General features: G+C 41.3%; 2 protein-coding genes, 1 long non-coding RNA gene and 1 other non-coding gene across 4 annotated transcripts; 2 read left to right on the top strand and 2 right to left on the bottom strand.

Moving 5' to 3' along the window:
• Positions 1-11702: 11702 nt before the first annotated feature.
• On the bottom strand, positions 11703-11808 carry LOC122120695. Its single transcript, XR_006149771.1, has one exon. It is a non-coding gene; the product is annotated as a U6 spliceosomal RNA (small nuclear RNA).
• A 9044-nt stretch (positions 11809-20852) lies between these two features.
• On the top strand, positions 20853-32870 carry LOC122120605. The gene is made up of 4 exons (XR_006149754.1): positions 20853-20912; positions 30171-30217; positions 31413-31440; positions 32802-32870. It is a non-coding gene; the product is annotated as an uncharacterized LOC122120605 (long non-coding RNA).
• Positions 32871-48729: 15859 nt separating this feature from the next.
• Gcna (germ cell nuclear acidic peptidase) lies at positions 48730-59421 on the top strand. The gene is made up of 7 exons (XM_042694913.1): positions 48730-48798; positions 49586-49665; positions 51506-51578; positions 55094-55238; positions 56899-57037; positions 57955-58159; positions 58595-59421. Exons 1-7 carry the CDS (start codon positions 48746-48748, stop codon positions 58851-58853), a joined length of 954 nt encoding a protein of 317 aa, XP_042550847.1. The 5' UTR covers positions 48730-48745; the 3' UTR covers positions 58854-59421.
• Positions 59422-62513: 3092 nt separating this feature from the next.
• Positions 62514-65590, bottom strand: Cxcr3 (C-X-C motif chemokine receptor 3). Its single transcript, XM_042694902.1, has 2 exons — positions 65509-65590; positions 62514-64039 (listed from the first exon to the last, which is right to left on the bottom strand). Exons 1-2 carry the CDS (start codon positions 65518-65520, stop codon positions 62942-62944), a joined length of 1110 nt encoding a protein of 369 aa, XP_042550836.1. The 5' UTR covers positions 65521-65590; the 3' UTR covers positions 62514-62941.
• Between the last annotated feature and the right edge of the window lie 5611 nt (positions 65591-71201).

Raw genomic sequence — 71201 nt, 5'->3', positions numbered from 1 at the left:
CCTCCTGAGTAGCTAGGATTACAAGAATGAGCCACCAGTGCCCAGCTAAAATCTAATGTTTCTTTCTTTCTTTCTTTCTTTTTTTGGTGCTGGTCCTGGGGCTTGAAGTCAGGGCCTGGCTGCTGTCCTTGAGGCTCTTTTGCTCAAGGCTAGTGCTCTACAATTTGAGCCACAGTGTGATTTCCCTACCTACTTTATTGAGACAAGGTCTTACTGTGTAGTCTGGGGAGAGAATATTGGCAAGAATTCATTATATGTATCACAGAATTGAGAAATATAAGGGAACGGGTGGATCAAAGTGGGGTGAAGATGTTGAAGAGATGACATAGATCAAGATGTATTGTATACATAAACTGCTTTATTAGGTGGTAATTATATTTTATACCACTGTGCTGTACCCTCACCTTCTAAGGCCCCTTTTTCCCTTTTTAATTAATTTTTTTGTCTTTTTTGTTACTGCGAATTGAATTTAGGATGTTAAACTTGCTAGGCAATTGCTTTGCCACTGAGCTACATCTCATCCCATCTTTTCTTTTTTTTGTATCAGGCAAGGCCATATATTAAGTATGTGGAAAACCACTGGAAATCACAATTTTTAGTCAACTGAAAGTCTAGAACCAAAAAAAGCAAGCCGGGTGCCAGTGGCTCAAGCCTGTAATCCTAGCTACTCAGGAAGCTGAGATCTGAGAATTGTGGTTCAAAGCCAGTCCGGGCAGAAAAGTTTATGAGCCTCTTATCTCCAATAAACCACCAGAAAACCAGAAGTGGCACTGTGGCTCAAATGGTAGAGTGCTTGCCTTGAGGGGACAGTGCTGAGGCCTAGAATTCAAGCTCCACACCGACCAAAAAAAAAAAAAAAAGCAGTATATAAAGCTATGATTTAGAGATATTTTATTTTTGCTTTTAGGGCTTGAACTCAGGACCTGGGTACTGTCCCTGAGCTCTTTTCTCAAGGCTAGCACTCTGCCAATTTGAGCCACAGCACTACTTTCAGTTTTCAGGTGGTTAATTGGAGATAAGAGTCAGGGAATTTTCTGCCCAGGCTGGCTTTGAACCACAATTCTCAGATCTCAGCCTCCTGAGTAGCTAGGATTACAGGCCTGAGCCACAAGCACCTGGCTTTAGAAATTGTTTTGTTAATTTTATTTAAAAGTTAGATTAATTGAAGTATTATTTCCTTCCCTCCCTCCCTCCCTCACTCCCTGCCTCCCTCCCTCCCTCCCTCCCTCCCTTCCTTCCTTCCTTCTTTCCTTCCTTTCTTCCTTCCTTCCTTCCTTCCTTCCTTCCTTCCTTCCTTCCTTCCCCTCCTTCCCTCTCTCCCCCTCCCCCTCCCTCTCTCCCCCTCCCTTTCTCTCTCCCCTCCCTTTCTCCCTTTCTCCCTTTCTCCCTCTCTCTCTCTCTCTCTCTCTCTCTCTCTCTCTCATCATGAGGCTTGAACTCAGGGTCTGGGAGCTGTCCCTAAGCACAAGGCTAGTGCTCTACCACATTGAGCAACAGCCCCCACCTAGAGGTGGTTATTTGGAGGTAACAGGCTCACGGGAACTTTCTTCTATGAAGGGTAGTACTGGTGTTTGACTGATAACCTTGACTTCATTCTACTAGTTGAACCATTTCTCTGGCTCTTTAAGATTTTTTTTTGAAAAGGTTCTGTATCTTTTTTCAGGCCTTTAGCCAGAATCTTCCTATTTCCCCCTCCCCCACTTTTTTGTACAATTAAGTTCAGTGGTTTGCAATATTGCACTTGTTTTAATTGGTTGATATGGGGTCTTGGGAACTCTATCCCTGAGCTCAATCAGTTTTTTTTATTGGAAAAATATAATTTTATTTCTGTACAAAATAGTAAAATTTCCATAGGAAAATTTCTGTATCAGAATACTACTTTCATAAAAACCTGATTTCCTTAATACAAGTTGGCAATCAACTAGGTCAAAAACTAAATTTTGTCATGTAGAAATTATAAGTGGCTCTTCCTTTTTTTCTTTCTTTAATTTTTTAAAATCTTATTGTAAAGGTTATGTTCAGAGGGGTTACAGTAGCAAGTCTGCTAATGTCAGTTTTTTGAGTAGCTAGGATTATAGGTATGACACAGCCTATCTAATTTTTAATTTGCTTTGTAATTAAACTATCATGGTTCCTAAGCAGTCTGGTTTGTAATATGGTGCATAATAAAGCACCATATATTTAACATTTTGTATTGTTATTATAAAAGTAATATACAGATGTGTATGGTTACATAAGTCAGGCACAGAGTTCATTTCTTCTTGGACAATGTCGCCTCTTCCCTTGCTCTCTTCCAATTTCTCCCTCCTATCCCACTCACAGCATATATAATTCATTTTCTACATAGTGTCTATTGAGTACTATTGTTGCATTTGTTCACCCTTTGTCCCTCCATTTTTGTGCCTCCCCTTACACTCCGAAACACATATAAACGAAGATACAGAAAAAAAGGAAAGAAAACAAAAACAGTAAAAAAAAAAACCTGTTTTCATTTTGATAAATATTATTTTGTGTGGTCAGACACACATAGGCATTGTGGCTTTTTGTTCTCCTAAGAGTACCCTCTTTTGGTTCATTGTGTGTGAATGCCTAGAGACTTGTAAAATTTATTATGTCCCAGTATTTTAGATCTAGCTTCCACATATGAGAGAATACATAAACTGTTTGTCTCTCTGAACCTGGTTTATCTCACTTAACAGTTCTAGGTCCATACATTTCCCTGCAAATGAAATAATATTATTCTTTTTTTTTGGGGGGGGTCCAGTCGTGGGGCCGGAACTCTGGGCCTGGACGCTGTCCCTCAGCTCTTCAGCTCAAGGCTAGCACTCTACCACTTGACGACTGGACCCCCCCCCCCAAAAAAAAAGAAATGATGCATGAAAAAGGGAAAGATGCATAGAAAGATGGAAAATTAGGAGCAATGGAAAATCTGAATAGTTCCAAAGAAAGAAACAGAGTTACTGTGGGGGAAAGACCAAATATTGGCAAGGGGTCATCTTTTTTATTCTAGGAAAGATGGACAATGCTATAAAGAAGAATATTGTGTTCAAATCTCTTTTTTTTCTCATTGATTAGGTACCCGATTGTTGAGGCAATATCGGATGATGAAAATGGCCAAACTAGCAGCTCAGCTAATATATGCACTATAAGCACTGAAGGCAAGTATATTTCTCCTTTGGAGTAGTAGGTGATCTCTGAAGCCTTAGTACCCTACGGGGTCCAGTCGTGGGGCCTGAACTCTGGGCCTGGGCACTGTCCCTCAGCTCTTCAGCTCAAGGCTAGCCCTCTACCACTTGAGCCACAGCACCACTTCCGGGTTTTTTTTTTTTTTTTTGCTTATGTGGTGTTGAGGAGTCGAACCTAAGGCCTCAGGCATGCAAGGCAAGTGCTCTACCACTGAGCCAACTTCCCAACCCCTGTACCCTACACTTTTTGAATCAATAGGCAAATGTGGGTTTTATAATCCCTTAGTAGTACTACCATTTCTTTCTGCATATGTGCCAGATGTATATGTGGCTGGGTTCCTGTACCTCCAGATCCATTTCCTATCATGACAGTAACTGTTTATGCTTCTTTAACCCTTGAGTGTCCTCCTGCCTAGAGACCCATTCTAGAAGCAGACGGGACAAGTTAAGAGCTAAGACTGAGAACTTGGGGGCTTTTTCATTACACCTTCAGCTTTTTTCTTCTGATACTTCATATGGGGGAAATCACATGAAGAGGAAAGGAATAAGGCTTGGGTCCCACCATCTTTCCACCACCTAACACATGCACAGTTGCACAAGTTAGGGACTACTAGAAGTTTAGCTAGGACATAATCATCAAATACGCAACAGTCTCCTGAATTATAAACATTTAACTTGATACAAAAGAAAATCCTCCTTTCTTTTATTTTGTTATGGAGTAGTGAATATATCAAAGTTTACAAACTCCTGTTTGAGAAACATTGAGCAAGTATATCATGCTATTTAGAGAAAATGATTTGACACTGCTCTTTGATTGCTTTTATTTGTCACTGCTCCCAGTAAAATAATAATAAAAAACACAAAAAGGGAAACCTGTATAAGATAGACAAGATACTTAACTGTAATTTTTTTTTTGCCAGACTGGGGCTTGAACTCAGGGCCTGGGCACTATCCCTGGGCTTCTTTTGTTCAAGGCTAGCACTCTACCACTTGAGCCACAGTGCCAATTCTGGCCTTTTCTGTTTATGTGGTACTGAGGAATTGAACCCAGGTCTTTATACATGCTAGGCAAGCACTCTACCACTAAGCTACATTCCCAGCCCCTTAACTGTAATTTTTAATGTCACATTGTCCAGCTTGTCCAGTTTCCCTTCAGTAAACTGATGTGTTTGAGGAGGGAGTAGAGGGAGCGTATTTTATAAAAGAGTATGTCTGGAGTTTCAGATTTAATTTTGGAAGAACTATCTGACCTTGTGAGAGAGCCATTCATCCAGGAACCTTCAACTGTTACTGATGATGACAATAACAATTTGTAGGCTCCTGAGATAATAGAAAGTGATTTCCGTGATTAGGGCCAACTTTCTTTATATAAAAACGAGGTGGAGGGCTGGGAAGGTGGCTCAGTGGTAGAGCACTTGCCTTGCATGCATGAGGCCCTGGGTTCGATTCCTCAGCACCACATAAGCAGAAAAAAAGCCGGAAGTGGCGCTGTGGCTCAAGTAGTAAAGCGCTAGCCTTGAGCTGAAGAGCTGAGGGACAGCGCCCAGGCCTAGAGTTCAGGCCCCACGACTGGACCCCCCTCCCCCCCCAAAAAAAGAGGTGGATGAGCTGGGCACCTGTGGCTCACACCTGTAATCCAACTACTCAGGAGGCTGAGATCTTAGGATTGCGGTTCAAAGCTATCTGAGGTAGGAAAGTCTGTGAGACTCTTATCTCCATTTAATCACTATGAATCAAGTGGTAGAGTTCTAACCTTGAGCAAAAGAAGCTTTTGGACAACTCTTAGGCCCTGAGTTTGAGCCCCTGCACTGGCACCAAAAACAATGAAGTGGGTGTATTCACTGTCTCCCATCATAATTCACCTGATAATACCATTGAGAAACAAGATCCTGGTGAAAGTGTTGGCTATTCATCAAATGATCCTGAGATGAAGCTAAACATTACAGGCAAAAAATCAGCTGATGAAGTTTCTGTGACTGAAATGGAGCAACCAAGGAAAAGGAAGGCAAAAACCAAACATATATGTGTGACATCTGTTAAGTCAGGTATGCCAAGTATACATCTGTCCTAGAAAATGTGACCATTTTTCCCGGTTTGTCTGCTGTGCCTTAGTTTTTCATGTGCCTGTTGTAGAGCTGCAGGGCTACCTGTCCTGTCTGCAGGATTTTACCCATTATGACAACCTTCTAGCAGCAATTAGATTTGGGCACCCCAGTGGAAAGGATCTTGATAGAAACATGGGAGTCACACCTATAGCATTGTCTTTCTCATGCTCTGATTTCTCAGTATTTGCTTTTCTACAACTCTAGGGTGCTTTTTCCTTTTAACTTTTCTGTTGAGGGTATACTATTTTTCTTTTCTAAGTATTTTTTTTCTTGGTTGTGGAGCTTGAACTCAGAGCCTGAGTACTGCCCCTGAGCTTTTGTGCTCAAGGATAGTGCTCTACCACTTTGAACAATGGCACCACTTATGGTTTTCTACAGACTTTCCTGTTCATGCTGGCTTTGAACTGTGATCCTCAGCTCTCAGCCTCCTGAGTAGCTAGGATTACAGGCATGAGCCACCAGTGCCTGGCCATTTTTTCTGTTCTTTTTTCCTCTTTTTTCCCTTTCTCTTCTCAGTCTTGCTGCTTCTTCACACCTTTACCAGCCATTTCTGTCATTTCCTTTTTTCTCCGTCTCTCTCTGCCTTTCTTCCTCTCTTTCTCTGTTCCATACTGTGATGAGATTCTAATTTTACATAGAACTCCTCCACAATGTTATTTCCTCTGGCAATAAGTTGAGCAGCTCCTCCCTCCTGGATTCTCACCTTTTAAAAATCTCTTCAGATGAACTAATCATAGTCACACAGTGCAGAATCATGATCCCGAGTCTATTCCCCCAGTAGGTTTTTCACAGGAAGAATCCTCATCCAAGTGAGGCTAAAGTCTCTCAGGTTCTAGCTTCATGATTGGCATGTGACTCATGTTTAATAAATTCTTTAAGTAATGAGTGACAGTAATCTTGGTTCCTAGGCCTCTGGTAGAGTTACTAGCACTGTGGATAGAGATGAAGGTAGAAAGGTTGAATTTGCAGATTGAGTGAAGGGTGCTGCTGCTAGTATGAGTTATGTCATTTCACTCCTTATGCCCCTGTGTGCCTCAGTGGCTCACATGAAGCCTCTAAAGACATAGTCCTTAGTTCTTGTGAAGGTGTTACCCAACTTACCACACTGATGTCTCAAAGTCACTCTGAATTCAGGAATATACAACCTTCATGCATAGTTTTACCGATAGAGGTATCTATCTATTTTGCTGTGCTTGACTACTGAGCTCCTGTAAGGTTTACCTTTCACTTAAGTAGTTGATAGTACCAATTTTCTGGTTATACATCAGCTACTATTCTTTCAGCTGCCAAAGGACGAAAACACAAGGCTTCAAAGAACCCCAGTGAAAAATGGGAGACTGAGTAAGTATTCACATTCAATCACATGAGTATTGATTGGGTTACACTTGTTGTCTGTTCTACTGGGAACTGGGATGGATCTTCAAGGGGATAATGAAGTGTGATTCTGTACACAGAGCTAGATTTCTGATGCTTGAGTGAAGAGCACATGCAAGGGACCCCAGGCCACTTGCTAGTTTGCCTTCCTCTTGCCCAGCAGCCCAGTGGTAGACTGGGTCTGCTAAGATTCCTGCATCTACTTGGCAGAGTGGACCTTTCTGCCCTCAGAGTCTCTGAGACTTCCTTTGTCTTTAAACTCAGGTTAAAGAGTATTGAGTGCTGGGCGCCAGTTGCTCACACCTGTAATCTTAGCTACTCAAGAGGCTGAGATCTGAGGATTGCGGTTCAAAGCCAGCATGGGCAGGAAAATCCGTGAGACTCTTATCTCTAATAAACCACTCAGAAAACTGGAAGTGGTGCTGTGGCTCAAGTGGTAGAGTACTCTCCTTGAGTTGAAGAGCTCTAGTTCAGGAGCCCAGAGTTCAAGCCCTACAACTGACAAAAAACAAAAACAAAACAAAGAATATTGAGTATGGTCTAGGCCGATGGCCACAAATTTTTTTCTTCACCAAGACAAATGGCATGCTTGTCAGAAGGCAGAGCTGACATGTTCTTTTCATTTGTTGGAACTGAAGGATCAAGTAGTCTTCCAGGTTTTCCAGTACTTTGCATGAACTAATTTACATGTATTGCTATGTTTATCCTTGTCTTTGTTTTACCTTTTTGTTTTCCTGTTTACAATATTGGAGCTGGAACCAGGGTCTTGTACATTCTGGCAAGTGGTCTACCAGTAAGTTTTGACCCTCGCTTCCTGTGAACTTTCATAGCTCAAATGTCATATGGTAAAATCTATTGTAGTCCACCTCTCTTTTTTCCCCCCACTTTGGTCCTATGGATTTAACTCATTCCCTATTGCATGCTTGACCAGCCCTGTATCCCTTGAGCCATAAACTTTTTTGTTTTCTTTCTTTTCTGTATTTGCCTCTTTTTTGCCATTCATGGGGCTTGAACTCAGGGGCCTGGGCACTGTTGCTGAGCTTCTTTTGCTCAAGGCTAGCACTCTACCCCTTGAGCCATAGTGCCATTTCTGGCCTCTTCTGTTTATGTGGTACTGAGGAATCAAATCCAGGGCTTCATGCATGCTAGGCAAGCACTCTACCACCAAGACACATTCCCAGCCCTTATTTGCTGCTTCTTTTTTTTTTTGGTCTGTTGTGGGGCTTGAACTCTGAGCCTGGCCATTGTCTCTGAGTTCTTCAACTCGAGGCTAGCACTCTACAACTTCAGCTACAGCACTACTGGTTTCCTGGTGGTTAACTGGAGATAAGAGTCTCATGGATGTTCCTGCCTGGGCTGGCTTTGAACCGTGATCCTCAGAGCTCACCCTCCTGAGGAGCTAAGATTATAGGCATGAGCCACTGGCACCTGGATTTGCCTCTTCCCTCTCTAACCCCCCCCCCCCCGCTGTTAACAGGCCTTGAACTCATAATCTTGTGTTCTGATTAGGCTTACTTGCTCAAGGCTGGCACATAACTACCATTGCCATGCCTGGGATTTGCCATTTTCTTGACTGATTGGAGAATAATGTTTAAACTTTTTTTCCCTGCCTGGCTTAGCTCATCACTCTTCCAGGTCTCTGACTCCTGAATTACTAGGTTCCCAGACATCATCCGTCAGCACCCAGATATATTTTATTCATGAGACAAGATCTTTTCCATTTGGCTAGTTTGGCCTTGTAGTTGAGATCCTCCTGTGTCTGTCAGCCTTCCATTCAGTATCTGGGAATAAAGGGAAGAATCAAAACATCCAGTTCAATTCTCTTCGTTGAATAGCTGTATAAAATTGGTACTGAAAATAATAGTAATAATCAATACAAAAATAATTATATTCTTGTTTTCCATTTATAATGTATGAAATTTCTATACTTTTTCTTAAAATATTTTGTAGAAAACTCAAATATCTGTTTTTACTTCTATTTTTGAGTAATAAACACTTATATATGAATTATTTTACAGGAGAAGGAATATATTTGAAGATCTATATATTGTTTATTGATTAACATTGTATTTTCTTGTTACTGTTCATTTTGTTTGTGTTGCTTTGTTTTGTGGTGCTGTGGATGGAACCCAGGGGCTAATGCATACTCATCAAGCACTATCCCCTTGACCTACACCTCCAGCCTGTATGTTAACTCTTAACTTGTATTTTGGGACAAAAGATGTATTCTAAAGATGAGGAAATGGAATGAGTGGCCTGCCAGGTATTGGGGCAACAGAGCAACTTGTACCCTGGGGAAAGTTCTCTGTGTCCCTGTATATTTTTTTTATAGCTGAGGTAGGTGTTTGCAGCTCATCGAGTGTACTCACCTTCTTTCTGTGAGATACCCTCTCTGTGTTCATAGATACATAGTTGAGCTGTTTTGTGGATAGGGATGGGAGTCGGGTTTTATCCCATTTCCTTATCTTCCTGTGTCCACAACACCACTGACAACTCATTTGTCCAGATGAGGTCTTGAGAACATTTTGTCCAGGTTGGCTTTTCAGTAATCTCCTTCTATATCATTCTTCCCAGCAGTGGGGATTACAAGTATGACCCACTATGCCAAGCCTCTTGGCTCTTTCTTTTCTCCTTGTAACATACCTCTTTTCCTGTAACCACTGCTCATATAATCACTTGTAGACATACTTAGACTGTTTCATTTATCATTCATTTCTGTGGAAGAAGGACATATGTCTTAACTGCCATTTTACAGACATGAATGGTAAGGATATTGGCTGTGGTGTTTGTAATACCAAATATTTGGAGGAACTGAAATGTGCTAAGGCTGTACTTTCATAAGGCACAGTTTGGCCAAAGAATGTGCTGAGATTGAGAGCCTGGCTCAAGAGTCCCAGAGTTCAAACTTCAGTACTGCCCAAAGAGAATTGTGGTGAGATCTGTCTATACTGACAATGGTAAGACACTGAGATGTGAAAAGTGAGAAATGCAAGCTGAGCAACAATCCCTATAGCATAATACTTCTTCTTAAAGCTTTTTTTTTTGTCAGTTGTGGGGCCTGAACTCTGGGCCTGGGCACTGTCCCTCAGCTCTTCAGTGTAGACTAGCGCTCTACCTCTTGAGCCTCAGCCCCATTTCCAGCCTTTTCTGCTTATGTGGTGCTGAGGAATCAAACCGAGGGCCTCATGCATGCAAGGCAAGCACTCTACCACTGAGCCACCTCCCCAGCCCAACATAATACTTCTTAAAAACATAAAGTATATGCATTTATGCTGCAGAAATTTGTAGAGGAGAAATAAGATAATGTCATTTATCTTGGGAATGTGACTGCTGGAGAAACAGGAGAAACTAGCTGGTAAAAATTTTGTGGCATACATTAAAAGGAAGGGGTTAAACCAAAGAATATAGCAACCATTTAGAAACTATTCATCTTTTATTTTTCTTCAGTACTAATGGGTTGTCCTTAGAACCTTATATGTCCCAGGCAGGCACTGCACCACTTGAACCATGGCAATATCCCATATTTAGCTTTATTTATTTATTTATTTTTGCCTATACTGGGGCTTGAACTCTGAGGACTTCTTCACATTTGGCTTTTTTCTTCAAGGATGTTGATCTTCCACTTGAACCACAGGTCCACTTCTGGCTTTTGCAGGTGAATTGGAGATAAGTCTCTCATGTGAAGAGTTTCATGTACCTTTCTGCCTGGGATGTCTTCAGACCTTGATTCTCAGATCTTGGCCTCCTGATTATCAGAATTATAGCCATAGTCATAGCCATGTGCCACAAGAACTGGCTTTTAGTTACTTAATTAAAAAATAGTTATTATAAGGGTGATATACAGAGGGGTTACAGTTAAATAAGTTAGGTAAAGTATACATTTCCTTTTGGACAATGTCACCCCTTCCCTTGCTCTCTTCCAGTTTTTCCCTCCCATCTCCTTTCAGTTACTTAAAAATAGACTTTTATGCTTTTTGGCTAGGTCTACTTCAGACTCTGATCCTCTTAGTTACTTTTCTCAAAAAAGCTGGGATTAAAGGTATGAGCCAACTTGCCTGACTACAAATAAACAAGAAACAACAAAAAAGAAATGCTAGTTTAAATTTATGTTGTTATTAGCAAACTTAATGGATTTAATTTTATTTATAGTAATTCTGTTGGCTTCATAAAATGTAAACTTTTAAAGAATTGTAGCTGTATAAGAGGGCTTCATTGTGATATTTCCCTATATGCATGTCATTTGTCCTAATCAAGCTCATCCTACTATCACTCTTTATCATCACTTCTGCCACCTTTAAAAACCTTTTTTTTTTTTTTTTTTTTACAGATTTCATTCCTCTATTCTTCTATGTTGTCCTCCCTTGTTATATCGCAGTTCTCTTGTTGCTTTACTGTATTGCGTTTTTTTTTAAAAAAAAATGTAAATAGTGATCCCTCACCTATCATGGGAGTTACGTTCCAGAGACCCCTGCAATAGGTGAAAATCTGCGAAGTAGCAATAAGTAAACCTCAATATAGTGAGCGACACATATAATAATGCTATTTTGTGGATTTTCACCCATTGCTGTTGTCACTGGACTGTAACTCCTGTGATAGATGAGGGATCACTCTCTCTCTCTCTCTCTCTCTCTCTCTCTCTCTCTCTATATATATATATATATATATATAATAGAGCACTTTACCTCCTTGGTATCTGCCCTCCTTCACCTTCTCCATTTACCTTTCTTCTTCCTGCTGATATCCACCTCCCAGTACAACCTGTTTCACATTTTTGTCACTTTTTTATTGCATGTTAATTGTACAAATGAGTTTCACCATCGTATTTCACACATGGATATATTCTATTTTGATCACATCAAACACCTCTGTTGCTTTCTCTTTCTTATTGCCTGTTACCCTGCTATTTTCAACAGCTTCCAGTGAATTTCCTTATGTTATCTTGTACTTAGATGCAAAGTATCATGATGTTGTTTGTCCTTAATCTCTATACTTCTTACCTTGTCCTCACAAACAACCCCAGGGTCACTATCATTCACTCAAAAATTTAGAATGCTTCACAAATTTGTGTGTCAGCTTCACACAGGGCCATACTAATCTGTTCTATATTGCTCCAATTTTAGTATATGTGATGCTGCATCAAGCACATGATGATACAAACAAAATAAAAATGAGAAAATTTAAATATTGTTCCTTTTTCTTTTGTTTTGTGCCAGTCCTGGGGCTTTAAAATGGAGCCTCGGCACTGTCTGTGAGATTTTGGCTTGAGGCTAGCAAATCTACCACTTGAGCCATAGCTCCACTTCTAGCTCTTTTGATAGTTATTTGGAGGTAAGAGTCTCATGGACTCCCCTGCCCAGGCTGGCTTCAAACCATGATCCTCAGATCTCAGCCTCCTGAGTAGCTAGGATTATGGGTATGAGCCACCTGTGCAAGGCTTCTTATTCCTCCTCCTCCTCCTCCTCCTCCTCCTCCTCCTCATGCTCCTCCTGCTCCTCCTCCTCCTCCTGCTCCTCCTCCTCCTGCTCCTCCTCCTCCTCCTGCTCCTCCTCCTCCTGCTCCTCCTCCTCCTCTTCTTCTTTAAAAAGCAAAAAGACATTTTTTATTGTGAAAATACTGTACAGAGGGGTTACAATTACATGGGCAAGATAATGAGTGCAACCTCTTCTTCTTAAAAAAAAAATTTCACCTTTCTGGGCGCCGGTGGCTCACGCCTGTACTAGCTACTCAGGAGGCTAAGATCTGAGGATCATGGTTCAAAGCCAGCCTGGGCAGGAAAGTCCGTGAGACTCCTATCTCCAATAAACCACTAGAAAACTGGAAGTGGCACTGTGGTTCAAGTGGTAGAGCACTCGCCTTGAGTGCTCTAAAGAGTGCAGGGACAGTGCCCAAGCCCAGAGTTCAAGCCCCACGACTGACCAAAAAAAAAAAATGTCACCCAAAGTGAAGGGATGATATTGTTTCCCAAAAGAAATATACTCATTACCTGACTTGTGAAATGGCAACCTTTCTGTATAACACCTTAATAATAGCAATAAAGTTATATTAAAAAGAGTTAATAAAAAGTGATAGAATAAAATAAGAAACATAAAAAAATGTATCTCCGATTGGCTTTAAACTTGAAATCCTTCAAACTTCATAGTTCTGGGGATACAGATGTGTGACTGAGTAATTTCATTTTATGAAATCAGTCCTATGAGTAAGTGAAAATAATAGCCTAGATCATTGGCTTCTGCCTATAATCCTAAGTATGTGGGATATAGATATTGAGAAGACTGATGTTCCACACTAGTCTAAGCAAAAAGTTCCTGTGGCACCCCCCACATGCCAGTCAAAAGCTAGTTTTGGTGCCATCTGTACTGCATTGTAATTTACTACACAAAAAAGGGTACCAGTCCTTTTTTTCTCATGAAGTGTGTGTGTGTGTGTGTGTGTGTGTGTGTGTGTGTGTGTGTGTGTGTGTGTGTCTAAGTTTGAAAGAGTAGACAGCAACTTGAGATAATATTTTTAGGATGTTGTAGGGCAGTATTGAGGCTTGAACACTGGTGATGGGAAGGCTTTTGACTGAGATAGGTAAGAATAGGATAGGAACTGAGCTAGATGAAGGAAATCAAGATTGTTTTGCATTTTAAATACTTAGTGAGTATGAAAGATGGCAAATAGTCAGCTGGAGTTCAGAGAAGAGCTTGAGGCTATTCATATAAAATGGGGCAACATGGGATCTAAGGAGAGGAGAATGACTGATACAGGAGAGAAGGATCAGTGTTGCATACCGGATAAGTCTAGAATTGCAAGAAAAAAATCTGAGAGCAAGCCAGAGGAGGTGAGATTCAAAGATAAGGAGGGATTGGAGGGATTGGGTGTGGGTGATCATAGGAGGTTGTACACCAAGAAGACAGAATTTGGTGTAGTAGTATGCAGGTTGGTAAAATTGGTAGAAGGATATAGGAAATCCTGTTTAATTGACTCATTTTTTCCATCATCTTAGGAGACAAAGGTGTTCATATGTATATCACATATCACCTTGCCACAGTATGTTGTTCTTGGATCTAATTTTTCCTTTGGATGTTTGAATTTCCTAGAACAAATACAAGTCCTGTGCTTTTGTCACATGTGGTATCTGAGATCTCTACTTCATGGTTGTTATCTAGGAATTGTAAGTATAGTCAGTGGCAAGAGTCAGAGAAGAATGTGCCTATTCTTTTTCAAAATAAATTAGAAATGATCAATTCTTGCCAGGCACTGGTGGCTCATGCCTGTAATTCTAAGTACTTAGGAGGCTGAGATCTGTGATCATGGTTCAAAGCTAGCCTGTGCAGGAAAATCCGTGAGACCCTTATCTCCAATTAACCACTTGAGTACTGTGGCTCAAATGGTAGAGCACTCACCTTGAGCTCAGAGACAGTACCCCGGCCCAGAGTTAAAGTCCCATGACTGACAAAAAAAAGATCAATTCTTGAAATGCTGAAAAATCATATATTCCATTTTACTATTAAATATAAATATAAGCATAAAAAAGAGAGCAAGGACCTGACTCTGGAGGCTCACACCTATAATCCTAGCTACTCAAGAGAGTGAGAGCTAAGGATCGTGGTTCAAAGCCAGTCTGGGTAGGAAAGTCTGTGAGACTATTATCTCCCCCAATTAACCACCACTAAACAGGAAGTGGCACTGTGGCTCAAGTGGTAGAGCACTAGCCTTGAGCAAAAGAGTTCAGGGACAGTACTCAGGCTCTGAGTTCAAGCCTCATGACTGAAAAGAGAAAAAGAAAGGCAGTAGAGAAGAGGTTGGCACTTCAAAGACAGAAGTTCTACTTTAAAACATAATGGCAAACTTTTGTCATTTTCATTGTTTAGTTACACTCCAGTGAGTATTATTCTTTGAGTCCTTGAGTCATGATTTTGTTAGTGATGTCACAACATAGTGATAATAATATACAGAAATACTGTAATTTATAGTGATTGTAGAATTAGAAGATCAGAAAAAATTAGTCACCTAAGGACCATCTGTTTTTTCAATATTTTGACAGTACCAAATTTACTTAATGAACATGTCATTATTGGGAATTGAATTTAGACGCTCACACTCTCACTTGGACTATTTTGATCAAGACTGCAATTCTGCCACTTGACTCATATTTTCACTCTGGCTTTTTTGGTGATTAAATAGCAGATAAGAGTCCTGTTGACTTTTCTGCCTGTATTTGCATCAAACTGAAATCCTCTGATCTCAGCAGAGTAGCTAATATTATAGGCTTCAGCTAACCAGCACCAGCACCAGCTTCTATTGATTTTTTTTTTTTTTTTGTCGGTTGTGGGGCTTGAACTCTGGGCTTGGGTGCTGTCCCTGCGCTCTTCATCTCAAGGCGAGCACTCTACCACTTGAGCCACAGCGCCACTTCTGATTTTCTGGTGGTTTATTGGAGATAAGAATCTCACAGACTTTCCTGCCCGGGCTGGCTTTGAACCACGATCCTCAGATCTCAGCCTCCTGAATAGCTAGGATTACAGGCATGAGCCACCGGCGCCTTGCTATTGATTTATTTTCTTTTGAGTTGTGGATGTTTCTTTGTTCCCCTGACTGGTCCCAAAATCCTGGGCTCAGTGATGATTCCAGGTCAACCTTCCAAGTAGCTGTGTCAGACAGACAGCATGTCTGACTATAATATTTCCAGTTCCCAATTCTAAGGAAAAAACCAAGGATCTAATACTCAACCAGTATTTCTGAAAATGTGGTCCTTTCGTTTACTGCATCAGAATTTCCTGGAGGAGCTTGTTAAAAATGAAGTCTGTGAGTGCTAGGGATCTAACTCTGCTATTGTGCTTGCTTAGGATGAGCAATGTCCCAGGTTGCATTCCTAGGACTACAAAAATAAATGCAATTTCTTGTTTCAGTCATCTCAGAGTGAGTCTCATGAAACTTGTCTATTTACTTTTCAGTAGAGAATAAGATCCTTAGAAGTTTCATTCTATTTGTAGCCCTAGTAAGTACCAAAGAGTAGATGCTCGATAAATCGCAAATCAGCTAGGTATAATCCCAGCTTCTAGGGAGGGAGAAATAGGAAGGTCTCAATTTGGTTGGTTTGAGCAAAAATATGAGACCAAGGTCTGGGATGTAGCTCAGGTAGTAGAGCATTTACCTAGCAAGTATAAAGCCTTGAATTCAGTCCCTAGTACTACCAGGAAAAAAAAGTCTAGTTTCACGTTGTCACCCCTCCTAGTTTTGTGAAGTAACATTTCAGAAGAATTTGGTGTTGGTTTTTTAGGTCTTTTTTAATTTAGAGAAATTCTGGTTGTCCTATATATTTAAGATTTTTGAAATTTGGTTGCTTATGATATTGGCAGCCCTCATTTGCAAGATAATCTTTTTTTTTCAGGGGTCTTTTGTCAGTGGATTCAAGCAGCAGTGATGATGATTTGGGATCCCGTAAGTAGAGTTCTCTCAAAACAAAGTGGCTTGTGTTGAAATATCTTTGTAGATATATGAAATGAGATTTGAGATGCTTTGTATGTGGTATTCCTAGGTTTGCCTCATATAAGGACCTCTCTAGATTGATGAAGTTTATTTCCCTATGTTCTTTGCTTTTCCTGGATTTATGTATTCCTGTTTATATATTCATTTCAGTTTTTTCTGGCTGAACTCATGGCCTCCTGCTGTCTTGGCTTTTTTTGTTGTTGGTGGTGGTGGTAGTGGTGGTGGTAGTCATGGTCATAGGGCTTGAACTCAGGATCTGGGCTCTGTCCCTGAGCTCATTGCTCAAGACTAGTGCTCTGCCACTTTGAGCCACAGCCCCACTTCCAAGTTTTCTAGTGTTTAATTGGAGATAAGAGTCTCACGGACTTTCCTGCCCAGTCTGGCTTGGAACCTCTATCCTTAGAGCTCAGCCTCCTGAGCAGCTAGGATTACAGGCATGAGCCAGCAGCACCCAGAAGTTTGTTTTCCTTATACTTTATGCCCTCCTTATTTGAGCTACATCTTTAGTTCTTGCTTTTTTTCTGTTCTTCCTAATTGCATGGCTAGCTTCCCAACTGAATCCTGTTTTCAGCCTTCAATGTAGCTGGAATTGTGGCAGGAACCATAGCCCCCTAGCTTTTTCTAGTGTTTTTTTATTTTTTTTTAATTTTTTGGTTATAGGGCTTGAACTTAGGGCTGGGCACTATCCCTTAGCACTTTTGCTCAAAGCTAGCACTCTCTGCTTTGAACCACAGCCTCTTGAGTAGCTAGGATTACAGGTGTGAGCTACCAGTGCCTGGCTCTATTTTTTTTATTAACCTTTTTGGTTCCTAAGCTTTCTTTCTTGTATTTTTGTGTATCCTTCATAGGCGATGTAAATCCTTTTCCCCCCTGTTACTGGGGATTGAACTCAGATCTAATCTTCATGGAAATATAAATTTACAAGTTCTAATGTATAGATATTGACTTTAGGGAGATTTTATTATGTTTAAGATTCTTCTTAATGCTGTGTTTTCCCCCTCTAATTTAGTTGTGATCCCAAAGGAAGAGCTGATTGAGTAAGTAAGAGAATCTTTGAATTTTTTTAAAGGCAACAGCTTGATGTTCTGGGTAAGAAGATTTAAGAGTAAAATTGCATTTCTGCCATGAGTACAGTGAGGTACCTGGCAGGACCATTAATGGTGGATTTACTTCACAACCACTTTCAAAATACTACTACATTCCTCATTCCTGGATCATTATCTGTTTGGTCAATTTCTTCTTCATGATGTCTTTGTGAACTATGCTTAACCTTTCATTTCCATAATAGAAAAGTGGAAGCTTGCCTGATATCTTTTATCTCTGACCTAGTCTCTATGCAACTTTCAAGTGAAGCCCCTGTGGCAGTGCTTTGGTAATATTGGTACCAAGCTCTTATGGCTTAGCCTACATAAAATCAATCTGTTTAGCCCAATATCTATCTATCTAATCTATCTATGTATTTATGTATCTATCTATTTATCTATCTATATAATCTATCATCTACCTTTTCTTTTGTTCTTTTCTTTCATTCTGTCTGTAGTCCATTATGTAGTCCAGAGTGTCCTTGTACTGACTATATAAACTAGTGCATCTATAAGTTGATGATAAGGAGGAGATCCAAATAGACACTTCTCTGACTCAGTTTTTTCCCAGTTTGTGTGCTGTGTGTGATACTCTGACACCAGAGTTGGGTGCGACTTCTGATTGCAGAGTGGTACTGAGGAGAAGCCTCTGTTCTCTAAGGCAGACAATCTCAACTTTCACTCTCTGTCTTTGTCAGACCACTGCATCTGTAAGTTGATAATAAGGAGGACCTAATAGACATTTCTCTGACCTGATTTTTCCCAGTACTGTTAGGATAATACACTGAGAGAGTGCCCAGTTTATACTTAGCATATGACAGACATCTCCTTTTGAAAGGACGTGAAACACAGGGAAGGACGCATAGGAAGATGGAAAATCAGAAGCAATGGAAAGTCTGAGTAGTTGCAAAGAAGAAAACAGAGTTACTGTAGGGAAAACACCAAATATAGTCAAGATGTTGTCTTATTCATTCTAGAAAAGGTGGACCATGCAATAAAGAGAAGAATGTTATGTTCAGATCTCTTTTTTTATGTCTCATTTATTAGGTACCCAGTTGTTGAGCCAATATCTGATGAAGAAAATGGCCAAATGAGCACCACAGCTAAAATACGCAAGATAAGAACTGAAGGCAAGTATATTTCTCCCTTAGAGTAGGTGGTGATCTCTGAAGCCTCAGTGCCCAGAAGTTTTTGAAACCTAATAGGCAAATGGGTTTATAAACCTGTAGTAACCAGTGCTACTATTTCTTCCTACATGTGTGCTAGATGTATTTGTGACTGGGTTCCCACACCCCCAGATCCATTTCCTGTAACAGCAGCAACTGTTTATGTTGCTTTAACCTTCGACTGTTCTTCATATAAGACTTCTTACCTATATAGAGACACACTCTAAAAGCAGGAAGGATAGTGAACTGCTGAGACTGAGACATTGGGGGGCTTTTCTGCTGCACTCTCAGCTTTTGTACTCTTCTTGATATGTGGGAATCACATGAAGAGGAACCTTCTTTCCACTTTGCTAGAGACTTACGAGGTGTGGTTTTAACACTTCCAGCTATTATCTAATACCTGCATAGTTACATAAACTAGAGAATACTAGATATCTAATCAGGACATAATTATAAAATATGAAGTATAGAAATTTAACTTGATGCAAAACAAACTCCTACTTTCTTTTATTTTGCTATAGAGTAGTGAATATTTCCAAGTTTATAGACTCCTGTTTGAGAAACATTGAGCAAGCACATCATGCTATTTAGAAAAGTGATGTGACATTGCTCTTTGATTGTTCTTTTATGTCACTGCTTAGTAAAATAATAGTAATGAAGAAGACAAACAGTATAAAGTAAGCATTATTCTTAACTGTAATTTTTAATGTCACATTGTCCAGCTTGTTTATTTTGTCCTCAGTAATGTGATGTGTGTGAGGAGGTGGTAGAGGGAGCATATTTATAAAAGATTATGTCTGGAGTTTCAGATGAGATTTTGGAAGATATATCTGACCCTGTGGCAGAGCCTTTCAACCAGAAGCTTCCAACTGTTACTGATTATGACAATAACAGAACAATTTGTAAGCTCCTGAGCTAATAGAAAGGTGGTTTCCATGATTAGTGCCAAGTTTCTTCATATAAAAATGAGGTGGATGGATTTACTGTCTCCCAGCACAATTTATCCAATAGTATCATTGAGAAACTGGATCTTGGGGAAAATCTTGGCTACTCACCAATTAATCCTGAGACAAACCTAAAAATTATAGGTAAAAAGTAAGTTGATGAAATTTCTGTGTATGTAGTAGACTAAGGAAAAGGAAGTTAAAAAATATACATACATGTGACATCTGTTAAGCCAAGTATTTCAAATATGTCTGACCTAGGGAATGTGGACATCTGGCCCAGTGTGTCTGCTATGCTTAATTTTTTGATGTGTCTGTGGTAGGGCTGCAGGGATGCCTGTCCTGCCTGCAGGATTTTATCCATTACAACAACCTCCTAGTAGCAATTAGGTTTGGGTACCCCAGTGGAAAGGATCTTCGTAGAAATGTGGGAGTCACACCGATAGCATTGTCTTTCTCATACTCCTATTTCTTAGTATTTGCTTTTCTACAACTCTAGAATGTTTTTGCCTTACAACTTTTGTGTTGAGGGTATACCATTTTTCTTTTTCTTCTTTCTCTTTCTCTCCCCTGTCTCACTGCTTCTTCACCCCTTTACCAATCTCTTCTGTTCATGTCCTTTTCTCTCTCTTGGTCTTTGTTTTGTCTCAGTCTTTCTGTCATACTGTGGATAAAATTCTATCTCATTTTATATAGGATTCCATCGTATGTCATTTCCTCTGGTCATAAGTTAAAGAGGCTTCTCCCTCCTAGCTTTTCAATTAAATTTTTTTTTCTAAAAAAATGGTTTACCAATTCCATTTTGGTATAAAACACGCAAAAAACTGGCCATTCTCCACACAGCTGTCATGATGTGTAAAGGTTCTTCTTATCAAACATAGAGTCTAAGAATGTACACATTTCTTCTATTGGTTCTCAACTTTTAAAAGTCTCTTCAGATGCACTAATCATGGTCACACAGTGCTGAATCATGATCCCGAGTCTATTCCCCAATAGTTCTCATAGGAGGAATTTTTTCTTCTAGTGAGACTAGAGTCTGTCTCAGGTTCTAGCTTCATGATTGGCTTATGACTCATGTCATAATTTATTAATTCCTTAAGGAATGAGTGATGGAAACTCTTAGTTCCTAAGCTCTTGGTAGAGTTACTAGCAGTGTGAGTGGAGATTAAGTAGAAGGTTGGGTTTGCAGATTGAGTGAAGGGTGCTGCTGCTAGTATGAGTTATGTCATTTCATTCTTTATGCCCCTGTGTGCCTCAGTGGCCCACATAAACTAGTCTCTAAGAACATAGCCCTCAGTTTCTGTGATGGTGTTACTCAGCTCACTGCACTGATGTCTCAGTGATCCCCTAGACAGAGTCACTCAGAAGGCAGCAGTATACAACCTTTATACATAGTTTTACTGATAGATGATAGATATTTTATCTATTTTGCTATGTTTGACTGTTGGGCTCTTGTAAGGTTTATCTTTCTCCTGAGGGCTTGATGGTACCAATTTTCTGGTTATAAATCAGTTATTATTCTTTCAGCTGTCAAAGGATTAAAACGCAAAGCTTCAAAGAGCCCCAGTGAAAAATGGAAGACTGAGTAAGTGTCATTCACATTCAATCACATGGGCATTCATTGGTTTTAAACTTGTTGCTTGTTCCACTGGTTACTGGAGGGATCTTCAAGGGATCTTCAAGCTCTGTGTTTGTGGACACAGAGCTAGAAGATTTATGATGATTGAGTGAAGAGCACATGCAAGGATCCATAGGCCACTTACCAGATCCTCTCCTTCCTCTTTCCCAGGAGCCTATTAGTGGACTAGGCTGGGCTTTCTGCCAAGATCTTTGCAGTTAGGTGACAAAAGAGGGGCTTTTTTCCCACATAGCAGCTCTGGCCTCTGAGGTGCTCTCTTTTTTGTTTTTTTGGGTCCGGTCGTGGGGCCTGAACTCTGGGCCTGGGCGCTGTCCCTCAGCTCTTCAGCTCAAGGCTAGTGCTCTACTACTTGAGCCACAGTGCCACTTCCAGCTTTTTTTCTTTTTGCTTATGTGGTGCTGAGGAATCGAACCCAGGGCCTCAGGCATGCAAGGCAAGCGCTCTACCACTGAGCCACCTTCCCAGCCCTTCTTTTTTTTAAAATTTCAGTTCATATAGTGTTTTGTTGCCAAAAGAAAGACTTCTTTCAGTCTAAGTACATATGTACAGACTAGTGGCCACAAGTTTGTCCTATACCAAGACAAATACAGTGGAGGTGCCTGAAAGGCAGAGCGGACATGTTCTTTATGTCTGATTGAATTGCATGGATAGAGAGGTCAAGTAGTCTTCCAGGATTTTCCAGTGCCTTGCATGAGCCCAGTTACTCTCTCTTCCTGCTGTAATTATCCTTGTATTGCTTTGTTTTGTTTTATGCTTTTTTTTAATGCAGTTTTTGGGATGGATCTTGTTCTTGCTGGCTAGTGCTCTTCCATGGAACTATGTCCTCAACCTCAAAGGTTATATTGTGAAATTTGTTGCTTATAATCCTCCTTCCTCTTTTTTTTTTTTTTTTTGGTCCTCTCCATTTAACCTATTTTTTTTGAATGCTTGGCCAGCATTCTACCCCTTAAGCTATAGCCATTTTTTATTTCTTTCCTGTCTTTTTGTATTTTTCTCTTTTTTATGATAGTACCAAGTCTTGGACCCGTGCTCTGTCTTGTCTTACTTGATCAAGGCTCTGGTGCTCTAACACATTGTGGACACTCTAGTCTGACATTTTTCAGATTATTTGGAACATAGATTCTTTCAGACTCTTGCTCCTTTGGCTGGCATAGAACCTATCTCTCTGATACTTTTGCTTAGGCTGGCCTTGTAAATGAAATTCTCATGGTTTCTGCCTGCTGGTATTTAGGAATGAAAAAGTTCAATTCCCTTTTTATTTTTGTGTCAGTACTGGGGCATAAACTCAGGGCCTGGACATTGTTTCTTATTTTTTTTTGCTCAATGGTGGTGCTTCTTCTGAGAAGTCTTTCCTTAGCTCTTTTTCCCACTTAGTAATTGGTTTATTAGTCTTGGGAAGGGTTAGTTTCTTGAGCTCCTTATATATCTTGGGTATTATGCCTTTGTCAAATATATTGGTGGTATAAAGCTTCTCCAAGTCTATTGGTTGTCTTTCTAGTTTAGTAACTATGTTCTTTGCTATGAAGAAACTTTTTGTTTTGATGTAATCCCATTTTTCAAGTCTTTCCTATCTGCTGTGCCCATGACACTCTTCAAAAAGTTTCTGTTTATGCCTATGAGTTCTAGTATTTCTCCTATTCTCTCTTGCAGTAATTACAAATTTTCAGGTCTGACATTGAGGTCTTTGATCCACTTTGAGTTGATATGAGTGCATTATGACTCACATTGATCCACTTTTAGCTTTTTGCATATAGATGCCCACTTTTCCCAACATCAATTATTGAGGAAGCTATCTTTTTTCCATTGTATATCTTTGGGTCCCTTATCAAATATCAGATAATTGTAAGTATATGGTTTTATTTATGGGTCTTCAAAAGTCTGTTCCAAGGGGCTGGGAAGGTGGCTCAGTGGTAGAGCACTTGCCTTGCATGCTCAAGGCCCTGGGTTCGATTCCTCAGCACCACATAAGAAAAAAGCTGGAAGTGGCGCTGTGGCTCAAGTGGTAGAGTGCTAGCCTTGAGCTGAAGAGCTGAGGGACAGCGCCCAGGCCCAGAGTTCAGGCCCCACAACTGGACTCCCCCCCCCCCAAAAAAAAGTCTATTCCATTGGCCGTCAGGTGTAGTTTTGTGCCAGAAACAAGCCATTTTTTTTTTTTTGTCAGTCTAGGCCTGGGTGCTGTCCTTCAGCTCTTCAGCTCAAGGCAAGCACCCTACCACTTGAGGCACAGCACCACTTCTGTTTTTCTGGTGGTTTATTGGAGATAAGAGTATGACAGTCTTTCCTGCCTGGGCTGGCTTTGAACCATGATCCTCAGTCTCAGCCTCCTAAGTAGCTAGGATTATAGACATGAGCCACTGACGCCCTCTTTTTGTTTGTTTGTAAATTATAACTGTATTAGTACCTGAGGTCTGGGATTGTGATACCTCGTCCTTCCTTCCTTCCTTCCTTCCTTCCTTCCTTCCTTCCTTCCTTCCTTCCTTCCTTCCTTCCTTCCTTCCTTCCTTCCTTCCTTCCTTCCTTCCTTCCTTCCTTCCTTCCTTCCTTCCTTCTGCCTAGAATTGCTTTGGCAATTTTTTTTTACATTATTTGGAACATAGATTCGCTCAGACTCTGGCTCCCCTGGCTGGCTTAGAACCTATCTCTCTGATACTTTTGCTTAGGCTGGTCTTGTAAATGAAATTCTCATGTTTCTGCCTGCTGTATTTAGGAGTGAAAAAGCTCAATTCCCTTTTAATTTTTGTGTCAGTACTGGGGCATATGAATTGTTCCATGTGAATTGTAAAGATTGGATTACATTTATAGATTGTATTTGGCAGTATGTCCGTTTATACAACATCCATAAATATGGAAGGTCCTTCCATTTCCTGATGTCATCTTTTATTTCTTCAAAAAAACTTTAATTTTTTAATCTTTAAGTAGGTTTATAAAGAAGTTCCCATTCTACAAAACAGTATATGAATACAAGGTGTCTGACAACATTGTCTCACCCATCACTCCTAACCCATCCCTTCTCTCACTTTTTTTAAAATTGAGATTAAGTGATTACATAAAATTTCACGTATTTCACAGTATTGTGGAATAGTGATACTTAGTTAAAGCCACAAATACATTTTAACCTTTACAAGGCGGCACATTGTCATTATAATGGTCTATATATTTTGTGAATTCTATGAGCTTTGACAATTTTTTCCATATCAGGTGATGTTTACATTTCTTTCCTTTTGCTTAGTGTAGGCTGTTTCCTCTTTCCTTCTCATTCCTCCCTTCCCATTGCTGTCTTTAGGTTGCTTAGTTCTTTTTCTTCTATGTCTAGTGCAGCTGATGGGCCCCTTTGTTGTATGTTCTTCCATTTCCCATTTACTCTGTGTCCTCCTCCTGGCTTCCCTCCATTGTGTGCATATATCTACCATATATATAGGGTCAAGAACATGGAGTCATTTAGTAATGATATGACAAAATGAGTGTCCTTTGTTTCTCGAGTACTGTTTATTTTGTCATATCTTCTTGCATTTTGGCTTTAGCATCCACATATCAGGGAGACCATGTGTCATTTGTCTCTTTGTTTTTGGCTTACCTCACTCAAAATAATTTGCTCTGGTTCCATCCATTTCCCTGCAAATGCCATTGTTTTGTCCTTTCTAATGGCTGCATAATATTCCATTGTATATGGGTATCACAATTTTTGGATCAACTCATCAGTAGTGGGGCATTTGGGTTGTTTCCAAATCTTGGCTATTGTGAACAGTGCTGCTATGAACATGGAGGTGCATATGTCTTTGTATACTGGTTCCTGTTGTTCAGGGTAGATGCCTAGGAGTGGTATGGCTGGGTCATAGGGGAGGTTTATATTTAGCTTTCTGAGGTACCTCCAGACTGCTTTCTAAAGTGGTTGTATTAGTATACATTCCTACCAGCAATGCAGTAGGCTTCCTCTTTCTCCACATCCCCTCAAGCATTTGTCATTATCTGAATTTAGGAATGTGGGCCATTCTGACTGGGGTAAGGTGATAGCTCAGTGTTGGTTTTATTTGCATTTCCTTTATAGCCAGGGATAATGAACATTCTCATGTGTTTCTTTGCCACTTTTATCTCTTCTTCTGAGAAGTCTTTCTTTAATTCCTTTGCCCATTTCATGCTTGGTTAGATTTGTGAGGGGTTAGTTTCTTGAGTTCCCTGTATATAATGGATATTAGACCCTTGTCTGCTATATTGCTGGTAAATATTTTTTCCAAATTAGTTGGCTTTCTTTCTAGTTTGGTTGCTATTTCTTTATCTGTGCAGAAACTTTTTATTTTAGGGTAATACCATTTATCAAGTCTCTCTCCAATTTGTTGTGACCCTGGGACTCTGTTCAGGAAGTTCCTGCCTGTGCCTGTAAGTTCAAGTGTCTCTCCTACTCTGTCCTGCAGTAGTTTACCACATTTTCTTGATCCATTCATCTACTGAGGGGCATCTGGGTTGGTTCCATATCTTAGCTATGGTAAATAATGCTGCGATAAACATAGTTGTGCCTAGTAGCTTTAGTATAGCCTTGTTTGTGATCATTTCGGTAAATGCCCCAAAGAGGGATTGCTGGGTCATAGGGAAGCTCTATGTGGAGTCTTTTGAGGAACCTCCATACTGCTTTCCAAAGTAGTTGAACAAGTTTACATTCCTACCAACAATGAAGTAGGGTTCCCTTTTGGCCATACCCCCTCCAGATCTGTTGTTATTATATTTCTTGATTATAGTCATTCTAACTGGGGTGAAGTGGTATCTCAATGTTGCTTTCATTTGCATTTCTTTTATGGTCAGAGAAGTTGAGCATTTCTTCATGTGTCTATTGGCCATTCTTATTTCTTCTTCAGAGAAGTTTCTCTTTAAGTCTTTAGCCTGCTTATTTATCGGGCAGTTGTTTCTTTGAGGATTTGTTGTTGGGGGATTTAATTTTTTGAGTTCCAGGTATATTTTAGATATGAGGCCCTTGTCCTTTGTATGGCTAGTGAAGATCTCCCAATCCATGGGCTTTCTATTGATCTTGCTAGGTGTGTCCTTTGCCATGCAGAAGCTCTGCAGCTTCATGCAATCCCATTTATCCAATCTTTCTTTGATTTGTTGTGTTTCTGGGTCTTTATTAAGAAAATTTTGACCTGTGCCAAGGAGCCCTAGAGTTTCTCCTAATCCTTCCTGTAATGTTTTCATGATGTCTGCTTTGACTCCGAGGTCTTTGATCCATTTGGACTTGGTTCTGGTGCAGGGTGATATATAAGGATCTAACTTTAGTTTTCTATAGGTGTTTGCCAGCACCATTTACTAAAGAAGTTGTCTTTCTTCCATTCTATTTTTTTTTTGGGGTCCAGTTGTAGGGCCTGAACTCTGGGCCTGGGCGCTGTCCCTCAGCTCTTCAGCTCAAGGCTGGCACTCTACCACTTGAGCCACAACACCACTTCCGGCTTTTTTCTTTTTGCTTATGTGGTGCTGAGGAATAGAACCCAGGGCCTCAGGCATGCAAGGCAAGCGCTCTATCACTGAGCCACCTTCCCAGAAGCCCCCATTCTATTTTTTTTCAGCTCTGTTATCAAAGATTAGATGGCCATAGGTCTGTGGGTTCATTTCTGGGTCTTCAGTTCTATTCCATTGGTCCTGAGGTCTGTTTTTTTTTATTATTATTATTAATTGTGAAAAAACTGTACAGAGGGGTTACAATTACATGGGCAAGATAATGAGTACATTTCTTATCAAGCATTGTAGCCTCCTCCTTTGTTTCCCCTTCTCATCCCTTCCAAGCCTCCCCCCCAATCCAGACCTCCCCCCCACCCCCTCACCAAAGTTGTAAAGTTCGTTTTCGACATGACAACTTGTACTTCTCATTGTTGCAACGGGTTCACCTGTATCCTTATTTAAACGACTTGTTTTTCCCCTTCCCCTCCACAAATTATACCGACATCAAATACAGTGAAAGCAGGGGTTATACTGTGGGGGAGGGACATATAAAGTAACAAAGAAATAATCATATAAATGCGTTAGAAACAAATGCATGAAAGAAAAAAAAACAATTAAACACATATCTTAGGGTTCATTTTCCTAACATCACCTTATCTGACCTTTTCTGGCTCAGTGGTAGAGTGCTTGCCTTGCATGCATGAGGCCCTGCGTTCAATTCCTCAGCACCACATAAGCAGAAAAAGCCAGAAGTGACGCTGTGGCTCAAGTGGTAGAGTGCTTGCTTTGAGCTGAAGAGCTGAGGGACAGTGCCCAGGCCCAGAGTTCAGGCCCCACGACCGGCAAAAAAAAAAAAAGGTCTCATGGTCTTTCCTTCCCTGGACTGGCCTTGAGCTATGATCCTGAGGTCTGTTTTTGTGCCAGTACCAAGCTGTTTTGGTTACTATGGCTTTGTAGTAGAGTTTGAAATTTGGTATTGATATTCCTCCATCACTGCTCTTTCTGCTAAGGATTGTTTTTACTATTTGGGGTCTTTTATTGTTCCATATGAATTTTTGGATTGCTTCTTCTACTTCAGTGAAGAATGAGGTTGGGATATTGATAGGTATAGCATTGAATTTGTAGATAGCCTTTGTCAGTATTGTCATTTTTACAATGTTATCTTCTCAATCCAGGAGCATGGGAGGATTTTAAAATTCATAAGTTCTGCTTTAATTTCCTTATCAGGTTTTAAAAGTTTTCATCATAGAGGTTCTTCACTTCTTTAGTTAACTCCTAGGCCTTTTATTTTTTGTAGGGCTATTACAAAAGGAGTTGCTTTCCTGATTTCAGCAGCTCTCTTCTCATTGTTGGCATACAGAAAAGCCATTGATTTATTTTTTATTTTTTATTTTTTGCTGGTAGTGGGGCCTGAATTCTGGGCTTGGGCACTGTTCCTCAGATATTCAGCCCATTGCTAGCACTCTACCACTTGAGCCACAGCACCACTTCCAACTTTTTCTGCTTCTGTGATGCGAGGAATCGAACCCAGGGCCTCTGCATGCAAGGCAAGCACTCTGCCACTGAGCCACCTTGCCAGCCCTAAAGTCATTGATTTTTTTTTTTTTTTTTGGGTCCAGTCGTGGGGCCTGAACTCGGGTCCTGGGCACTGTCCCTCAGCTCTTCAGCTCAAGGCTAGCGCACTACCACTTGAGCCACAGCGCCACTTCCGGCTTTTTTTCTTTTTGCTTATGTGGTGCTGAGGAATCGAACCCAGGGCCTCGAGCATGCAAGGCAAGCGCTCTACCACTGAGCCACCTTCCCAGCCCCAAGTCATTGATTTTTGAGGGTTAATTTTATACCCTGTTACTTTGCCAAAATTTCAAATCATCTCGAGTAATTTGGGAGTGGATTCTTTAAATAAAAGATCGTGTCATTTGTAAAGAGGGAGAGTTTTCCTTCATCTTTCATCTTTGCCTTGTTTGGTTTTGAGTTGTTGGTCTAGCTTTGTTGGCCAAGCTGGCCCCAAACTCCTGGGCTCAAGTGATTCAACCAGCTCCATCTCTCAAGTAGCTGTGCCAGCTGGGAAGGTGGCTCAGTGGTAGAGCGCTTGTCTTGCATGCATGAGGCCCTGGGTTCAATTCCTCAGCACCACATAAGCAAAAAGAAAAAAGCCAAAAGTGGCGCTGTGGCTCAAGTGGTAGAGCGCTAGCCTTGAACTGAAGAGCTCAGGGACAGTGCCCAGGCCCAGAGTTCAGGCCCCACGACCAGACCTCAAAAAAAAAAAATAGCTGTGCCAGACAAACATCATGTCGTACTATTATATTTTCAGTTCCCAGTTTTAAGTTAAAGAAGACTCTAATAACTCAACTAGTGTTTCTGAAGGTGTGGTATTATAGCTCCCTGCACCAAAATTTCCTGAGTTTTGTCAGGGCTGGGATGTGCTAGTGTGCTTGGCTAGATTGAGCAAGACCCTGGATTCCATTCCTAGTTTGGAAAAAATAAATATAGGGCTGGGAATGTGGCTTAGTGGTAGAGTGCTTGCCTAGCATGCATGAAGTCCTGGGTTTGATTCCTCAGTAACACAAAAACAGAAAAAGTCAGAAGTGGCACTGTGGTTCAAGTGGTAGAGTGCTAGCTTTGAGCAAAGGAACCACAGGTACAGTGCCCAGGCCCTGAGTTCAAGCCCCAGAATTAGCTGAAAAATAAAAAATAAAATAAAATAAATGTAGTTTCTGATTCCAGTCATTCTGGATTAGCTCATGAAAAACATCTATTTACTTCTTTTCTCCTTGCTACTAGACTGTGAGATCCTTGGAAGTCTTATTCTTTATTTGTAGCGATAGTTTCTAGCATATATTAGATGCTCAATAAATGTTTGAGTCATGTGGCTATGGTGGTGCATGCCTATAATTCCAGCATGTAGAGAGGTAGAGAAAGGAGAGTCTCAGTTTGGCTGGCTTGGGGGAAAATAAAGAGCTCAAGGTCTGGGTTGTAGCTTAAGTGGTAAAGCACTTTGCTATCAAGCATGAGGCCTTGGGCTTAATCCTCAGTACTGTAAAAAAAAAAAAGGGGGGGGGGGCGCTGGAAATGTAGTTTAGTGGTATTGTGTTTGCCTAGCATGCAAGAAGCCCTGAATTCGATTCTTCAGTACTACATAAACAGAAAAAGCTGGAAGTGGTGTTATGGCTCAAATGGTAGAGTGCTATCCTTGAGCAAAAGAAGCTCAAGGACAGTGCCCAAGCCCTGAGTTCAAGCCACAGGACTGGCAAAAAAGAAGAGAAAACAAAAAAAAATGTAAAAGTCTACTTTCACATAGTTACCTGCTTTCATTCTTTTGAGATTATGGTTCAGAATAATTGATGCTGGTTTTTTAAAATTTTAAGTCAGTATTTTGTTTTATTTTAGTGCTGGTTTTTGAGAAGTTTTTGTATTTGGGAAACTGTGGTTGTCCTGTTCATTTATTAGAGACTACTGAGATTTTGTTTTTTGCTGTGCACTGGTTGCTCACGCCTGTAATCTTAGCTACTCACGAGGTAAGATCTGAGGATCACGTTTCAAAGCCAGGCAGGGCAAGAAAGTCTGTGATACTCTTATCTCTAACTAACCACCAGAAAAACTAGAAGTGGCACTGTGGCTCAAGTGGTAGAGCACTTGCCTTGAGCTGAAGAGCTCAGGGACAGCGCTAAGGCCCAGAGTTCAAGCATTATGACCAAATAAATAAGTAAGTAAGTAAATAAATAAATACTTTGTTGCTTATACCAGTGGCCCTCATTTCAAAGAAAATTTGTTATTTTTTTTCAGGCATCTTCCTGCAGTGGATTCAAGCAGCAGTGATGACTTTGAAACCTGTAAGTTGCAAGGCTCATGTTGAAATGTCTTTTTAGATACCTGAAATGAGATTTGATATGCTTTGCATTATCTATTCCTAGGTTATCTAAATCTTTTTCTAGACAGGGGAAGTTTATTTCCGTAGAGTCTATGCTTTCTGTGTGTGCATGCATGTTTATGTGCGCGCATGTGTGTGTGTGTGTATTCTGTGCCAGTACTGACACAGTTCCACTGTATCTTGGCTTTGTTTTCTGTGTGTGTGTGTGTGTGTGTGTGTGCGTGTGTGTGTGTGCGTGTGCGTGTGTGTGCATGCTCGCGCGTGTGCATGTGTGCGTATGTGCATGTGCGTGCGCCCACACACCCACACACATACAATTGCGCTGATCTTCAGCTTGATCTCAGGACCTGGGCATTGTTCCTGAGCTGCTTTTGCTCAAGGCTAGTGCTCTACCATTGAGTCATAGCTCCGTTTCTGGCTTTTTTTTTTGTAGTGTAGTAGAGATAAGAGTCTCACAGACTTTCTTGGCCAGGCTGGCTTTGAACTGAGATCCTCAGATCTCAGCCACCTGAGTAGCTAGGATTACAAGTGTGAGCTACCATAATTGATACCTTTCCAACTTTTTGCTGTGTAGTTGGAGATAAGAGTCTCAAGGATTCCTCTTTCATGAATGGTCAGCTTCCTATCTCTATCCTCTGAGCCACAGTCCTCTACCTTGCTTTTCTAGTTTTTTTTTTTAATCTCTTGGGTCTTCCATTGTTGTATCTCTTGTGTATCTTTCACTCCTTCAATGAGAGCTGTAAATCCTTTTCTTTAAAAATATTCTGTTCTAGGGATAGAACCCAAGTCCTTAGGCATACTGAGGTACACCCTTACTCAGGCCAAGGAGATGTAAATTTTTTTTTTTGGGTCCGGTCGTGGGGCCTGAACTCTGGGCCTGGGTGCTGTCCCTCAGCTCTTCTGCTCAAGGCTAGCACTCTACCTCTTGAGCCACAGTACCACTTCTAGCTTTTTTTTTCTTTTCTGCTTATGTGGTGCTGAGGAATTGAACCCAGGGCCTCATGCATGCAAGGCAAGCACTCTACCACTGAGCCACCTTCCCAGCCCGAGATGTAAATTTTACAAGCTATAATTTATGCATATTGAATTTAGAGTGATTTTATTATGCTTAATATGCTCCCTAATGCTGTGGGTTTTCCCCCCCTCTTCTGATTTAGCTGTGATCCCAAAGCCACCACTGATTGGGTAAGTAGGAGAATCTTTGAAACTGTTGTTTTAAAGGTAACAGCCTTATATTCTGGGTAAGAGTAAAATTGCATTTCCTCTGTAAACACCATGAGGGTCATGTCTAGCTAGTCCCAGTACTCAGGAGTCAGAGGCAGGAACATCTAAAGTATTGTCTTCCTCAGCTACATTTGGAGTCCCTGTTTATAAAAAGTACGTTTCTTCCAGCTTGTGCCAGATAGATGTTAAATAAATATCTAAATAGTGAGGATGGATGCCTGCCTGTACAAAACAGACATCCACATGCTAACTGAAATATATCAGTAGTCCCCACAGAATTTCTATATAGGAAAATATGAGTGTGCATATATATTACATACATGTCATTTACATAATACAAATATGTACACATATGTGATTAGCAGTACAATCATTAATTGTTGATTAGATTGACCTAGAAGGGCTTTGAAAAATTCCTGGAGGTGAGTTGGGGAACTTAGGTGAGAACAGTGGGCAAAACTGGGATGTGAATTGGTCACTGATATCTTAGAATAATACGTTGTACTACTCAAAAGACTTAGCTTTTGGGGATAGCAAATTCAGGGCAACCTAGGCAGAATAGTTAGGAAGATGCTGTCTCCAAAATATCCATCAAACAACAGGGTCAGAGTTTCTGTTTAAGTGATAGTACATCAGCCAAGTAAAAAAGCCAAGCAAGTGTTAAGCCAAGCTCAAATCTTAGTATCACCCCCAAACAAAATAATCTATATCACAGCTATCATACAGTGCTTAAAAATATTGGAAGGTGATAAACTTAAGCCTGCTGGAATTACAAAGGCTAGCAAAGGACCCCAGGAAGTACTTGAACACTTCAACCTGAGTAGTACAGGAGGAATTGCTGCGTGTGTCTCCTGGCTGAACAGATGTAGGCTATGTGTGACACTCTGCCACCGGAGTTGGGTGCGAACTTCTGACTGCAGAGTGGTACTGAGGAGAAACTGCTGTTCTCTAAGGTAGACAGTTTGAACTGTTGCTCTTTGTCTTTGTCAGATCCCTGCATCTGTAAGTTGAAAATAAAAATAAGGAGGAGAACCTAATAGACATTTTTCTGACCTGATTTTACCCAGTACTGTTAGGATAATACACTGAGAGAGTGCCCAGTTTATACTTAGCACATGACAGATAACTCCTTTTGAAAGGATGTGAGACACAGGGAAAGATGTACAGGAAGATGGAAAATCAGAAGCAATGGAAAGTCTGAATAGTTCCAAAGACAGAAACAGTTGCTTGATCATTCTAGAAAAGGTGGAAAATGCCACAAAGAGAGGAATGTTGTGTTCAGATCTCTCTCTCTCTCACTCTCATTAATGTCTCATGTTTAGGCATGTGTTTACTGACTCAGAATCTGATGATGACCTCTTTCTGAGGAAAAAGAAACCTAAAATTTGTAAGAAAAGCAATAAAGGCAAGTATACTTGTCCTTTAGAAAGTTTGTGTGTTCTAAGCTAAACTTTGAGATCACAATCCTTTAGTAGCTAGTGTCACCATTTCTCTTTCTATGGGCTAGATGCAAAAGGGGTTGTCTTCTTTCTACCTACACATCCATTTCCTGCCACAGCAGCAATTGTTTATGTTGCCTTAGACCTAAAGTTTTCCCCTTAGACTTTTACCTGCTTATGCTTTCATTCCAAAATAGAAGCACTGAGGCTGAGAAGCCAGGGCTGCTCTCCTGTACTCTTAGCTTCTCTTTCACCTTTTCTTTACATATGGGAATCACTTGCACAGGAAAGGAATAGGACCCAAGCCCTGCCTTCTTTCCACCTTACTAGAAACTTGTGAACTATGGTTTCAACAGTGCCAACTACTATCTAATACCTGCATAGTTACAAAAGCTAAAGAATACCAAAAGGTTAGCTAGATAATCACAATCATATAAAATCAGTTATACTCTTCTCAGTTTTATAGAAATTATATAGAAATTTTAGAATTATATAGAAATTATAGAGTTATATAGACATTTTATAGAACTTCTAGGAAAAGAAACTCCTACTCAATTACAGAAATTTAGCTTGATGTAAAAAACTCCTAGCCTGGCGCCAGTGGCTCATGCCTGTAATCCTAGCTACTCAGGAGGCTGAGAGCTGACGATCTCTGTTCAAAGCCAGCCCGGGCAGGAAAGTCCATGAGACAATTTTTTTTTCCAAGCAGGAAACTCCTGTGAGACTCTTATCTCCACTAGAAAACCTGAAGTGGCTCTATGGCTCGAGTGGTAGAGTGCTTACCTTGAGCTGAAGAGCTGAGGGACAGCACCTAACCTGAGTTCAAGCCCCACGACCAACAAAAAATTTTTTTAAAAAAACTCCTGCTTTCTCTTGTTTTGCTTTGGAGTATTGAATATATCCATATGTAAAATCTCTTGTCTGAGAAGCATTGAGCAAGTGTATTGTTCTATTTAGGATAAGTGTTTTGCCACTGTTCTTTGATTGCTCTTTTATCTGTCACTGCTCCCAGTAAAGTGAAAAAAAAGACAAACAGAAAACAACATAAAGTAACCAAGACTCTAAATTGTTATGTTTAGGTTCACAATGTCCAGTTTGTTTAATTTGTGCTTAATAATGTGATGTTTAGTATACAATGAGTAAAGAGAGCATAGTTATGCAGCCAGTCACCTAGGAGCTTCCAACAATGACTGATTATGACAATAAAAATTGTCTTCTGAGCTAAACAGGAGGGCATTTCCATGATCAGGGCCAAGTTTTTTCAAATAAAAATGAGGAGGATAGATTTTCTGTCTCCCAGCTCAGTTCACCTTATAATATCATTAAGAAGCAGGATCTTGGTGAAAATGATCAAATGATCCTGAGGCTAACCTAGAATTTACAGGTGAAAAGGTTCCATCTAAAGAAATTCCTGTGTGTGAAGTGGAGCAACCAAAGAAAAGGAAGGAAAAGACCAAACATTTATGTGTGCCACCTGTAAAGTCAGGTATGCCAAGTCTGTGTCCCAGGGAATGGGGCTCTCTGTCCAAGTGTGTCTAATGTGCTTTATTTGTTTGATGTAATTGTGGTCTGGCTGCCCATTCTGCAAGTCCCAGCCTCCTAGAAGCAATTAATTTTGGCCACTCCAAATATGAGAGGTGTACCGAAGGTATTGTTGTTCTTATACTCCTCTTTCTGAGTATCCACTCACTGGAGTATTTTTTCCTTGTAACTTTTGTCTTCAAGGAATTCCATTCTGCTTTTTCATCTTTTCTCCTGCCTTCCGCACTCCCCTCTCCTCCCTCCTCCCCTCCTCTTTTCCCTCCCCCTCTCCCTTCTCTAGGCCCTTCCCTTCCCTCTCTCCTCCCTTTTCTCCCCTCTTCTCTCCCTTCTCCTCCTTGTCTCTTCTGTTCCTTCCTGTCCTTTCATTTCCCCTCCTTTTTCCCCTCCCCTCAATTTTCCCTTTCCCTCCCCCTGTTCCTTTTTCTCCTCCATATCCTTGTCTCTCTATCCATCCCTTTCCTCCAATCTCCCTTCTTCCTTCTTTCCTTTTCTTCTGCACTAGAACTTGAACTTTATTATATTTTCATAAGATCTTGTTGTACTGTTAGTTCCTCTGACTATAAAAGGTTGCCAACCTCATGACATCTTTTGAGATCACAGTGTTGATCCTGAGTCAATTCTTCCAGTAGCTTTTTCACAGGAGGAATTATCACAGGCTGTAGCTTCATGATTGGCTTGTTAGTCATGTTCAATAAATTCCTTAAGGAATGAGTGATGGAAGTTCTTAGCTCCTAAGCTCCTGGTAGAGTTACTAACAGTGTGAGTGGAGATTAAGGTTGTTTTTACAGATTGAGTGAAGGGTGCTGCTGCTAGTATGAGTTATATCATTTCACTCTTTATGCCCCTATGTGCCTCAATGGCCCACATAACCTCGCTTCCTCAGTTTCTGTGATGGTATTTCCCAGTTCACTGCACTGATGTCTCAGTGATCCCCTAGATAAAGTCACTCAGAAGGCAACCTTGATACATAGTTTTACTGATAGATGTTGCTCATCTATTTTACTGTACTTGACTGTGGCTTCTCTTAGTATTACCTTTCTCCTAGTTGCTCGATAATGCCAATTTTCAGGATATAAATCAGATATTATTCTTTCAGGGGGCAGAAGACAAAAACGCAAGCCATCAAAGAGGAAACCTGGTGGGAAATGGGAGACTGGGTATGTATATTTTACACTCAATCACTTGGGTGTTGATTGGTACACTTGTTGCCTGTTCTACTGGCTACTGAAGGTAGCTTTAAGGGGATAAAGGCTTTAGTTGTAGATACAAAACTGGATTTCTTACATTTGAGTGAACAGAGTATGCAAAGGACACCTACCAGTTTACATATCCCTCTTTATTTTTAGGAGACTAGTGGTGGCCTGGGCCTGGTGCTCTGCCAAGAGATCCCTGTAGTTACTTGGCAGAGTGGACCTTTCTTCCCAGGGGCAGCTTTTACCCCTGAGGCTTCTTTCTTTCTTTCTTTCTTTCTTTCTTTCTTTCTTTCTTTCTTTCTTTCTTTCTTTCTTTCTTTCTTTCTTCCTTTCTTCCTCCCTCCCTCCCTCCCTCTCCCTCTTTCTTTCTCTCCTTCTTTCTTTCTTTCTTTCTTTCTTTCTTTCTTTCTTTCTTTCTTTCTTTCTTTCTTTCTTTCTTTCTTTCTTTCTTTCTTTCTTTCTTTCTTTCTTTCTTTCTTTCTTTCTTTCTTTCTTTCTTTCTTTCTTTCTTTCTTTCTTGTCGTAGGGCCTGAACTATGGACCTGGGCACTATCCCTCAGCTCTTCAGCTCAAGGCTAGTGCTCTACCACTTGAGCCACAGCGCCACTTCTGGCTTTTTCTGCTTATGTGGTGCTGAGGAATCAAACCCAGGGCCTTATGCATGCAAGGCAAGCAGTCTATCACTAAGCCACCTTCCCAGCCCCTCTTTTGTTTTTAAACTCAGTTCATATAGTGGTGTGTAGCCAAAGGAGAGACTTCTTTCAGCTGGGTACAGCCTGGTGGCAACAAAATTGCCCTACACCAAGACAAATGCCATGGGAGTATCCAGAAGGCAGAAGTGACATGTTTTTTTCATCTGCTGGAATTGGAGAGAGAGAGGGAGGATGTTTTCCAGTGCTTTCTATGAACCTAGTCACTCTTACTCTGTGTTTAACTATGTGTTTGTTTAGTTTTGTGTTATTTTATTTTCTGTTTGCAATTCAGAGATGGGACCTAAGGTCTTTTGCATGCTGGCAAGTACTCTTCCACTGAGCTATGTTCCCCATCTCCTGTAAAATTTCAAAGCTCAAATGTTTTGGTTAAATGAATTACTTGTAGTCCTCTCCCCTTTTCCCATCCTATGTATTGAAATCAATGCCATTTGAATGCTTAGCCAGAACTCTGTCTCTTAAACTATACACACACACACACACACACACACACATACACACACATACTTTTTGTTTTCTTTGCTTTTTTTTTTTTTTGAGGGTCCGGTCGTGGGGCCTGAACTCTGGGCCTGGGCACTGTCCCTCAGCTCTTCAGCTCAAGGCTAGCGCTCTCCCACTTGAGCCACAGTGCCACTTCCAGCTTTTTTCTTTTTGCTTATGTGGTGCTGAGGAATCGAACCCAGGGCCTCAGGCCTGCAAGGCAAGTGCTCTACCACTGAGCCACCTTCCCAGCCCTCTTTGATTTTTTTTTTGTATTTAAAAATTTTTCTGGTACTAGGTCTTGAACATAGGACCTTGTGTTCTAACTAGACTTACATGCTCAAGGCTGGTACTCTTATATGCCTAACCTCTACTCCAGCATTTTGCTTAGTTATTGGAGAATAGGTTCTCTTAGATTTCTCTTCCTCTGCCTGGATGAGAACTTTTGATTCTCTGGTTTTTGGCCTCCTAAGTAGGTAGGTTTGCAGGTGTGAGCCTTTACCACTCAGTTATATATTAAAAAAATAACTTTAGTTGTACAACGAGGTTTACTTCAACATTCAGTGTATTTTTTTTGAGACAATATCTCGCTGTTACTTTTGCCTGGGCTGGCCTTGTAGTTGAGATCCTCCTTCTTCTGCCTCCCAGTATCTGGAAATAAAGGAAAGGGCCACAACGTCCAGTTCAATTCCCTTCTTTTCTTTTCTTTCTTTTTCTTTTTTGTCTGTTGTTGGGTTTGAACTCAAGGCCTGGGTGATGTCCCTGAGCTTTTGTGCTCAAGACTAGTATTCTACCACTTTGAGTCACAGCTCTACTTTTGGTTTTCTGGTAGTTATTTGGAGATAAGAATCTCACGGACTTTGCTGCCCGGTCTGGCTTTGAACCATGATCCTCAGATCTCAGTCTCCTAAGTAGTTAGGATCACAGGCATGAGCCACCAGTGCCTGGCCAATTCCCTTATTTTCTTAGCTGTATAAAGTTGATATTGGAAACAACCAATCATTTAGGTGAAAGACATATTAATAATTACCTAGAATCCATTAAAGTAATTTTCCCCCTGAAAATAACAATAAAGAAGCTCAATTTTCTTTCTTTTTACTTTTATTTATGAGTAATATGTATATATATATATATATGTGAATTATTTTACAGGATAAGGAATATACTTGAATTGGTGTTTGTTCACATGGGGTTTTCTTATTATTTTGTCATTTTGTCTTGTTTTGTTTTCTAGTGCTGTAGACAGAAAAGTGAATGCTAGGCAAGCACTATTCCATCATGTCTGTTTTATTTAAAGTTCCCAGTCTTAAGTTAAAGAAGATTCAAATAACTCAACTAGAGTTTCTGAAAGTGTGATATTGTAGACCCCTATATCAATTTCCTGGGGGTGCTTGCTAAAAATTAAATTTGTCAGGGCTAGGGATGTGCTAATACCCTTGGGTAGGATGAGCAAGGCCCTGGATTCCATTCCCAATGTGACAAAAATAAATGTATCTGATTCCAGTCATTTTGGATTAAGCTCATAAAAAGCATTCATTTTCCTCCTTGCTACAAGGCTATGAGATCTTTGGAAATTGCATTCTTTATTTGTAGCCATAGTACCTACCATATAGTAGATGCTCAAATGTTGAGTCATTTGGGTATGGTGGTGCATGCCTATAATCTCAGCATGTGAAGAGGTAGAGAAAGGAGAGTCTCAGTTTGGCTGGCTTGGGAGAAAATAAAGAGCTCAAGTCTGGTACTGCTTAAGTGGTAAATCACTTTGCTATCAAGCATGAGGCCCTGGGCTCAATCCCCAGTACTACAAAACAAAACAAAAAGTAGAAGTCTACTTTTACATGGTCACCCATTTTCTTTTCTTTTTCTTTTTCTTTTCTTTCTTTCTTTTTTTTGGGGGGGGGGGGTCAGTTGTGGGGCTTGAATTCTGGGCCTGGGCACTGTCCCTCAGCTCTTCAGCTCAAGGCAAGTACTCTACCATTTGAATCACAGCGCTACTTCTGGTTTTCTGGATGTTTATTGGAGATATGGGTCTCATGGACTTTCCTGTGAGGGCTGGCTTTGAACCTCGATCCTCAGATCTCAGCCTCAATAGCTAGTAATATAGGCATGAGCCACCAGTGCCTGGCATCCATTTTCATTCTTTAGAGATAATCGTTCAGAATAATTTGCTGCGGTTTTTTGCATTTCAGAAACTGTGGTTATCTTGAGCATTTATTGAGATTTTTTTAAAAGTTGGTTGCTTATAATATTGGTAGCACTCATTTAAAACAGGCTATGTTATTTTTTTAGGCATCTTCTTACAATGGATTCAAGCAGCAGTGATGACTTTGAAACCTGTAAGTAGAGTCCTCTTCAAACCACAAGGCTCATATTGACATTTCTTTGTAGATGTCTGAAGTGAGATTTGGTATGCTTTCTATAAGGTAATCCTAGGTTTACCTCTTACAATGGTCTCTTACAATGGTGAAGTTTATTTCCCTATAATCTGTGCTTTTCCTGAAATTACGTATGTATGTATGTATGTATTGTGTGTGTGTGTATGTGTATATTTTCATTCATTCCAGTTATTTTTCTGTACCAGTATTGGTGTTGAACTCAGGTTTTTCTTTTCTTTTCTTTTTTTTTGGGGAGTCCAGTTGTGGGGCCTGACCTCTGGGCCTGAGCACTGTCCCTCAGCTCTTCAGCTCAAGGCTAGTGCTCTACCACTTGAGCCACAGTGCCACTTCAGGCTTTTTTCTTTTTGCTTATGTGGTGCTGAGGAATCGAACCCAGGGCCTCATGCATGCAAGGCAAGCACTCTACCACTGAGTCACCTTCCCAGCCCCGAACTCAGGTTTTTCTTATAGTTGCTGCCACACCTCTAGTTCTAGCTTTTTGGTGGTTATTTGGCAACAAGAGTCTCAAGTATTCCTTCTAATTGGCTTCTCACCTTCTTCCTGTGTTTTCAACCTTCTGGGTAGCTAGGGTTATTCACTGTCCTCTAGCTCCCTTCCTTCTTCCTTCCTTCCTTCCTTCTTTCCTTCCTTCCTTCCTTCCTTCCCTCCCTTCCTCCCTCCCTCCCTCCCTCCCTCCCTCCCTCCCTCCCTCCCTCCTTTCTTCCTTTTTTGGGTTTCTTTTGTTATTTTTCTTACGTATCCTTTCTGGGAGATATAAATCCTTTTTTTCCCATTGTGGGGAATAGACCCCAAGGTTTTTTCTTTTTAATTTTTTCTTGTTATTATAAAGGTGTTATACACAAGGGTTACCGTTTTATGACAGGTAATGAGTACAGTTTCTTATTGGACAATATCACCCCTTCTTTTGTTTTCTCCTTTTCCTCCTGTCCCCACTCACATATTGTACGGTTCATTTTCAGCATAGTTTCTACCAAGTACCACAGCTGCATTTAGAACCCAAGGTTTTTTGTTGTTGGTGGTGGTGGTCGTGGAGCTTGAACTCTGGGCTGGGGTTGCTGTCCTTGGGCTCTTCAGCTCAAGGTGAACACTCTACCACTGGAGCCACAGTGCCGCTTCAGTTTTCTGGTGGTTAATTGGTGATAAGAGTCTCACAGACTTTCCTGCCTGGGCTGGCTTTGAATCACAATCATCCTGAGTAGCTAGAATTACAGGCTTGAGTCACCAGCACCCAGCTGGAACCAAGATTTTAAGCATAGTGAGGTATACCCTCATTCAGTCCAAGGAGATGTGATTTTGGGAGATTTTATTATATTTATGATGCTTTCTAATGCTGTATTTTCCCTCTAATTTAGCTGTGGTCCCAAAACAAGCACCAGTTGGGTAAGTAAAAGAATCTTTGTTTTAAAGGTAGCAGCCTGATGTTCTTGGTAAGAAGACTTACATTTCTTTTGTGAGCACAATGAGGTGCCTAGTGGTTGATTACTCCAATATCAGTTCAAAATACTATATTCCTTATTCCTGGCTCATTATCTGTTTTGTCAGTTTCTTCTTCATGATATATATTTTTTGTGTGTTATGTCTTTTGTCTTCAACCCAGGGAAAAAAAGTGGACAGCTTGCCTGATGTGGTCTGCATGCCACTTGCAGTGCTTTGCTTATATTGATGCCAAGTTGAAATGGCTTATCCTGCATCAAATCAAGCTCTGTTTAGCTCAGTATCTCTCTTTCTGTCTGTCTCTGTGCTGTGGCTGTTATCAGTTTCCAGCCTTCCCTAGTACTATTCCTATTGCTATTGTTTTGATACAAAGTCTTCTTATGTAGACTAGGCTGGCTTTGAACTTGTGATCCTTCTGCATCTACCTCAAAATGTGATTATTTATAGGGCTACCCCATGATGCCAGGATACTATTCCTTTTAATGAATTATCTACTCTGGCCAAAGTGAGATGAAGGGTTGTTGTCCAGGTGATAAACAATAGGGATACTGAAACAATTACTGAAATAAATTTGAAATCTCATGATAGGCAACTTTGCTTTCCACATCTCAGTCCTTAATTAATATGGAAACATGAATTGGCTATTCCTTTTCTCTTTCATGATTATTCATGTTTTGAAATGGAAAAATTGTGGGTTTTTTTTGACTAACTCTGTATCTGTGGAGCTTTATTTAAAATTGTTTTTTTCCCTGGTGCTGGAATAGAATCCAGGGCTTTGTGAATAGTAAACATTTTCTACCATGTTTTCTTACCCCCCCTTCCTGCCCCCACCCAGTCTGGTACAAGTATGTGCAAAGACATTTAAAGTGAGTATTTGTAGCCACCTGAAATTCTAGAACCAAATAAGGCATTGTATAAATCCATGAATTGGCATTTGTTTGGGTAATGGACCTGAAACTTGAACTCAGGCCCTGGGCACAGTCCCTGAGCTTTTTTTTTTTTTTTTAGCTCAAGTGCTCTACCAATTGAACCACAGCTCTCCTTCAGGCTTTTTGGTGGTTAATTGTGACTTTTCCTGCCTGAGTTTACTTCAGACTACAATCCTCAGATCTTAGTCTCCTGAGTAGCTTGTATTACAGATGTGAGCCATTGGTACCCAACTGAAAATTGTTTTACTGTATTTAAATTAAAATTATCTGAGGAACAATTTCCATATAGAAAAACTCGCTCTTTGCAGGTATACAATGTTATAAATTTGGACAAATGTGCAATAATGTAGTTGGCATCATTACTAGGATGTAAAATATTTGCATTGTTTTTAGTGTTTCTTGGTTGTAGTGGCATTTGAGCTCAGGACCTTGAGCTTTTTAGGCAGGTAGATGGTCTAAAACTTGAGCCTTCTAGATTTGTTTGTTTATTTATTTTTGTCAGTTATGATGCTTGAACTCTGGGCCTGGGTACTGTCCCTCAGCTCTTTAGCTCAAGGTGAACACTCTACCACTTGAGCCACAGTGCCACTTCTGGTTTTCTGGTGATTTACTGATGAGAGTCTCACGGACTTTCCTTCCCAGGTTGGCTTTTGAACCATGATCCTCAGGTCTCAGCCTTCTTAGTAGCTAGGATTTCAGACATGAGCCACTGGCACCCAGCTAGATTTATTTATTTATTTATTGGTCAGTCATGGGGCTTGAACTCTGGGCCTGGGCACTATCCCTGAGCTCTTCGGCTCAAAGCTAGCACTCTACCACTTGAGCCACAGTGCCACTTCCAGCATTTTCTGTTTATGTGGTGCTGAGGAATTGAACCCAGGGCCTCATGCATGCCAGGCAAGCACAAAATAATAAGTTTTGGGGATGATGGATGTCTGTGTATTTGTATATACATGTATATCATGTATATTTGTACAAATACACATACATGATTAATAGACAATCTTTAATAACTAATTGGATTTTCATAAAAGAGCTATGTGAATATCTGAAAGTGATTTGAGGAACAGAATTGAGAGAAAAAGAGTGGGTAGAATGGGACTATGAGTTGGGCACTGTTGACTTAATACCTGTAGTCCTAGTTACTGACAAGGATAAAATGCAGAGGATATATTGAGGCCAGCCAATTGTTTGAGGCCCCAATTTCAAATGCTAATACTGCCCAAAAAACCAACAACAAGAAAAATGTATGTCATAGTTGTCATATACTACTTGGAAAATATAAGAAGGTAGTGAAGTTCAACCTGCTTCAATTATAGGGCCAGGGATATGCTAAAGAGGTACTTGGTCATTTTACTCTGGATGATGCAGGGACGTTTCTGGGTGTGACTCCAGTTAGAGCAGTTTGTATACTATGTGTTACACCCTGCCATCAGAGTGGGGTACTGGTTTCTGACTGCAAAATGGTACTAAGGAGAACTTTCTGTGCTCTAAGGTAGACTATCTCAACTGTCACTCTGCATTCTTGTCAGACAACAACATCGCTAAGCTAATGATAAGGAGTAAAATGAAATAGACATTTCTCTGCCATGATTTTCTCCAGTACTGTTAGAATAGTAACTGAGAGAATGCCTAGTTTTTACTTCACACAGAACACATATTTCCATCTGAAAGGATGTATGAAAAGGGGAAAGATGCATAGAAAGATGAAAAATCATATGTAATGGAAAGTCTGAATAGTTTCAAAGAAAAAAAATCAAGTTACTGTAGAGAAAAGACAATATTGCAAGGGGTCTTCTTATCTTGTTCATTCTAGGAAAGGTGGGAATTGCCATAAAGAGAAAAATGTTGTATTCAGATCTCTCTTTCTCTCTCTCTCTCCTCATCGATCAGGCATACCATTGTTGAATCTGATGATGAACTCTTCCAAAAGTCAAAGAAAACTAAGATAAACAAGCAAAGCAGAGAAGGCAAGTATACTTCTACTTTTGAGTAATAGATGAGCTCTGAAGTTTGTTTTTGTTGTTGTTGTTGTTGTTGCTTGTCGGGCCTGAACTCTGGGCCTGGGCGCCGTCCCTCAGCTCTTCAGCTCAAGGCTAGTACTCTACCACTAGAGCCACAACACCACTTCCGGCTTTTTCTGCTTACGTGGTACTGAGGAATCAAACCCAGGGCCTCATGCATGCGAGGCAAGCACTCTACCACTGAGCCACCTACCCAGCCTGGCACAGCAGTTTTCATGATCCACAAGACTGAACTTTGAGTTTATAATCCCTTGATAGTCAATGGCACCATTTCTTTTTCCATATGTACTGGAGATGGATGTGGCTGGGTTCCAAGCACCCCAGATCCATTTCCTACCACAACAGCAATTGTTTATGTTGCCTTAGAACTAGTGTGTCCTCCACTGAAGACTTCTTACCTATCTAAGGTTCCACCCTAAAGCAGAATGGAGAAGTGAAGAGCTGAGACTGAGAACATGGGAGCTGTTCTTTTGCACTCTCAGTTTCTTTTTTACCCTTTACATGTGGGGATCATATGAAGAGAAAGGGGTCAGGCCTGGGCCCCACCTTTTTCTACCTTACCAGAGACTTGTGAGCTATGTTTTCAACTGTGCCAGGTTCTGTCTGTCTGTCTGTCTGTCTGTCTGTCTGTCTGTCTATTTTTGCTGGTCCTGAAGCTTGAACTCAGGGCCTGGGCACTGTCTCTGAGCTTCTTTTGCTCAAGGCTAAAACTCTACCACTTCTTGCTTTTTCTGAGTAGTTTATTGGAGATAAGAATCTCATGGACTTTTCTTCCTGGGCTGGCTTTGAACTGCAGTTCTCAGATCTCAGTCTCCTGAGTAGGCATGTACCACTAGTGCCCAGCTACCATCTATTTTTTAAAAACATTTTTATTATTAAGTACTTGGGAAGGGACTGGGAAGATGTCTCAGTGGTAGAGTGCTTGTCTTGCATGCATGAGGCTCTGGGTTCGATTCCACAGCACCACATAAGCAGAAAAGGCCGGAAGTGGTGCTGTAGCTCAAGTGGTAGAATGTTAACGTTGAGCTGAAGAGTTGAGAGACAGTGCCCTGGCCCAGAGTTCAGGCCCCACAACCAACAAAAGAAAAAGTTCTTGTGAAAAGAAGTTATAAGTCTGTAAGTCAGGTTATGAATACAATGCATCTTGATCAATGTCATCCTTTTCATCATTCTCTTTTTCCCCTTCCCATACCTACCTACAAGTTATATAGTTTAATTTTTATGAAATATGTATTGAATATAATGACTGCATTTGCTCATCCTTCCCTCTATTTGTATCTCACTCCTCCCCAAACATACTTGTTTGTGTATATGTATAAAACCCTGTATATGTTATCAGATATGTTTGTATTTTAGATCTAGCTTCTACATATGAGACAAAATATGTGCCATTTAGCTCTCTGAGCCTGAATTACTTCACTTAGCATAATTTTTCTAGGTCCATCCATTTCCTTACAAATGACATAATTCTTTCTGATAGAATAATAAAATCCACTATGTATACATATACTACATTTTCTTGATCCACATATCTATTGTAGGGCATTTGGGCTGTTTCCATAACTTGGCTATTGTGAATAATGCAGCAAGGAACATGGATGTACAAGTTTCTTTATCATATCCTGATTTGTAATGCTCTAAGTAGATGCCCAAGCATGGTATTGCTGGATCATAGAGTAGTTTTGTGTTTTGGTTTTTGAGCAAACTCTATGCCACATTCCATAGTGGTTATAGCAGTTTACATTTCCAACAATAATGTAATAGGATTTCCCTCTCTGTCTATCTCCACCATGATTTCTTATTGTTCTTATTCTTGATGCTGACCAGGCTTGAACTTAGGGTTTGGTCACTGTTCTGACCTATTTCACTCAAGGCTAGTGCTCTACCATGGTACTTCAGCTACAGTGTTATTTCTGATTTTTTTTTTTTTTTGTCGGTCGTGGGGCTTGAACTCTGGGCTTGGGTGCTGTCCCTCAGCTCTTCAGCTCAAGGCGAGTGCTCTACTGCTTGAGCCACAGCACCACTTCCAGTTTTCTAGTGGTTTATTGGAGATAAGAGTCACATGGACTTTTCCTGCCTGGGCTGGCTTTGAACCACGATCCTCAGATCTCAGCCTCCTGAGTAGCTAGGATTACAGGTGTGAGCCACCGGTGCCCGGCTTATTTCTGAATTTTTTGGTGGTTAATTGGAGATATCAGGCTCACAGATTTTTCTGTCCAAGCTGGCTTTGAACTGCCATCCTCAGACCCTAGCCTTCTGAGTAGCTACGGTTATAGTCTTGAGCCACCTGCACCCAATTCAATATTATTTGTATTTACATTTTCTTTCTTTTGGGAGGGGGGTCTGGTCGTAGGCCCTGAACTCTGGGCCTGGGCACTGTCCCTCAGCTCTTCAGCTCAAGGCTAGCACTTTACCACTTGAGCCACAGCGCCACTTCCAGCTTTTTTTCTTTTTGCTTATGTGGTGCTGGGGAATCGAACCCAGAGCCTCATGCATGCAAGGCAAGCGCTCTACCACTGAGCCACCTTCCCAGCCCCTGTATTTACATTTTCTTTATGGCCAGGGATGTTGATCATTTCCTCATATGTTTATTGTCTATTCTTGCTTCTTTTCTATTTAGCTCATTTGCCCATTAATTAGTTGGTCTATTGATTTTGAAGGAGGGTTAATTATAGAGCTTTTTGTATATTCGGGATATTTGGCCACTGTTGGATATATAACTGGAAGAGATCTCCCAATCTATAGAGTATCCTTTTCAGATGTCAGCTATTACTTCCATAGCTGTATAAGCTAGGGAGTACCAGAAATTTAGACAACATATACTGACAAAATATGTAAGTCTTTTCTAAATTATAGAACTTTAACTTGATACAAAAGAAACTCCACTTTTTCTTATTTTGCTATGGAATAGTGAATATACCCAAGTATACAGACTCCTACTTGAGAAACATTGAACAAGTATATCATGCTATTTAGAGAATGTGACTTGCCACTGATCTTTGATTGTTCTTTTACATGTCACTGCTTTCAGTAAAATAATAGTCATAAAGAAGACAAACAGGGGAAAACAGCATGAAGTAAGCAAGATTCTTAACTGTGACTTTTTTTTTGGTTGGTCGTGGGGCTTGAACTCTGGGCTTGGGCGCTGTCCCTGTGCTCTCCAGCTCAAGGTGAGTGCTCTACCGTTTGAGCCACAGCGCCACTTCGGTTTTTGAGTGGGTTTATTGGAGATAAGAGTCTCATGGACTTTCCTGCCTGGGCTGGCTTTGAACTGCAATCCTCAGATCTCAGCCTCCTGAGTAGCTAGGATTACAGCCGTGAGCCACCAGCGCCCGGCTTTAACTGTGACTTTTAATATCACATTGTCCAGTTTGTTGAATTTGTCCTCAGTAATGTGACATGTGTGAGGAAGAGGTACAGGGAATATACTTTTTTTAAATTGTGAAAATACTGTACAGAGGGGTTACAATTACACGGGCAAGATAATGAGTACATTTCTTATCAAGCATTGTAGCTTTTCCTTTGTTTCCCCTTCCCATCCCTTCCCATCCTCCCCCCGCCACCCCCACCAGGAGCTTCCAATCTGATTACTCTAGTCTGGTTACTGATGACCGTAACAATTTGTATATTCCTGAGCTAATGGAAGGGAATTTCCATGATCAGGGCCAAGTTTCCTAAAATAAAAGCAAGGAGGATGGATTTGTTGTCTTCCAGTATAATTCATCTGATAATAACATTGAGAAGCTGGGCTGGTGGCTCACGCCTGTAATCCTAGCTACTGAGGAGGCTGAGATCTGAGGATCGCGGTTCAAAGCCAGCCCGGGCAGGAAAGTCCTTGAAACTCTTATCTCCAATAAGCCACCAGAAAACTGGAAGTGGCATTGTAGCTCAAGTGGTAGAGCGCTTAGGGACAGCGTTCGTGCTCAGAGTTCAAGCCCCACAACCGACCAAAAAAAAAAACATTGAGAAACAGGATCTTCGTTAAAATCTTGGTCAATCACCAAATGATCCTGAGGATAACCTAGAAATTGTGTTGAAGAGCACAAGGAAAAGGAAGGAAAAAACCCCCTCAAAGATATGTGTGACTCCTGCTGAATGAAGTAAGTCTATCCCTGAGAATATGGCCATCGGCCCAAGTGTATCTGCTGTACCTTACTTGCTTGATGTACTTGTGGTCTGACTGCGTATTCTGCAGGCTCCTGAACCATTGCAGCAACCTCCTAGCAGAAGTTGGGTGAGTTCCTTCCAGTAGAAAGTGTCCGTAGAAATGTGGGACGCATACCATACATTGTCTTTCTTACAGTTCATTTCTAAGTTTTTGCTCTTTTTCTTCTCTGGAGGGATTTCTTCCTGCATCTTTTGTTCTGAGTATATGCCCTTATTCACCTTTTCCCTTCTGTTTTACCTCTCTTATTCCCGCCTTCTCATTTTCCCTTAATCTACCTTCTCTCTCTCTCTCTCTCTCTCTCTCTCTCTCTCTCTCTCTCTCTCTCTCTCTCTCTGTGTGTTCCTTTATGAAGCCATAGAGTGACAACTTGCTCCTGGGCTCTGAACCTTGTGAAGTCTTTTCATGCACTGATCATGATCATAGTATTGAATCATCATTCTAAGCCTATTCTAAGTAGCTCCTTCACAAGGGTGATCTTCTTCATCTAATCAAGGTCAAAGCCTTTCTCAGAGTCTAGCTTCATGATTGGCATGTGTCATATGTTTAATAAATTCCTTAAGTAAAGGAATGAGTGACAATAATGCTTAGTTTCTAAGCCTCTGGTAGTATTACTAGCAATGTGGGTAGAGATGAAGGCAAAAAGGTCAGGCTTGCAGATTGAATGAAGGTGTTGCTGAAGGTATGCATTATGTTACTCCACTCCTTATGCCTCTGTGTGTTTCCTTGACCCACATAGCCTCTAAAGACATAATTCTTTTTCCGTGACAGCTGCCTGGCTTACTGCACTGGTGTCTCAGTGATTCTCTAGACAGAGTCACCAAAAAACTTTAATACATAGTTTTGTTGATAGATAGATGGGTCTTGTGCTTGACTGGGCATTCCCCTTTTTCTTAGTTAATTGATGGTACTAATTTTCTTATGATCCTTTCAGCTGGTGAAGGACAGAAACCTATGCTTTTAATGAAGAAATCCGACAATGATGAAGTTGAAAAAATTGACACTGAGTATGTACTGTTCATTCCTAATCACATGGGCATTGGTTACATACTTGTTCTCTATTCAGCAGTCCACTGGCCACAGGTGGCATCTTCAGGGGGATAGGAATGTCATTGGGGAAACAGAGCTTATTTTCTATAACTGAGCAATGGCAGAGAAATTTGTGTGCTATGTGTGAAACCCTGCTATCAGAGTGGGCTTTTGACTGCAGAGTAGTGCTGAGAAAACCTATGTGCTGTAAGGTATACTCTCTCAACTGTTGCTTTCTATCTTTGTCATACAACTGCATGTCTATTCGTAGACTTTTCCTTGACCAGTTTTTGTTCCCAGTACTGCTGAGAGAGTGCCCAGTTTATACTTAACACAGAACAGATATCTCCTTTAGAAAGTATGTGCAAAAAGGGAAAGATAGGGCCTGGGAATGTGGCTTAGTGGTAGAGTGCTTGCCTAGCATGCATGAAGCCCTGAGTTCGATTCCTTAGTACCACATAAACAGAAAAAGCCAGAAATGGCACTGTGGTTCAAGTTGTAGAGTGCTAGCCTTGGCCAAAAGAAGCAGGGACAGTGTCCTCAGTTCAAGCCCCAGGACTGGCAAAAAAAAAAAGGAAAAAATGCATAGAAAGATGGAAAATCAGGAGTAATGGAAAGTCTGAATAGTTATAAGAAGGAAGCTGAATTACTGTGGAGAAAAGACCAAATACTGGCAAGAAGTTAATTATTCTAGAAGATGCTATGAAGAGAATAGGTATTTAGATTTCTATTTCTTTTCTTTTCTTTTCGTGTTCTATTGCTTAGGAATATGAAGATCGACTCAGAATGTGATGAAGAAAATTTCCAAATGACCAAATATATGATATGCACTATAAGCACTGAAGGCAAGTATACTTCTTTCTTAGAGTAGTGGGTGAGCTCTGAAGCCTTAGTCACTAGCAGTTTTGAATCCCAGTAGACAAAGTTGGGGTTTATAATCTCCTGGTAACCAGTGCTACCATTTTTTTCTCTCCATGTGCAGAATGTGGATCTGCAGATCCACAACAGCAACTGTGGAGCCTCCAAGTTAGTGACAATGACCATAACAGTTTGTATACTCCTGAGCTAATAGAATTGTCAGTCAGGTTTTCTCAAATAAAAGTGAGGTGGATGGATTTGCTGTCTCACAGTACAATTCACCTGATAATAACATCGAGAAGCAGGATCTTGGTGAAAATCTTGGCCAAAATCTGAGGCTTGGTTAGATATAACTGGTGAAAAGTTGTTAGCTGATGAAGTTTCTATGTGTGAAGTAGAGTGACCAAGGAAAAGGAAGGAAAATGAAATATGTGTGATACCTGTAAGCCAAGTATGTTTTTCCCAAGGCCTGTAGCCATTTGGCCAAGTGTATCTGCTGTGATTTATTTGCTTGGTATGCCTGTGGTAAGGCTCCAGGCTGCCTGTCCTGCCTATAAACTGAACTATTAGAGCAAGCTGGTAAGAACAATTAGATTTGGCCGCCCTAGTGGAAAGGATCTTTCTAGAAATATGGGAGTATCTGTGTGTTTCCCTTTTTAAATATTTTACATTTTTAGTATACAGTGTGTTTCCCATCAATCTCATCTACCACACTCCTTTATCTTTTTTCTTCCTTTCCTAAAACAAATTTAACAAGTTTCATTCTATTTTATTATACATGCAAACCATTACAATATTTCTATATGTATTCATGCTTCAGTATTTTATTATTTTTTTCCTACACCTCCCCCTAGTGCTTTGTCTCGATCTTTTTTTTTCCTGAGGGTTCTATTTTTTGTTTCCTTCTGCTCTCTCTCCTTTTCTCCTTCCTTTCTCCCTTCCGTTCTTCCTTTGTTCCTTTCTTCCATTCTCCTTTCCACCTTTTCTACTTCCTTCCCCTCTCCTTCCCTTCCCCTTCCCCTTTCCCTCCTTCCCTCCTTCCCTCCTTCCCTCCTTCCCTCCCTTTCTTTCCTTCCTTCCTTCCTTCCTTCCTTCCTTCCTTCCTTCCTTCCTTCCTTCCTTCCATCCTTCCTTCCGTCCTTCCTTCCTTCTTTCCTTCCTTCCTTCCTTCCATCTGTTTTTGAATTTTATCCCATTTTTTGTAAGACTTCATGATATTGGTAGATTCTCTATGAAGCCATACATTACAGCTGGTCCTCCCTCCTGGGTTCTCAATCTTTTAGAATCTCTTCAGTGTTGACTAATGATCCTGAGTCTATTCTCCCAGTAGTTTCTTCACAGGAGGAATCTTCATCTTAAGTGAGACTAAAGTCTCTCTTAGGTTCTAGATAGGTGATTTGCATGTAATAGCGTCCAATGCATTCCTTAAGTAAAGAAAGGAGTGACTGTAATTCTTGGTTCTTATCCTCTGGTAATTAGTGGCAATGTGAGTGGAGATTAAGGTAGAAGTAAAGGTACTGTCTAGGGTATGAGTTACATCATCCTACTCCTTATGCCCCAATGTGCCTCAGTGGCCCATATAACCTAGCCTCTAAGGACATAATCATCAGTTCTTGTGACAGAGCTTACCCAGCTCACTGTACTGGTGTTTTCAGTGATTCCATTGACAAAGTCAACCAGAAGGTAATATGCAGCAATATGCAACTTTTATACATAAGTCTCTTGATGGATGGATGTCGTGTGGGGGCTCCTCCTGGGCTTACTTTTCTCTTTGATTGATGGTACAAACTTTGATTGATGGTACTAATTTTCTTATTATCCTTTCAGTTGACAGAGGACAAATACCTAAGATTTTAATGAAGATACCCAGCAATGATAACACTGCAAAATGTGGCACTGAGTATGTACTGTTCATTCGTAATCACACAGGCATTATTTGCACCCTTGTTCTCTGAACAGCAGTCCACTGGTACAGGAAGCATCTTCAAGAGGATAAAGGAGTATCATTGGGGAAACAGGGCTTGGTTTCTAAAACTTGAGTGGGGAGAGACATGTCAGGGCCCACAGGCCACCTGCCAGTTTCCCTCCTCCCTCTTTTGTACAGCAGCCTAGTGGTAGACTGGGTGTGGCTATTCTGCCAAGATCCCTGCAGCTACTTGGCAGAATAGGCCCTTTCTGCCCTCACAACAGCTCTGACCTCTGAGGATTCCTTTGTCTGTAAATTCAGCTCATAGATTTGTGTGTAGCCAAATGAGAGACTTCTTTCAGCTAAGAACAATCTGGTGGTCACAAGTTTGCCCTATATCAAGACAAATGCAATGAGGTGTCCAGAAGGTAGGGCTGACCTGTTCTTTTCACTTGCTGGAATTGGAGCAAGGGATGTCAAGGATGTCTTCCAGGTTTTCCAAGTGCTTTCTACGAACCCAGTCACTCACTGCTATGTATATTTTTATGTTTGTTTTGTGTTCCTTTATTTTGTTTTGCTGTTTGCAATTTTGGAGATGGAACTCAGGTCTTCTGCATTCTTCCAAGCACTCCACCACTGAGCTATGTCGTCAGTCTCCTGTGAAATATCAAAGATCAAATATCACATAGTGAAATTAATTGGGTTTAGTCCTCCTACCAACTTTCATTTTTGGTGCTAAGGATTGACCCCAAGGGCCTCTGGCTTGCTAGACAATGGATCTACTTCTGAAGCCCTTCCTTTTTTTTTTTTGAAAATTATCTTGCATTAGTTATATAGAGGAAGATTCCATTGTTATATTTCCACATTTTTTTTAAATATTTTGTTTTTACATAGCATCCTACTGCTGTTTTTGCCTGGGCTGGCCTCAAACTGGAGAATCTCCTGTTTCTGCCTCCCAGAAATATACAGGCAAATGCCATCATACTCAGTTTCATTCCCTTATTTTTATTAAACTCTTATTACTGAAAATAACTGATTACTTAGGTTAAAGACATAGTAATAATTAAAACAATCTAGACATTCTTTTTTTTCTTTTCTTTTCTTTTTTTTTGGGTCTGGTCGTGGGGCCTGAACTCTGGGCTTGGGCGCTGTCCCTCAGCTCTTCAGCTCAAGGCTAGCGCTCTACCACTTGAGCCTCAGCGCCGCTTCTGGCTTTTTTCTTTTTGCTTATGTGGTGCTGAGGAATCGAACCCAGGGCTTCGAGCATACAAGGCAAGCGCTCTACCACTGAGCCACCTTCCCAGCCCCCCACAACGCAACTTCTAGCTTTTTTCTTTTTGCTTATGTGGTGCTGAGGAGTCGAACCCAGGTCCTCATGCATGCAATGCAAGTGCTCTACCACTGAGCCACCTTCCCAGCCCCAGACATTCTTTTTTTTCACTTAGATTCCAGGAACTTTTTACTTTTCCCTTATGAAATTTTCTAAATAGCAGAATTCTCTCTTTGTCTTTACTTCTATTTAGGATTAATTCATACTTACATCTGAATTACCATACAAGAGAAGCAATATGAAGACTTTTATGTTGTATATTTATGATCATTTTTTGTTTTGCAGTGTTTTGTTTTGTAGTTCTAATGATGGAACCCAGGGCCTAATACATGTGTGGCAAACACTACCTACTAAAGTTCACTCTCATCCTGTATATAACTATTAACTCTTGTTTTTGCATAAAGATATATCTTAAGAAGGCCAAGGGAAAATGTAGCATGGTAGGCATTGGGGCCTCAGCAATTTTAAGTATCTTCTCTGGATTCCTAGGTGCATATTAAATCACTTTGCCTATAGGGATGGATATCTTGGGTCATATCCAGGTTGCTTTGGTAGAGACTATGACAAAAGAAAAGAGAAGCCTATTTGGACTCTTTCCTGTTCCTTTGTCAGTATTTGGCTTCCTGTTTTATTTAGTATTATTCCTATGCAGTCTGCTTGCTGGTTGTGGGATCTGTTGTATCCGGGGTAGAGTCTTATTTGTTCCTGTGATGTGGGGATGATAAGCCTACAGTGAACTACTTAGGCCTTGAGGATGAAATTTATTTTTCAAAGCCAGTTTTGTTTGAGTACACACTAGAATTATGTTATTTGCTGAATCCTGAGATGCTTCAGGTTTTCCTGGGCCCCCTTTTCTGATGCAAATTTGCTTTCAAAATTAAATAATTGCCTACTGTGATCCATGTCAGACTTTGAGATGAAGAATCTTTACCTTGCCTAGTACTTTCCTTTTTCCTCACAACCAATAAATACAAATGTGGATGCAAAGGAGTTCTTTGCAAATGATAAAAATCCATGCAGGGGGCGGGGGTGGGGTGTGTGTGTGGGGCTGGGAAGGTGGCTTAGTGGTAGAGTGCTTGCCTTGCATGGCACCCTGGCACCACATAAGCAGAAAAAGCCAGGAGTGGCACTGTGGCTCAAATGGTAGAGCCTTGAGCTAAAGAGCTGTGGGACAGCGCCCAGGCCCAGAGTTCAGGCCCCACGACAACCACCACCACCACCAACAAAATCCATGCAGAATGTTGTTCTCAATAGAAATGGAACTAGGCTGTGGGAAAAGAAGTTGTGCTTACATGAGTATGGGAAATCAGAATTTGTGAGAAATCACAATTTGCCTCCAAGGGATGTTGGAGTTGTCCACTTTGGTCACAGTGAAAATGGTAGCTAGAAATAAGAAGCTAGGACCAAGTATACCTGGACCTTGGATGTCAGCCCAAGTGGTCATGGAAAATCAAACGGGTATGTTAATTGGAATGTGACCTAGAAAGGCAAATCTGGCGGAGTTAGATTAGAAGAAAAAGAGCCTGGTAGGGGAAAAACAAAGGAGGAGGCAACAATGCTTGATAAAAAAATGTATTCATTACCTTGCTCATGTAACTGTAACCCCTCTGTACAGTATTTTCACAATAAAAAAAGCTTACTAAAAAAAAAGAAAAAGAGCCTGGCAGTAAGCATAGTTAGAGAATATGTTGTATCAGAGCATAACAGGGAGAAAAGGAACTTGAGCTTGGGAAGGAGAAGCTAGCTTAAAGATACGATAGGAAGTAAATATTAGTTTGTCTCTGTGCCCAGCTGAACATGGAGTAAAGATCAAAGTGAATTAAAAATGCCTCTGAGGTTTTCAACCAATTACAACAGAAGTTTGATAATTGAGCATATTGTGCTGGAGGTTGTGTGAGACAGTTGGAAATTTGCATTGGGCAATTAATTTAGAGGTTAGATATCAGGATGGCTTGAGACTACAGCTGCGGGCAAGGGGCTCAGTCCTGTTGAGGCTGAAACTAGGCTTCATACCTCTGAGAAAAGGCAACCATTGGAAGCTTGGGAAACACCCTTATCTAAGGAGCTGGAAGGAAAAAGTAGTAGCAGGTTTTCGGTCTCTCTTGGTCTGACTTTTATGCATAAATCCTTCTATTTATTTCTCTAGCTATGTAAAACTCAGTTGAATTCACCTTTGCAGGAAATCTACATGCGAAATACCTGGATGCTTCTTTCATGAAATTGAAAAGTTAAAACAATATTCGGGAAGGAATTTCAAGCACAATAAAAATGAACTGACTCAGAGAATCTATGAACTGGCTAATACTACCATCTTTGATGACAAGGTAGAACCAGTGAATAAGCATTTTTGAATACCTCCTATATGCTATCACTCTTGAGTGCTATATACTGTGTAAACCATATACATGTCATATCCTGGAGAAGTGTCAGTTTTGATAGCATGATGAGATGGCATATGAAATGGAGACTGTATTGGAGTTTAGCTATATGAGAAAGATGGTTGTTACAGTGGGCAACCAGGGGAAGAATGACTGAAAGCCTTAGTATTCAGAAAGTAAGGTTGGCCTGGAGGAAGTGAGATTTCTGGTTTTTGAAGTAGCAAGAACAATAGTGACAAGGGAGAAGTCTTGAGGTTTCACTACCTGGAAGAGAGGGTTCAAATTGAAGGATCATCAGAAAGAACTGTGTGAACTTGGGCAAGTCTCTAACCTCAGTTTGCCTGTTTTGTCATCTCTAAAATGAAGCAAATAGCAATATAGTTGTCCCTTTATATCTTTAGGGGACTGGTCCTAGTAGTCCTATCAAATAACAGAATCCACATGCTCAAATTTCTTACAAAAATGACACAATATTTGCTTATAACTTACATATCTACATATATACTTTAAATATTTGTACATTACACACAATGGGAATACAATGAGAACAGTACACAAATAATCATACTTTATTGCTTGGAGAATAGTGGTAAGGGGAAAATTGATACATGTAGAACAGATACTGTTTCTTTTTAAAATATTTTTTTGTCTGCAGACAGTTAAATCCATGATTTGGCATCCATGGCTATAAAGAGCCAATTGCTCTTACTACTTCAGAAGTGGTAGGCCTTCCATTGGGCCTAGGGCATAGTAAGCTCTATTAGTTTTAGGGAGTAAAGGACCAGGTAATAGGTGACTTCGGGAATCAGCTTGGGAGAGATATTTATTTATTTTACTAGGAATTGAACTCAGGACTTCATGCTTGCTGGGCAATTGCTCTACCACTTCAGCCATAGTCCCAGCCCTTTTTGCTTTAGTTATTGTTTAGAAAGTGTCTTGTCCTTTATACCTTTTGCTTTATACCTGTTAGACCATAATCCTTCCAAACTTCCTGAGTAGCTAGGATGACAGGCTTGAGCCACCATGCCCTGTCTCATTTCCTCTCTCTTAATTTTCTTTTTGCTTATGTGGTGCTGAGGAATCGAACTCAGGGCCTCATGCATGCAAGGCAAGCGCTCTACCACTGAGCCACCTTCCCAGCACCCCCTGTCTCATTTCCTATGCATTGTCCTTACCTGAATTTCAGCTTGGCTTTCATTCTGCCTGGAATCTTTAGATTTGTGTGCCTTTTGGATAGATTTCTCCCCAACTTATTCTGAGCCAAGAACCTAGAGAATAAAGTGTCTTACTTTTCATTAAAGAAAAACTCTTGAGCCGGGCGCCGGTGGCTTATGCCTGTAATCCTAGCTACTCAGGAGGCTGAGATTTGAGGATTGTGCTTCAAAGCCAGCCCGGGCAGGAAAGTCCATGAAACTCTTATCTCCAATAAACCACCAGAAAACCGGAAGTGGCGCTGTAGCTCAAGTGGTAGAGTGCTCATCTTGAGCTGAAGAGCTGAGGGACAGCACTCAGGTCCAGAGTTCAAGCCCCACAACCAAAAAAACAAAAAAATCTCGTTACTAGTTTCTGGTCTGCTTAGAATTTTCTGATTCCTTTTCATTCTCAGCTTCCAAAGAAAATAGAAATCATTTGGAATAAAAAGATGCTGCACACTGCTGGCTTGTGTATTGCAAATGAGATTCAGAACCTGAAGAAGGAGCGCTATGCCAGGATTCATATTTCTTTGAAAGTCTGTGACTCTGCAGGTAATAAGCATGGCAGCTTTATTACTTTTTTCTTTTTTGTTTGAGTACTAGAAGTTGAACTCAAGGCCTCAAGCTTACTGAACAAAATGCTCTACCACTTGACCTATGCTTTTCTCTGCACCTTTCTGGTGGTTAATTGGAGGCAAGAGTCTCACGGACTTTCCTTCCCAGGCTGGCTTTGAACCATGATCCTCAGATCTCAGCCTCCTGAGTAGCTAGGATTACAAGCATGAGCCACCAGTGCCGGTGGAAACTTTTTTTTTTTGAGATGAGGTCTTGCTATGTTGTACAGGATAGTTTTAAGCTTTAGAGCTCAAGTGATTGTCTGGCTTCAGCTCCCAAGTAGCTTGAATTATAGTCATATGCTACCCTCACCCAGTTTTGAATGACTTTTCTTTCTAAATCCACTTGAGTTATAGTCATATGTTACCCTCACCCAGTTTTGGATGATTTTTCTTTATAAATCAAATCAGTCGTTAAAATTTTATTTGCTGAACTTTGATCCACATCTGACCTCGGAGCCTCTTTCCTGACCAGATCACCATAGCTGTACTTTAGCAATTGTTCCCCTCCCCTTCTGTCTGGAGGTAAGAAACCAACTCTTGCCACAAATACTTTTAGCAGTGCCCTATTAAAAAATGAGCACATGGGAGCTCCTCAAAAGACCAGTTCACCTAAGCTTCTACTGTTAACAAAATTAGTTCGATGTAGATGGAAGTTTCACTTTCAGAATCCTGGGAAGGTTACATTCAGTACTGCCTTTACACACAAACTTGCACACGCGCACGCACACACACACACACACACACACACTACCTTTTTGTCATGTGGAGGTGAAAATTAAGGGATTGTTGGGTAGCAGGCTAGAAGATCATTGGTTTTAATGCTCATGGTTGTTTTTTCATTTCTCTTCCAAGATCGAATCCGGGATACCTTAATACATGAAATATGCCATGTAGCTTCCTGGCTGATTGATGGTGTCCAAGATTCTCATGGTGATTCATGGAAATTTTATGCTAAAAAATGCAATGAGATACACCCAGAGCTGCCCATGATCACCCGGTGCCACAACTATAGGATTAACTACAAAATTTATTATGAATGTATTCAGTGCAGTGCCAGGTAAGACCTTTCTCCTTAGACTTTTTTTTTTGTAGTAGTGGGGTTTCAATTCAGGGCCTCCAGCCTGCTAGGTAGATGATGTTTTACCACTTGAGCTGTGAACCCAGCACTTTTTTGCTTTTGTTATTTTTCAGGTAGGGTCTCATGTTTTTGCCTGGGGCTGTGATCCTTCTATATATGGCTTTCCATGTAGGTGATTTGACAGTTTCTTTGACTGAGATGAGGGTCTTAAACCTCGTTCCTCCTAATCTCCTGCTCCTAAGACTTTTTCCAATTATTTTTCACTCTGACATCCAAGTGATTTTTGACTCCAGTGGCTACTAGGGATACCACACTCAGAAAAATTGCTTTGAGCCCAAGGCTGTCATGTTGGAGATGATAGTGAGGCTTAGTGACTCATTCCTTTGTTGTGTGATTATCTTTTTTCCTTATTAGAGTTGGCCGCTACACCAAATCATTGAACACCGAACGTTTTCTCTGCACCAGATGCAAAGGCACTCTTGTCATGCTTCCATTACTGCGGAAAGATGGAACCCCCATTCAGCCCTATGTGAGACCATTTGCCATGTATGTGAAGCAGAATTACAGAAAGGTGATGCATGAGATGCCCCATTACTTCCATGGGGATGTGATGAAAAAGCTGAGCAAGGATTATATTGCCGAGAAAAAAGAAAAATCCTTAAACTTGTTTTAGAGTACATTTTTACAAGCTGAAATTTTTACTAACCAGAAATTTTTAGAAAAAAATCTGTTTCTGTTAAGAGTAGAATTTTAAGTACGTTTTTGGGTTCATATTATTATTGATGGTTATTCTTGACTGAGGGCTAACCAGTCTGAAGCCCTTTAGGTGTACCTTAGGTGTTAACTTTACATATCTTTAACATGTAGAACAAAACAGAAGAAAAGTAAGGTTCAAGAATGAGTGAAAAGAGAATAAGTTGTAGCATTTTGCAGTCAGGGCTGCTAGTGCATATAACCTGTTTCGCTTACCCCACATAGAAAAAGCAAATGTGTTTTATGAGTTAAGTTGCTGATGACTTTGAGTGAAGCTGTCTGGTTTCAAGAATGGTGGATTAAGAGAATGAGAACAATACTGGAAAGAGAAAACACTGCAGCACTTTACAATCAGGGCTGCTAATACAATAACCTGTTTCACTTACCCTGTGTGGAAAAAGCAAACATGTTTTGTGAGTTTCTAGTGACTTTGAGTGAAGCTGTCTGGGCCATGTAATTACGAAAAAATAAATGTTTTCTGCATTTCACTCTGTGTTTTTTTTATTTCTGTGACTGACCACAAAAGTTTCAGTATATTCCTTATATCTAGATGATATCCAGGATGTGGATTGAACTCAATATTGCATTTTGTTTCCTCTGATTGCCACAACATAGTGGCTGAAAATAGCACAGATGTATTTTCTTACATTTCTAGAGATCAAGAGACTAAAATGAGATACCCTAGAGTAAAATCAAGGTGTTGATTGGACTATGTTTTTTCTGGAGGTTCCAGGGGAGAACCCATTTCCTTGCTTTTGCAGCTCCCAGAGGCCACCCACAGTCCTTGATTTATAGCTCCTTCTTCCACCTTAAAAGCCAGAAACATCTGCTTTTCTTTCCCTTTTATTTTTTATTTTTATTTTTTTACTTTTGACTTTTTCTTTTTTTTAGTAAGTTTTTTTATTGTGAAAATACTGTACAGAGGGGTTACAATTACATGAGCAAGGTAATGAGTACATTTCTTATCAAGCATTGTTGTCTCCTCCTTTGTTTTTCCCCTATCCTCCATTCCTTCCCATCTCCACAACTACATTCCCCCCAGCCCCCCCTTTTCTTTCCCTTTTTATGTCCCTCTTTCACTTCTAAGGAACCTTGTGATAACATTGGGTCCAATTAATCCAGAAAAATCTTATTTTAAAATCAGCTGGTTAGCAACCTCAGTTCCTTTTACCATATCTTGTTGTTGTTGTTGGTGGTGGTGGTGGTTTGTGTGTGTGTGTGTGTTTTGAGAAAGTCTTGCTATGTAGCCCAGCTGCCAGTCCGAATGGGTCATGCTCCAGTTTTTTCCTCCACTGACAGAGCCCCCAGCACCTGCTGTAGAAAAATGGTCCCAACAACCTTACTGAGTGGCCTACATGTTAATGACTGTTAGTAAGTTATTGGCAGCTCTGTTGCTTTTCTTTAAGCACAATGCCATTTCCATAGTAAGAACCTGCATCACCTCTCATGTCACTTGAATGACCCACACAACTTTCTGACCAAACTTTGGTCCATCACATGATCTCAAACTACCTTTCAGTTTTATTTTCAACCTTTCCTCTGTCTGAACCCTTAAGTGCAGCCCCAATGCTCCCCCAATATGCATTGCCCTTTTCAGCCTTTCCATCTTTGCTACTATGCTCCCTTCTGACTAGAAGTACTGTCTTCTTTTCACCCTTGGAAATGGTACTTGCCCTCATGGTCTCCAGGATGCACACCAAAGGTCCCCAACATTCATGCTTTGAGTCCTGGGCTCACTATGCCTTGTGGCACAGGTGGCTGGGTATTAACTACTTTTTATTGTTATTATAAAGGTGATATACAGAGGGGTTACAGTTAACGTAAATCAGGTCTTTTTGTACAATGCCACCCCATTCCCCTGCTCCAAGTTTTTCCCTAACATCCCACCCACAAGATATATGGTACAACAAAATGTCTAGTGAGTACCACTGCTACATTTGTTCAGCCTTTGTCCATTCATTTCTGTGTTGCCCTTTTCCTCCCAAAGACAGATAAATGAACAAACAAGACAAAGAAAACAAAAACAGCAACAAGGAAAAACTTTTGTTTCCATTTCTTGAAGTTCATTTCAATCTTAAATATTATTTTTTATGGTGAGATGTACAAGCATTAAGCCTTTTTGTTCCTCCCCTAACAATATCCTCCTTTGGTCTCACTATGTGTGAATGCCTAAAGTCTTGCATAATTTATCATGTCCCAGTGTGTTTTAGTTCTAGCTTCCATATACGAGAGAAAACATGTACCATTTGTCTCTCTGAGCTTGGCTTACTTCACTTAATATGATTTATTTTAGATCTATCTGTTTCCCTGAAAATGATATAATCGTTTTCTTTCTCATGAGTGAGTAAAACACCGTGTATACATGTACCACAGTTTTTGGCCCACTCATCTATTATAGGGCACCTTAGCTGTTTCCATAGCTTGGCTATGGTGAATAGTTTAGCAATGAACATGGATGTGCAAGTGTCTTTATGGTATCCTGGCTTGTGAATTTGGCTCTGTAGATACTCAGGAGTGGTGGTATGGATGGGTCGTAGGGAAGATCTATGGTTAACTTTTTTAAGGAACCTCTAGACTGCTGTCCAGAGTGGTAGTACTAATTTACATTCCTACCAACAGTACAATAGGGTTCCTTTCCCTCCCTGCCCCACATTCCTGTCAACATTTGTTGTTCCTTGAATTCACAAGGGTAAGATGGAATGTCGGATTTGTTTTGACTTGCATTTCCTTTATGGCTAGGGATGATGAGCATTTTCTCCTGTGTTTCTTTGCTATTCTTACCTTTTCTGAGAAGTCTTTCCTTAGTTTCTTTGTCCATTTAGTAATTGATGTATTAGCTTCGGGAGGGGTTAGTTTATTCAGCTCCTGGTATATATTGGATATTAAGCCTTTGTCTGATATATTGTTGGTAAAGATCTCCCAGTCTGTTGGCTATCTTTCTAGTTTAGTGACTATGTCCTTTGCTGTGCAGAAACTTTTTATTCTGATGTAATCCCATTTTTCAAGTCTCTCTTCTATCTGCTGTGCCCCTGGGACTCTTCAAAAAATTTCTGCCTTTGCCTATGCCTATGTCTATGCATTCTAATGTTTCTCCTACTCCCTCTAGCAGTAATTTAAAAGTTTCAGGTCTGATGTTGAGGTCTTTGATCCACTTTGAGTTGATATGAGTGCATGATGACAAACTGGAATCCACTTTTAGTTTTCTGCATATGGATGCCCAGTTGGTATTACTACTTTTCAGTGCACCTTTTCTCCTAGCCTGAACTTCTAGTGTACAGGGACTTAAGTCATACATTTGGTGGTCCCTTCACTAAAATGTGACCAGACTGTCCAAACAACCAGCTGCTCATTGCTCACTGTCAACACTCAGGCCCATGGGGGTGCCCACCAGCACCACCAGATAGGTAATAGGGGATCCCAACAGAAGGCAAAAGAGTGCCTAGAAGAGCAGAGAAAAAGCTACAGAAATGTTAACAGGCAGGATGGGCTGACAGACAGAGGGCCAGACAGGGAGAAGCAGGAAGAGCATTCCTGAGCTCAGTCAGGATTGACTAGAATAATGACTGCCAGTATACCTTGGTCCAATTAGCATTTTATTGAAAAGTTTTAAGCATAATTTTGATAAAGGTGAACAGAGAGCAAATGGAAAAGGCTTGGGGACCATATTAAAAGTCGTAGGCTGAAGCAGCGGCCTGGACCTCTGCTGTTTGTCTCATATTCCTTGCATATGGGGAAGGTCAAGCTCTACTTACTAATTAGCAAGTAGAAGAGCGTTAGCGACCCAGGCAGGCATCTCTGAAGTGGCAGGATGGGGATGTATAGCTAAGGAACAGCAGTGGAGCCATTCCCACTGTTCTGGGACTGCCAGTGAGTTCCAGAAGCAAGGTGTGGGACAGCCAAAGCCAGCTCAGCAGTCGAGGGAGGGAGGACCCTGAGTGTGTGCATGTGTGCATGTGAATGTGTGTAGGGGATTAGGGTACATGGGTAAAAGGGCATACCCATCCAGCTTCACAAGCCTGAATAGGAAGCCTCTGTGGTTTCAGACCAGGATGAATCCTTGCGGGAAGATGATGGTTGCTGCTGGAGCCTTCTCTGGTTAGAGCAGCCTATGCGCATGAGTAGCATCCACATTCGCTCTCTGAACTTGACTCCCACAAAGGCATAGAGTAGTGGGTTAAGGCAGCAGTGCATGTAACCCATTCCTGAGGTGATTGATTTGGCTATATCTACCCGGCTTTCTCGGCCACAGTTGCGGGCCAAGGCCCCCAGGTCCATGAGAGTGTCCACCAGCACCACCAGGTGATAGGGGGTCCAGCAGAGAGCATAGGCCACCACTACTACCACCACTAGTCTCATGGCTCGCCAGCGCCGTTGGCCTCTGGAGACAAGTAGCACAGCCAGGATACGGGCATAGCAGTAAGCCATGACTAGCAGGGGCAGCAGGAAACCAGCTACCAGCTGTAGTCCCTGCAGAGCCCTTCGGCCTACCAGCCGGAAGTTGTGCTGGCAGTAGGTGGCATTGAGTCGCTCGTCATATTGGGCTGACAGGAAGATGAAGTCTGGGAGGGCAAAGATCAGGCAGAGCCCCCAGACAACAACACAAGTAAGAGTCACACGGGTTGGGGGCCCCCGGCGGTAGAGCTGGGTGGCATGCACTATGTTCAGGTAGCGGTCAAAGCTGATGCAGGCCAGCAGCAGAGCCCCTGAATAGAAGTTGATGTTGAAGAGGGCACCTGCCACTTTACACAGGATGGAGCCAAAGACCCACTGGACAGCAGCAGCCACTGCCCAGAGTGGCAGTGTCAGTACCAGCAGTATATCAGCCACAGCCAGGTGGAGCAGAAAGGTATCAGTACTGCTGAGGACTGCGCGCTGGCTCAGCAGCACGGTTGCCACAATGCCATTGCCTAGCAGCCCCAACAGAAAGAGGAGGCTATAGAGGGCAGGGAGGAAGGCCCTGTCAAAGTTCAGACTGAAATCCTGTGGACAGGACACACAGCAGCTGTCACTCTCATTTTCTCCATTTTCTCCATAGTCATAGGAAGAGCTATAGTTTTCCAAATAGAAGGCCAAGTCTGAGGCTTCTAATGTTTGCCGTTCGATCACCTGCAGGAGGGAGTAAAGAGGGAAGGGAGGCTAGGCCTTGTAAAAAAAAAAGCCTGGAATCTGCCTCACCCCTATTATGACTTCTCTGATGAGCAAATTGCTCTGTAAGGCATGCCCCAAGGGCCTAGGTCAGACCCTGGAATTGTCACCACTTTTCTTCCAGGGCTGACCCTTCTGATGGTGACATTCCTTGTCATAGGCTGCACTGTCTTTCCCTGGTGTGCTCACGGATCTTGGGCAGGTAGAAGAGCTTCCCTCCCTCGCCCAGAGTCCTCTTGGTGCTCTCTCTCAGCACAGCTTGCTGGCCTCAGTGTTCAGGCTACATCTAGTTCGACACCTTCTACATTGCTTCTCCAGTTACTGGCCTTCCTCTTTTCACTTCTTATCTGAAGGCTCCAACTTTCTGCCCCATTTTGAGGCCTCTACAAATCACTGTCCTCCTCCCTGCTTTCTACCTTGTGCTTACCTGCCCTACACAGGCAGAGCACCTGTTTAGTCTTCTATTGGGCTCCCTCACACAGCTCTAGTAGAAATTTATTCTTTGGTTGGTACTGGGATTTGAACTCAGAGACTTGTTCTTACCAGGCAAGTGCTCTTCCACTCAAGCCACACCTCCAGCTTCCTTCTCCCTTTTGTGAGATGAGGTCTAAATATGATACTTAGGCTAGTCTCAAATTCCTGGACTCAATGACTGGCTGGGACTGCAATAACCTACCACCGTGCTTGACTAGCAGAACCCTTTTTTTTTTTTTTTTTTTTTGGTGCCAATCCTGGGGCTTGAACTGTCCTTGAGCTATTTTGCTCAAAGCTAATACTTACCACTTGAGCCACTGCTCCATTCTGGTTTCTCTCTCCCTCTCCCTCTCTCCCTCTCCCTCTCTCTCTCTCTCTCTCTCTCTCTCTCTCTCCCTGCCTCTCTCTCTCTCTCTCTCTGTCTCTCCCTCTTTGTCTCTCCTCTCTCTCTTTCTCACTTGCGTTCTCTCTCTCTCTCTCTCAAGCTAGCTTTGAACTGTGATTCTCAGACCTCAGCCTCCTGAATAGCTAGGACTATATGTGTAAACCTCTGGTGCTCAGCCAGAAATATTTTTTATACCCACCCACAACCACCAACTCCATCTCCAACACACAGCCCATAACCACCGCAGAGCATCAGGCCTCCCCAGTGCCAATTCCATGGAGCACATGAGATCCAGAATGCCAAGTCAGAACTGAAGGGAACCTTAGAGGTCACCAAAGGTGAGCCTCTCTCAACTCTCTATATTTCACAGATTAGGCACTAAAGCTAGAAAAGGAGGAGACTGGCCTGTGGTTAGTGGCCACTTAGGTTTTCAATTTCCCATCTACTGTTCCCACTACAAAGAAGCCAGAAGCCTCCACCTGCTTCCTCAGCATTCTAGTGCAGCCTATCCATGTGTCCTAGAATGGCCTCTTGGAATTGTGGTTTGTCCCGGATGGGCAGCGGCACTTACCTCAGGGGCCATGACTAGGCTGGTGCTCCGACTGCTGAGGTTGCGTGCTGCCTGCCCCTCTACCTTGGCGCTTGTGGTTGGGAACTTGCAGTGCACAGAGGAAGTGAAGGTTTCATGGTTCTCAGCACAGCCTCTTCCAGAGGATTAGTAACAGTCAACCTCCCTGGCTCCAGGCTATAGAGGTCCTATGAAATAATTTCTGTGGCCAGGTGAAACTTCTCTGGTCATACAAACTTGGGACTGTTGCTGATTCTGAGGTCCTTTATCTACCTAATATGGTTCATATATAAACAGTTCTAAGAGCAGGCAGAAATTTTTATTCAATAGCCAATGAATGGTGAAGTGAAGCTCATACTATAAAGGTACATATCCCCATGTAGGTTTGGGTTTAGATTTTCACCAGGGTTCTAGGAGGGGAGGAATGGGGAACAGTATGCTGTCAATAAGCTTTTTATAAGAAGAGAGATTTCCATGGTGCTGGGAAGGTGGCTCAGTGGTAGAGCACTTGCCTTGCATGTATGAGGCCCTGGGTTCAATTCCTCAGCACCACATAAGAAAAAAGCCGGAAATGGCGCTGTGGCTCAAGTGGAGAGTGCTAGCCTTGAGCTGAAGAGCTGAGGGACAGCACCCAGGCCCAGAGTTCAGGCCCCAAGACCGGACACCCCCCCAAAAAAAGAGAGATTTCCAGGGATTCATATGCTACCTCTTTTTTTCGTTAACATCAGGGTTCAGTCTGGTGACAGAAACAGAAAGCTTCGTCTTAGGAAAGGACATGGGGTGTCAGGGTGGGGACAATTCTTTTGAGGAGAAAGAGCTGAAGGAGAAACCACACTGTGGGGGAAGTTGAAGGCAGCCCTGTTGCCAGGTTCAAGAATTGCTTTTCTACAGTGGTCTCTCTCTAATAAGTTAAACAGGTTCATCCATCTCGGGTCTTGGCATGCTTGTGTTGTCTGTAAAAGGGGATTAGCTCTCTTAAAAATTAGCTGGGCACCATAGCTCCTGTCTATAATCCTGGCTACTCAGGAGGCTGAAATTTTGAGGATCAGAGTTTTAAGACAATCCAGGAAAAACATCTGAGAAACTCCATCTCAAACTAACCAGAAAAATGAATTTGTGCTTCAAGTGATAGAGTGCCACCTTTAAGAAAGCTTGAGCAAGAGTGCAAGGCCCTGAGTTCAAGCCCATTACACACAAAAAAACCCATTTACTGAAACTGACCTGTGGATTTACTTTATTTAAATGTGTATTTTTGTATTAACTTTTCAAACTTAAAAAAATTGTTTCTTGGAGATAGATGTTGCTATGTAGCCCAGGCTAGCCTCAAATTCCTGGCTAAGATTTAAAATATTTTACTGAGCCAGGAGCTAGTGATTGATTCACTCTTACAGTTCTAGCTACTTTGGAGGCTAAGAGCTGAGAATCACATGTTCAAAGCCAGTCTAGGCAGAAAAGCCTGTGAGTCTTTTTTTTTTTTTTTTTGGTCCAGTTGTGGAGCCTGAACTCTGGGCCTGAGCACTGCCCCTCAGCTCTTCAGCTCAAGGCTAGTGCCCTACCACTTGAGCCACAGCGCCACTTCCGGCTTTTTTCTTTTTGCTCATGTGGTGCTGAGGAATTGAACCCAGGGCCTCAGGCATGCAAGGCAAGCGCTCTACCACTGAGCCACCTTCCCAGCCCCAAGCCTGTGAGTCTTATCTCCAGTTAACAAACAAAAAGCTGAAGGTAGAGTCACAGCTCAAGTGGTAGAGTTCCAGCCTTGAGTGAAAAAGCTGAGGGATAGGGCCCAGGCCCTGAATTCAAGCCTCAGTACTGGCAGAAAAACAAATAAATATATAAATAAATATTTTAACAAAATTCTTCACACTAAATCTAGTTCTTTACCATCATTCTTTCCAGCTCATCAACAGAAAAAAGAAAGGTCATGAATCTAGTCATGTTCCTGCTTTGAGCTAGATGTGGATTTAGATGGACAGTGTCTTATTTCTACCACACAGATCCCTTGGGATTTGGTGGGTTACTCTCATGGATAAAGATTTGTAAAGGGGAAAGGCTTTCATCAAATAGTTCAGGCACACCAAAATGAGCATAGGGACTAACTCTATGGCTTTGCCGCTCACAATACTGACTCCAGTTTCTTTGAAGTGCATAAACTATGTATTCACACAGCTAAAAAATGGAGGGAAACTACATATTTTTCAACATGGATATATCTCAAGAAGAGGAGGCAAGTTACAGTATGTTGTATATACCTTGACACCAGTTATGTAAATTCTCAAAACCACTACACAAAGCAACACCACATTGTTTTGGATACAGTTGCTTGTTTTCATAGTTGAAGACAGTCTGGAGACACCACAAGTTTTGAGAGAAGTTGCTTCTTGGGATGTGAAGGAGAAGGGAGCTAGGGAGGAGTCTCAATTTGAAAGAAAAACTAGTGATATATCCAATCAATCATCTCATGGTTGGAAATGGTGAAAGAATTCCTCTCACCTTCCTTCAGCCCTCTTCTTCCTCATCATTCTGCCTTCTATCTGCCCCTAACTTACCTCTCTTGAGAATTTTCCTCTTTCCATCTTTCTCCCAAACTCTAGCCTGTGTATAGCCTTGGGGCCCACATTGTTTGCTTGTTTTTTTGAGGAAGGAACCCAGACCCTCACACATACTGTGCAAATACATCCCCAGCCTTTATTTTTAAATGTTTAGAAAGGGTCTTATGTAGGGTTGGCTGGCCTTCAACTCAAGATTCTTTTGCCTCTGCCTTCTGCATGCTGCGATTAGAGGTATATGCTACTATGTCCAGCTAGGGCTCAGTTTTCAGCCACATGGCTCTGCTAATTTAATTCAAGCTCATCGGTATGATGTGCACTTGCCAGGTATCAAGGCCCTTCTTCCTCCTGTCTGAGGCTAGATGGGATTCTGCTTGCTCTGAAATAGCTTACCACCTGTAGGGTTCAGGCCATAGGGAACTGAGAGCCTCAAGGTGCTCCAGAAGATTCCAGAGACAAGCCAGTTAGGATGATTGGGATGTGGCATGCTGCCTGTGGCTAATGACTGATGGTGAAAGGACAGGAGTCAGAATCATGGTTTCTCCGTACCTGACAATGAAGAGGTTTGAAGTACAGTATTTCAGCAAATGAGAAAAATGACCACTAAAATCTACATTTGTTTATTTTAAAGGACTTAGTCTACAATTGTGTTCTTCATCCCTTTTGGTATTATGCTTTATGATACCTTTTGTTATTATTTGTTTTATAATGGAATTGATGGTGAAAAATAGATAGTCATTTTGAAAGACTTTTATGGCAGAAGTTGCTAATCTACCATGGATCTTCCAAATAGGTTCGGGATATTACTGATATATGTGGAAATATAAAGGTCTTGAAGCTGGGTGCTAGTAGCTCACACCTGTAATCCAAACTATCTAGGAGGCTGAGATCTAAGGACTGTAGTTCAAAGCAGGTAAATCTATGAGACTCTCATTTCCAATTAAATATCAGAAAGCTGGAAGTGAAGCTGTCTCAAGTGGTAGAGTGCTAGTCTTAGTGAAAAAACTAAGAGACAGTGTCCAGACCCTGAGTTCAAGTCCCAGTATCACCACACGTGTGTGTGTGTACACACGCACGCACGGACACACACAGACACACATAGACACACACACACACACACACACACACACACACACACACACGTCTTAACCTTGATGTCCTCCTGGACCAATCTCCTCATTTTTCACACAGGGATGATGAACCTCACTTTCCCAGGTTGCTAGGAAGGACACTCAGAAAAAGGTCTGAGCATTAACTTTGGAAAGGTACAGAGTATTTTTCTCTCTGAGTCTCAACGTCCTGATGTTAAGTTAGTATGATGATGTTAGCCTGGATTCCTGCTGCTTCTGAGGTGACCTGTGTGATTATGATGTAATAGAGGACAGTGCTGAACATGCCTGGACTCTAGCCCTCACTCCACCCCATTCAAGCTATGTGGCTTTGGAGCAATCTTAAGCCAGTTTCTTCAGCAAGGCCATTCGAAGATGAACTGAGACAGCCATCAGCTCCCAGTGCAGCTGAGTATGCTGAATGACTGGATTATTGGCCCCAAACAGGGAGCCACACAGAGTCTCTGAAGTGAGGGGAGCCCATTATAGAAGGTGGTGCTTTGTGGGGCATTCGTGTGGCTGTGGCCTGAAGGGCTCATCCTCCAGAAAGAGAACAAGCTGGTCCTTCCTCTTGTCACCGGATGCAGGTGAGGGTTTATGAAGTTTCTCTCTAAAAGTAGGGACTCTTCACTTAGGTCCTTGATGTTAATTGCAGAATAAAAATTTCTGGGCAAGTCACAATGGTAAGAAAACTTGGTGGAGCTTTATTGGGTAACTAAACAAGCAGGCAAGCAGAGAAAAAGCAGAAAACAGACTCATAGTCTTAACAGAGTGTGGGTGCTCTTGAGGAGAGAGAGACACACAGCTCTTTGGCCTCAGGGTTATTTTATGTGGTAAAGGCAAGGGGTCTTATGCAAAGGCAGGAGTTGAATCTTTGCTCTAATCCCTCCTGGTGTTACACTTTCAGAGTTTCTGGATATTTGGGGCATTCTTTCAAAGTAAGAATGCATCCTGCCCTAAAACAGATGCTTCTCCTTGAGATAAGGAAGGCATCCTATTGTCTACATTTTGGGTAGGGGGTTGCAGTTTTCTCAGGAAGGAATACATCCAAACAGAAAATGTTAATTCTTGGGGTGAGAAATGCATCTCTCAGGCAGGAATGCATCCTGTTGTCTCTCTTAGAAGCACAGATAGCGTTTCTGTGTTTCTAAATACCATGTTTCTGAGTTGCCTTCACCAGGTTTCATTTTCCTCCATTTACCTAAATGACTTTGGTCCCTTAATCTTAAGGGAAGTAAATGGGTGGATATCTCCTCTATTTGCCTTAAGCTTAAGTTGTGTGTTTTTTTTTAAATTCCTGGCAGCCATTTACCATGCCTCATTTTCACTAGTCTATCCTGCTTCACTCTGGCTTGAGTAGAGGGTATGGAATTTACTTGTGCAAGCTGAGTCCTCTGGTTGCCCAGGTCCTGGCAAATCATTTCATATGTCTATTTCCTCATCTGAAAATGAGTCTAAGCACTTGATATGGCCACTCTAAGGATGTAAACCATATGAATGAAAAAATTCAGCAAGAAGCTTGTAACTTTCTTTGATAACTTTCCTAACTCCTCCTAAGCCTTGGAAGGGCAGGGGAAGCTCTGTGGTGGCTTCTGCCCTCATTCCTAGCTAAGGTTCCTGGGTCAGGTGGCTGAGCCAAGCCCTGCTCTAGCCCTTCAACTTGGCCCTTTTTGGTCCCAAACAATACTGAGACAGTAGAGAGCCATGCCCTTGGGCAGAGCCATTTCAATCTGAGTACTGGCTTCTTGCTGTGTCCTCCAGGGCAGCCAGCAGGGAAGCTTTGGGAGGAAATTAGTCAGAGTGAAGCTGCTCAGGGCCCCACCTGTGGTCAAGGTGTGAAATGTGCACCTGGCTCTTTACTGCCTCCCCTCCCCCTGTTATTTTTTTATTCTTTCACACCCCTCAGCTGTGGTTTGGGGGAGATAAGAGGCTCAGAGACCTACACCCTTGGGCCCAGTCTCTACAGGAAGAAAAGTCTCTACACCAGGAACAAGGGTCATTCTTTCTGCTGTTTTGTAGCCTTTCCTGCCTCTCAGAATGC

The sequence above is a fragment of the Dipodomys spectabilis genome, unplaced genomic scaffold (assembly GCF_019054845.1).
Source record: "Dipodomys spectabilis isolate Male_0828 unplaced genomic scaffold, ASM1905484v1 ptg000176l, whole genome shotgun sequence".
Lineage (NCBI taxonomy): Eukaryota > Metazoa > Chordata > Mammalia > Rodentia > Heteromyidae > Dipodomys > Dipodomys spectabilis.
Note: the sequence above shows the minus strand (reverse complement) of the source record. Positions and strands in the feature narration are given on the sequence as shown.

Coding starts and splice junctions, on each gene's coding strand:
- Gcna (XM_042694913.1), top strand. CDS start 48,746: ATGCTTTTAATGAAGAAATCCGACAATGATGAAGTTGAAAAAATTGAC. Junction 55,239..56,898: donor CTACCATCTTTGATGACAAG/GTAGAACCAGTG, acceptor TTTCATTCTCAG/CTTCCAAAGAAAATAGAAAT. Junction 57,038..57,954: donor GAAAGTCTGTGACTCTGCAG/GTAATAAGCATG, acceptor TTCTCTTCCAAG/ATCGAATCCGGGATACCTTA.